The sequence below is a fragment of the Podarcis muralis genome, chromosome 13, assembly GCF_964188315.1.
Source record: "Podarcis muralis chromosome 13, rPodMur119.hap1.1, whole genome shotgun sequence".
Classification (NCBI taxonomy): domain Eukaryota; kingdom Metazoa; phylum Chordata; class Lepidosauria; order Squamata; family Lacertidae; genus Podarcis; species Podarcis muralis.
This window is the reverse complement of record NC_135667.1, coordinates 24240735-24311732: the sequence shown is the minus strand read 5'-3', so window position 1 is coordinate 24311732 and position 70998 is coordinate 24240735. Positions and strand designations below refer to the sequence as shown.

Here is a 70998-nt window from a genome sequence, read left to right as displayed (position 1 = left end):
TTTCGCCTTTGTCCCTAGGCTGCCAGAGATTATCTACCAGTGCGACCAAGGCAGTTTCAGTCCACTGATGCCCCTTTCAAAGCATTTTTTATCATACATGGTTCTTTTTTAAAAAAAAGAATAATTTATGATTTTCAGGTTTATACATTTCAATAATTTTACAATCATTTTAACATTTCATTTTTTTAATTTTATATGAATATTTATTGAATGTTATAACAAATAATGATACAAATCTCATTCATCATGTTATATACAATTATTCTCCCTCCCCTCCTCTGGGCTTCCCTCAACTCCCCCTCTGCTGAGTTATTTAATTTTATTTATTGTATTCTGCTTTTCCTGCACAAAAATAAAATCCCTTATCATTTCTCTAAAATATCTGTTACTCAAATGAAATTGTGAACCTTTATTCAAATCCTGCCAGTGAATCTAGTCCATTCTGTTGTTTCTGCAAATAAACTGTGAGTGGTTCCCAGAGTTTTTGGAAGTCCTTTTTGTCTTTCTCTCGTAATTTGTCTGTTAGTTTAGCCAATTCTGCATAGTTCATCAGTTTTTCTTGCCATTGTTACTTTGATGGTTTTTCTTCCATCTTCCTATATTGTGCAATCAAGATTATTGCCACTGTTGTAGCATACATAAATAATGTCCATTTTTCTTTTGGTAGCTCTTGATTTGAGATACCTAACAAAAAGGCGTCTGGATGTTTAACAAAATTCATTAACATTTCAAAACTTGACTTCCTTCCCCCTCTTTCTGCAGTTCCTTAATTTAAAAAAAAAAAAATCTTCTGCATATCCATATTAACTTAATTTGTTCATTTATTCATCTGCTACAAATATTTACTCTTATGAAACTCTAGGTTATTACAATAATCCTGCCAATGTTCTTATCTGTTTACAATTTTTCTGTAAATATTCAATAAACCATTTCCATTCTTTTATAAAAGAATTTATTTCTTATTTTTCTGGTAAGTTTCACTATTTCTGCATATTCCATAAGTTTTTGTATCCATTCTTCCTTTGCTGGGACTTCTACCTCTTTCCATTTTTCGGCAAGTAAAATTATTGCCGCTGTAGTAGCATACATGAATCAGTTTCCGTAGAGTTTGGTTTGTTCTGTCCCTATACTTTTCATAAGGAAACTTCTGGTTTTTGTACAAACATCCTTTTCAATTCATTATATATCATTTCCTAGTAAGCTTTAACCTTACTATAAGACCACCACATATGATAAAAAGAACCTTCTTTCTTTTTACATTTCCAACACTTATTTGATTTAGATTTATTCATTTTTGCCAATTTACTCAGTGTTAGATACAATCGATATATCATTTTCTTATAATTTTCTCTTAGACAGTAACATGCTGTAAATTTTATATCCATTTTCCACAATTGTTCCCATGCTTCCATGTCTGCATTATGACCAACATCTATTGCCCAACATATCATTGAGGATTTTACTTGCTCATCCTTTGTCTCCCATTCCAATAATATTTTATACATTTTAGACAGCACTTTTACATTACAGTACATTCCAACAGGTCTCTCTCAGTTGTGATATTTGTTCCCCAAACCCTCATATCCTTCTTAAATATTTCATTCAAATAATGATACTGTATCCATGTTGTTAATTTTTCTGATAATTCCGTAAATTCTTTTAAATTATTCTCTCCTCCCTCTTGCTTTAATAAATTTCTATAAGTTGGCCCCCTTATATAATATTATTTTGCTTTACCACTATACAGTGAGGGGGAAAAGTATTTGATCCCCTGCTAAATTTGCCCTTTTGCACTCTATTGGAAAAATGACCAGTCCATAATTTAAATCATAGGTTTATTGTAGCTGTGAGAGATAGAATAACAACAGGAAAACCCCCAGAAACCCAGAATTGTCCGACACTCATTGCACTCATTTAAGTTGCAACCAAAGAGACCCACATATCCAAAATACCAACATGCTTAAAGTGATTGATAATTTAAATGTGCAGGTAAATTTCCCAGCAAACAAAGCCACAACAAAGCTGACAACAGAAATTTTATTTCTGCAGATAATTTATTCAAATAAATAAATAGCAATGAATCCTATATTACAAATGCATTTTAGAGCTGAACCATCTAGCTCAACTCTTTTGCTGGCCAAAGATAACAATGGTCTATTGAACAGTTTCCCTGCAAAAAAAGGTATGAAATTTTATTATCAACATTTTTGCATTATGATGTTTTTTAAAACCAGAAATAAGCATACATATACAGCTTTTAAAAATGAGCATGCCACTGAAAGAATTTTCTAAAAACCTTTCCTCAGTGACATTGTCATGATAGAAATACATCAAATTATAGGGTTGTCAAACCCATTTACCTAGATATAAGCATCATTGTGCTCCCTAGAATTTATATTTGAGTAGACAATCATAGAACTGCACACTAAATAATACGTTTTCAACTCGGGCATTGTTTTCAGTTTTCTGCAGTTGCTACCTCTGTCACAATTAAAATATCGCTTATAAATGCAGCATCATTCTGCTCCACAGTTGGGGCTTAAAACAGCAGGACCATTATAGACATGCTTACTTATTTCTTACTAACATTTGATCCTTGCTATTCAGCTTGGGCCTCAGAATAATTATATAGCATTTTGGAAAGAAAATACAACCCAGTAATCCTGCACTGGAAGCCAGGATAGAAAAGATCTCCACAGACACCATATATTTTCCCTTGGTGCTCAGGTAGGTTGGCACAAAGGTCACCCAAACACTGCAAAATAACAGCATGCTAAAAGTGATGAATTTGGCTTCGTTGAATGTGTTAGGCAAGTTCCTTGCAAAGAAAGCCACAGCAAAGGTTACTAGTGCCATTAATCCCAAGTAGCCCAGAACACAGTAAAACATAGTCACAGACCCTTCATTGCATTCCACTACAATTTCTTCAACTAGAGAGTGCATGTCCAAATATGTAGACGGAGGAGCTGTGACTAACCACAGCATACAAATCCCCGCTTGAAAAATAGAACAAGAAAGAACAACTGAGTTCGCCAGTTTTTTCCCTAGCCATTTCCTCATTCTGCCTCCTGGCTTACTAGCCATGAATGCGAAAACCACAGTGATGGTTTTGGCCAACACAGAAGAAATTGCCACAGAGAAAATGAGTCCAAAAGCTGTTTGCCGTAGGAGGCAGGTCAGTGTCTGAGGTTGGCCTATGAACAGTAAGGAGCAGAGAAAACAGAGCAGGAGAGAAATGAGCAGAGAGTAGGTGAGATTCCTATTGTTGGCTTTGACAATAGGGGTGTTCTGGAACCTAATGAAGATTCCAAGCACCACAGACGTAATCAGAGACAAAAACAGTGCCAAGAAAGCTAAAATGATCCCCAAAGGCTCATCATAAGACAGAAAGTTTAGAATCTTAGGAAGGCATTGAGTCCTGTCCCTCTTTGGATACAGATGTTCTGGACATGTGACACAGTCATTCATATCTGCAAGAAGGGGGGAAATCATTTTTCACTCTTTTAAACATACTGGATGGTAGTCAGAGTTGCATGGGCAGAGTTCCTCTCACACAGTGGATACAACCCACTGTAATTATTCCTGCTGCATATTTTCCTATGTATAATGCAATGTATAGACCTACACTTGGTGCTTACGTAAAAGGGACATGTTTCAGTAGTGCTAGACCTCTCTGGCTGAAAAATTACTTTCACTGTCAAGTGCCCTCTTAGTCCAATTAAGTTCTGAAGTGATGACAATGAAGCAGAATTTTTAAGTATTTCATAGTACAAATATACCAAAATTTGTAATGTCAAATCAAGGCAAAATAATCACAAAAAGGGGTTCATAGAAGAAATATCTCCCTTGCATGAGAGAATAGTGGCAGCAGAGATTAAGAGGAACCTTTTCAATTATGTTTTCTATTGGTCTTTCCCAAGCCCCACTCCACTTTCTCATATGTCCCATTTTGTCTCCTACCACTCTGGTCTGAAATCTTCCCTTCTGGACATGGAGCACAATCATAGCAGCAAAACGGCTTATCCTCCTTCCTTTTTCGGCTGTAGCCTGGATAGCAGTTGTCATTACACACAGCAAGTGGCAGGGCCTAGCCATATAAAATGAAAGTAATATGACTCAGTTTTCTTCTAACTGGCTCTATTCATCTTTGAGTAACAGGATGTTGACTTCAAATGGCTGCATAACCAAGGAAGAGAATTTTGTAGGCAGAAAGCAGTTACGTGGCTCATAAATATGAATGGGGGAAAATTAGATTCAATATGCATTTAAAGCCAAATTTATCAACTTTGCACTTTCTGAAAGAATATGTGAACAGATACACAGCTATTCTTCGAAATTTGCACTTAGCACTGCCCTCCAGGAAGAACGTAATTACTTTTGCTGTGTGCATACTCGCTTTTACTTTGCATCCAGGGTACTCCCAAAGCTGGTTTGGAAAGCAGTGTACACATGTTAGCTACAATCCATATTTATCATGTCATTTCTTACAAAATACTGCATTTTGATATGTTTTCCTCCAAACCAGCTTCTTGCTAAATTAAGAAGATTGACCTAGCTGTGCCTTAAGGTGGCAACATGTGCACAGCCTATCATAATTGGGTGTAAGATAAAGAAAACAAAAGGAAAATTCACTGCAGGGTTGGTAACACATCCTAGAATCAGAAGAGAGATTAGGGGCAGGGGACGGATGCTGTGGAGGCACGAATTCCCCAACCACAATACTCCCAACCATTTAGAAACATCTAAGAAATAGTCATATACCCCCACAGCTGACAATTTCAAGCTTGCTGAAAACCAGCAAATGGCTGGGTGAACTGGACTGTTGGTTGGTTGGTTGGTTGGTTGGTTGGTTGGTTGGTTGGTTGGTGAAGCCCAGCCAGATGGGTGGGGTATAAATAATAAATTGTTGTTGTTGTTGTTGTTTCAATTCTTCCTGGATGCCACTAATGAGGGAGACAGATACAACACAGCAGGAAGGATATTCCACAAATGGGAAACCACTAGCAAGAAAGCCCTTTCATGGGTCAACACCCAGCGGTTGAACCACCAATAGAGCTTCCCCTGCTAATCATAGGGTCCAAGATGGTCTGAATGGTTTGATGAGGAGCTCATTGAAGGGTTCACTGACTAGATCACCTCTGCTTCTGTCACACCCAGCGTTACTTGTGTGTGTTTGTGTGAGGTGGTTTGGAAGGTGGGAAGGGAAATGATGAGAGAAGCACACCACAGTGCTTTCAGGACCAGGTAGCTTGGCAGGCCCCAACAAAGAAGAAGAAGGGAGAAACTGAAGGGGAGAAACTGGGGTTGGAGGGGCTCTCCTCAGTATGTTTTTTTGATTCTGTTACATGCAACCAGATCCCACCTGATTAAAATTCTTGTGCCATGTGATGATGCTTTCATTAATGGTGAACTCGGTGCCTGGTGAAGCGTGTGGATCCATCCTTCCCAATTTCACTCTTATGAAGGATTTGTTTGGGAAAGTAATCCAGTTGGTAATATCAAATCCAGAAGCTAGTTCGTTTTTCTCATTAAAATAAATGGTGTCCCCAGCACTGTTGTTGAATGAGATGCTCCTCAGAAAAGGGTGAAGCTGGATTGAAAGAGGCAAATCTCAGAAAACGAGACTAATAAATATAATAAATAAATAATAGTCTCCTGTGTGCAAGATGAGGTTAATTCTAGTAAAGGTAAAGGGATCCCTGACCGCTAAGTCCAGTCGCAAACGACTCCGGGGTTGTGGCGCTCATCTCGTTCTATAGGCCAAGGGAGCCAGCGTTTGTCCACAGATAGCTTCTGGGTCATGTGGCCAGCATGACTAAGCCACTTCTGGTGAACCAGAATAGCGCATGGAAACACAGTTTACCTTCCCGCCAGAACAGTACCTATTTATCTACTTGTACTTCGAACTGCTAGTTGGGCAGGAGCTGGGACCGAGCAACGGGAGCTCACCCCATCGCGGGGATTCAAACTGCCAACCTTCTGATCGGCAAGCCCTAGGCTCTGTGGTTTAGACCACAGTGCCACCTGCGTCCCCTAGGTTAATTCTAGTCTACCTTAAAAGGTGAGATGATCAAATGAAGGTCATAAACATTACAAAGGTTTAAGAAAGAAGCAATGTCCTCCCTAGGCAAACCCTCAGACCTTTGAGCTTTATAACATTCACCGGCTCATGATAATGCAAGCTGTTACCTGCCAAGGTTGCTGGTAGAGAGGCTCCAGACTGTCTCTATCCCCTGTCACTGTCCTATGATTCTCTATGGCCGAGTACCTGGCATGTAGAGCTTGTGCTATGGCATGGACAGCATTGTAGATACTGTAGCTTTGGGCAGTCATACTCATTTCAAAAAATATCCCAGGAAGGCTCTCCAGTTTCTCCTCCCCAGTACATATGTCAATGAGCTCCTTACCCAGTTTGGTACCTGGCCACAAACAGCCAAATGCCTGTTCCCAGAAGACTCTAATGAAGCCATCTCCTTTCGGCCAATGAAAATTTAGAACTTGAAGGAAATTTTGGAAGCCAAACACTTCATTGGAGTTCAATGTAAATGACAAAGCTCCATGGAAAAAGTCGATATCCAAATTCCTGTAATATATATGTGATGAGAATTCCCACTGGGCTGTCATAACCCATACCTTACCCATTACTGCTTCTGTCAAGTCTTCTGTTTGTGCCAGGTATAGAAACCATTTCAGCATTAATATGGTAAAAGTATCAGCATTTAAGACAAATACATTGACTTTGGTGTTGGTTAGGAAAAGGGCCATGCTCTCTCTAGGTCTCGACAAATAAAAAATTTCTATCATGTTATCCGTGGAGGTGATGAATGGAAGTCTATCAATGAAGGCAGAACACATGCCATTCTGTGAAAGCAGTGGCAGTAGGTTCTGCACAAATCTGTCTCCTTTGTCATCATCCAGTGCAATGATCCCAATCCATTTCCACTGGAAATGCAGAAATAGATGGACAATTCCATTGTATTGCTGCGCTTCATTGGGAACCATCTGATAGACAAAAGGGAACTCGGTTTTATCATTCATCAATGGAGCAAAAAAGCAGTAGGTGACCTAAGAAAATGAAGAACATTATAAATCAAATGGGATAATAATTAATAATAATGATTTTTATTTATACCCCTCCCTCCCTGGCCAAAACCCGGCTCAGTTACATTCCCCAGAATGTATCCCTCCTAAAACAGCCCAGTTAGGACACAATGTGTTCATTGACTGTGGAATGCTGATTGTTGGGGAAGGGGCATAGAAATTGAATGGAATGCCTGGAGTTTAAGCAGCTGTTCTCTCTCTCTCTCTCTCTCTCTCTGTGTGTGTGTGTGTGTGAGAGAGAGAGAGAGAGAGAGAGAGAGAGAGAGAGAGCGTGCTCGTTTTACATTTTAAAGCACTAAATCATAGGAACCCTACTTAGCTGAAGGAACCTAAAGCCTTTAATTGTTTAAACCCTTCTCCGGAGCACAATGGGGAACTTTTTTCCACACAGAATATCATAGGACCAACTCCTCCTCTACTTTTAAAAGGTTAGCAAATATTATTCATTTTCAGGGGGCATTTTCTATAAAGTGTTAGAACTGATCCATATACTGAAATTGAGGAGTTTCTGCGTGCTGTATAGATGTCCTTTTTAAATATGTATTTTTCTTGGAAAACAAACAAGGCTTGTATATTTTTTGCCATTCAAATTTCTATCTGTGTCTCTCTACCCAAAAACAATAATTTGCACATGGAAATGATAACATGTGTGCTAATTTTGTGACACAGTTACTCTTCCCGCCATGACACTAACAAGTGTATCCTACCTGTGGAATCTTGTAGATGCTTAAGAAGTTGGCTATATGGAGAGAGGTTTCAGAATCAAGTCCCCCAATAACAGCTATCAAATTCTTCTCTGTGTCACAGCTGTAGTTAGGTATGGTCTTTTTCAAATTAAAGAGAACATTCAAGGTGTTCTGATAAGTCATTTTTGCATTGAAGTAGCTGTCATAAATATGGAATCCCAGGCTGACATTTGGTAAAACTTTGGGGTCATCATTTACCTCCTTCACGGCAAATAGGAAAGCCAAGACGTGTTGATAGTTTTTTGGCACTGCTCTAACATAAGCAAGAGGAGGAGAAGAAGAATTTATATGAAGCATTAAATACCTATTATGAACTTCCCAACATTTAGAAAATTAGAAGGTTAATAAATATTCCACATCAGCAACAAACTAATGACTAGGAACATGTGATGCCATTCAAATGAAGCAAGAGCTCCTGTGGTCAACAGTACAGAGGTTTCAAAAGACAGCAGTTGTGGATGCTTTCATCTTTTGTTTTAATTTGGCTCGACTTTGACCAGAAGTTATATACTGTAAAACAAACCACAATTCTCTGCCATCCTGTATTTTCTTTGCTGAAATTTTAATACCTCATACATTCTCCACAACTGCAGCATGGTCAAGAGCTGGCTTTGACCTGAAACCAGTATATAGAGATCACAAGGACAAACTTGTTACTACATTACCTAATTTTATGCCATAGAAATAAAAGTATTTCCTTACAGGATTTGATCGATAAGCTTTGTCCTTGGGTGCTCCATGAAGAAAATGGGTTCAAACAATAAGAAGAACTGAGAAGTAATCTCTCCAATGATGAAATCACCTCCCTGATTATACTCATGTGGAACATAGAGAGGTTCTCTCATGCTGCACATAATATGTGCCTTACATTCAATTTGAAGCAGCAGCAACAATAAGAGCAAAGAAAAACCATCCATTTCCATTTTGAAGGCAAATCCTATTGCCATGAAACAGAAGCCCCTGTTTCCATCTTTTTTGTGATCCAGCACCCTCCCTTCAAAGAACATTCATTGTTTAGATACATCGACCCTGCCCTGCATTCTCCTCAAGGGAGAATTTCCTAGACTGGACCATTGTAGCTCTGCCTACCCCTACTTCTCCACTGCACTGAATAGTACTATGGTCTTTTATGTAAGCTTTGAATCACTTGTTTACTAATTGTGCAAAAGGCCCCTGGAAATCCACATTGCTCACAGTGATTTGAAATAATTACAGGGTACACAATCACTCTACAATTCTATTATTTCTTCCTCCCCACAGGACTACTCATTGTGGCACCATGTGCAAGAGAGTCAGAAACAACCTGTTTGCCTGATCTGACCATGACTCTTTGCTGCTCCTTAGTGCAGTGTTTCCCAACCTTGGGCCTCCAGCTGTTTTTGAACTACAATTCCCATCATCCCTGACCACTGGTCTTGCTAGCTAGGGATGATGGGAGTTGTAGTCCAAAAACAGCTGGAGGCCCAAGGTTGGGAAACACTGCCTTAGTGGAAGAGGGTATAGTTATCATATGCAGGCTCAATGATATAGATTAATGCAACACCAAGGGGAGGAAATAGAATCTAGGCAACAGTAGAGTAGAAGCAAGGAAGTAGTAGTAGTGGAAATGTTTTGTATTGAAATGCTAATACCCTGGACTATCACATATTCTATGTAGAGTGATGTGGCTGCAGTCACACAAAGTATTCTGTATAGGCATGCTTTACAATAAGTATTCGGTTTTTGTAGGGGTATAACTCAATAGTTATATAACTCTGCAGCAGACAAATTCTGCTGAATCATGTGATGATGCATGTTAGTCAACGCACTAAGGCTGCAAACCTGGAAGTAAGCATTATTGAACTTAATAGGATTTACTTCTGAGTAGATACATAAAAGCATGTACTGCCATACCATCAAATCTTCATCTGCTCCAGCCATCACTTTAGGCCAGATGTGGAGACCTTTGCCCCTCCAGATGTTGCTGAATTGTAACTCCCATCATACCTGGCCATTGGTCAAGTTTGTTGGGCCTTATGGAAGTTTACCAGCAACATCTGGAGGGCCAAAGGTACGTCACACCTGCTTTAGGCACTTAAACTGGAATAAATTTTAAAACATTTCCCCTGCGTACTTTGGGGTCAAAAGCATATTGGCATAATTAACACGCTTTAAAAAAAAAAAGACACCATGGACTGGTCTTTAGTGCAAGCCAGTGGGAAAGAGTGCTTAGTATGGAGTTTCAAGGCTCCATACAGGAAGTATGAAAGGAGACAACAGAGTTGAGAAAGTGGATCCTCCGTGTTGAAACTACTATGATAAAGTATTGGTACATTTGCTCAAATCCTGATTTGTGGGTTTCCCACAAGCATCTGGTTGGCCTCTGTGAGAACACGTTGCTAGACTAGGTGGCCCATTGGCCTGATCCAGCAGCCTCTTATGTTCTTACTAAAATTCTTCTATCACATCTTCTATTAGGGGCCATCCAGAGGCACTTTTCCTAAACAGAAGCTATATAATAGTTACTGTGCCTACTTACTAGCTCCCCTTCTTTCCTTGCCTGAAGCTTCTGTGCCCATGCTCTGCTGCCCAGACCTGCAGGGCCCATTGATGAGGCAGGGTGAGGAGCCTGCCTCGGGTGGCAAAAGTACAAGAGGCAGCACTCACCTTGCCTCTTCTGGCTTCCCCGTGCCAGAAGTGTCAGCAAGATCTCACCTCAATCTTATGAGATCTCACCTGCTTTGCAGGTGCCACCACCACTACCAAGCAAACAACACAGGTAAGAGAGAGACAGTGCCATCAGCAGAGGGGTGGCAGCACATTCCTGTGCCAAAACAGGATGTGACACCCCCTGCAGCTTCCCATTTCAATAAGACACTGGTGGCCGCACACTGTTTACTGCCCAGCATAATAACAGAAAGTAGGTCTGTCCTCAAGCTCCAGCATTTGCTCAGCCCTATGAGAAAAAAGTTGGGTTCACACACTTCTTACCTTTGCCTTCCGCACTGTTTGGGATAGGACGGGAGACATCACTGCTGCCTTCTTCAATGATAAAGTGGTCAAGGTACTGCAGATTCCTGCCTTAAGAGAGGCTGGGCATTGTGACCTCACAATGAGTCTCCCTCCCCAGCCAAGTTGACCACTGAGAGTTGTTGACTCAAAACATTGCTTAGCAACTTGGTGAGTAGGGGCTGGAATCACTTTACTTCTACGTGGAAGAAGTTGGCCCACCAGTGCCCCAGCTTTTCGGCTTTGCAAAGCTTGCCTAGCCTCCACTTTCCCAACATTATCCCCCCACTGAAGGGGCAATATTTTTTATTCCACTTCCCTAGAATCTGTTTTTTTTAAAAGCTAGTTTTTAATCAAAAGCTTTATTTCCATGTTACCTGAGACCACAAGAGCTTGTTTTCTTCAGCTCTCCTTTGGATTGGGAGCTATGAATTCTTCTTTTACTAAATGCTACTCTATTCACATTAAATTCAAGAGAAGCTAAGGCAAAAGAGAGTTGCAGGAAACATGCTCAAGGTGCAAAATTGGATGTATTAAGCTCTGCTGAGAAACTTAAAGCTGCAATCCTGTGTGCATTTGGATACAAATGGGTCTCAATTCAATTACTCTGAATGATTTTAAACCAGTATGAGCTGGAAAAGGTTTCTAGGAGGGTTAAAATCAGGGGTTAGTAATATACATTAATTATTGCCTCAGTCACTAAGGTAACCTGTGACATCTTCCATGTTTCTTGGGGGTGTATGGGTTTAGGGGAGGGGCAGGATCTTGTCTCCCTTGGAGAGGGAGCTGAGGTGCCAATACTTTGGCTACCTCATGAGAAGACCCTGATGCTGGGAAGAATTGAGGGCACAAGAAGGATACGCCAGAGGACGAGATGGTTAGTGTGTGTTCTCAAAGCTACTAACATGAGTTTGACCAAACTGTGGGAGGCAGTGGAAGACAGGAGTGCCTGGTGTGCTCTGGTCCATGGGGTCATGAAGAGTCAGACACAACTAAACAACAAAAGTATCTCTAGTGGGGGACACACCATGCTCCTTCTGAGGTAGTTTGTCCACCTTTATTCCTCATCCTGCACTTGGCTCTCAGCTGCAGCTCCGAGAAGCTGTCAGCATGTGACAGCATCTACACCTTGGGAAAAAAGCTTCGACTGGCCAGCTAAACCAGGTGAGGATAGCCAATGGGTCTCCAACCCTCAGCAGCTTTCTCCTGATTGGAGTGTTTGAGGACCGGGACATTCACAGGGAAACCAAAATGCTTTTTTACAAAGCTATTGTACAATACTACCAACCTTACTGTATGTTTGTGAAACGTTGACCACTTTCTCCAACTCCTTGAAAGATTCCACCAATAGTGTCTCCAAAAAATTTCACACATCACCTGGGAAGGCAGGCAAACTAATGCCAGTGTCTGGAAGAAGCAAAGATCACCCATGTCCAAGCAATGATTCTTCAACATCAAATTTGTTAGACTGGTCATGCTGTGCGGATGCCCAATTATCAACTTCCAAAGCAACTACTCTACTCCGAACTTAAAAATGGAAAGCATAATGCTGGTAGTCAACAAAACAGGTTTAAAAACTCTCAAGGCAAATCTTTTTAAAATGTAGCATAAACACTGACAACTGGGAAACACTGGCCTGCGAGCACTCCAATTGGAGTACAGCCTTTACCAAAGGTGTCATGGGCTTTGAAGATGCTCAAACTCAGGACGCAAGGGAGAAACGTTCTAAGAGGAAGGCGCACTTCACAAACCCTCACCATGATCAACTCCTACCCAGAAACCTGTCCCCACTGTGGAAGGACGTGTGGATCCAGAATTGGCCTCCAGAGTCACTTATGGACTCACTGTTAAAACCATATTCATGGAAGACAATCTTACTCGGCTACAAGTGATCGCCAAAGAAGAAACCCTCAGTGAGTTAGGAGCTTCTCTTGCACACTAAGACAGGCTCCAACGGATTGAGTAGAGGAGACCAATAGTGGGTCCAATGATCAAGGAGGTGGTTACTCCACATGCAGAAGGAAATGATGGGCAAATGGGGCTCACCAACCTAGGAAGATGGCTCATTCAGAAGGAAAACTGATCCTAAACCTCTGCTGCCTTGCAGCTATACTCATTCATGAGAAAGACTTCCCAAGTAAATCCTGAGGAAGAATCTGTACCTGCTGCATTGCAGGACATCTTTGGGTGAAGAAAAGGCTAAGGAGTAAACCCTACACAAATCTGGAGTGGAGTCCCTAAAAAGATTGGGTGGGGCCTTGCATGCCTCCTTCATGCAACTCCTGCAGCCAAGCTGATGCCAAATGCATTGCTCTGCTTTCCTTTGGACCAAATCAGTGAAGTCGAGGGGTATGTCTTGTGGTCTGGGCATCCCAGGACCTCCATACACAGCAGCAAAAACATAATGTAAGCAGCAGTTACAAGCTACTGGTCTCTGTAGCCACAGCAGGGGCTGCAATTCTCCAGCAGTTTGACTTCATCCCCAGCAGCACACTCCATAGTCCCTTGAAACAAGACGGTGGCCAACAATTGGTAACTACCTACTTGGTTTCTTTGTGTCAATTATGGTGCTTTTCTTTTTATAGACTACTGTTTCATTTATATATTTTAATTTTGTTCTTAGCTATCGCTGAGTCTACATACTTCCATCATTTCTTTAGTGATTGTAATTAAGCTTTCCAATTTATTTTACTCCTGGTCTGTTCCTAGTTCTTTCTGGTTAGCATTAGCTCAATGGAGTAAGCTTCATAGACCTAAAAGCTACAGCCTATTTTCAGAGTGTAGATGGAATTGTTGGCCCTAATGATAGGAGTGTGCTAGTATTAAAATTGCATTAAATTTGTGCTCAAAAGAAGGGGGAGGGGGTAATAAGCTAAACTGATCCTCATAATTTCATGCATAAAAGTGGTTTATCTGGAGTCAGTTCAAGTCTTTCTAAATATTTCCTGTATACGCACATCTTAACCCACCAATCTTTTATGAGGCAGTTTCTCAAGGTTTACTAAGTGATAAACTTTGACTCAGAAGAGGATCACTTGATAACCAGAACAGCCCTTGTTGCAGTTAACAAATAAATAGCAGTATCTCTTATACCTAATGAAGACATTGTTTTCAAAGTTGTTTATTTAAAGTACCACTTAATTCTCAGCAATATTTCACTCTTTTATTCTTTCCCATCTACATTCCAAGATATTATTTATTTATGGTTGATACATGTATTTCAAATTATTTCAGTTATTAAAATATGCATCAATGATACACCACTGCCACCACTTCTTCCAGTGATTAGAACAGTTAATTGATGCTGCAATCTCTTTGTTTCCAGTAATAGGGTTTGAAGACGGCCTAGTTTGAAGACGACCTGGCCTTTCAGCCAGGTTGTATATTGAAGACAGCATTTCATACCCTAAAAATCTAAAGTGGCAGCGTTGTTTTTTAAAAAAGAGAAGTTTGTAGTCCATATTGCTGTAAAAATAATATTGGAGATGTGCAGGCAATGCCAGATAAAATCTCAGAAGCCTAAAGGGAGCTGACAAGGGTTTCAAGGGATCAGTACTCTGTTTCTTGTCCTTCCCCATCAACTGAGAAATTATGCAATATAAGCAACTCTGTGTTGTTTGCTTCATCTGCATAATGTATATTCATGGGATTGAAATTCAGAGAACATTATTAAAAAACTTTTCTTATTTAATTTTTACCTTACCTTTCCTGCAAGCTCAGGGCAGCACAGATATTCCCATTTTAAAAAAAATCCTCACAACCATACTGTGAGGAGGAATGACTGGCCCAGGAGATTGTAACAACCTACATAGCTGAATGGCAACTTGATCCTCGGTCTTTGTAGTTTAGTGGCAATTTGAACCTAGTCTGAAACTTTGAACATTGCATTATGTTGGTCAAGAAAGGAATACACACTGGCCTATCTATAAGACATTGTTTGTAAAAGAAGCCTGTGTCAGCCTTTCATCATTTTGGGGTTCAAGGTCACTCTGTCCCCATAGGCTCTTCCTGCACTCCCATTTTATGCTTGAGCACAGGATGCAGATAGGAAAAGCTGTGCCACAGGATGGCATTTCAGGAACTGAAATTGCAATTCCCTGGGAACAGATTGCCAACATCCAGGCACAAGCCAAGATTCCCTACACCTGGCATTTACTAGGTAGGCAAACAGGGCACAAGAGGTTTTTGCTTGCGGGTTCTGAATGCACTCAGCTCACCTGGTATGTCATTCCTACCCTCCACCCTGGGGAAGGAGGGGGAGAAAAACACCTCTGGGTGTGAATGATTTCACAGAACACTTCCTTAACGCTTGCTATTACAGGAGAATGCATTTATCAAAGTTTTTGGGAGGAGGACTGCTTGGGGGAGTAAATGAATAAGACGTTGGTTTTCCTAGCACAGAGGCACGAGGACTGCCCTGCTTCTGCTCAGCTTCTTTGGAAACCGTGGGCAGTTTTTGGCTAGGAGAACCGTAATCCATGCTGGCACGAAGAGCATAGGAGGGCTGCAGGGATGGGGTGCTGGTTTCTCGAGGGGAAGGTGGTGGTTTTGCCGATTGTGGGCTTGCAGTGGTCACGGAGGAGCTCACACTAGCATGCTGGTGCTGTCGCATGAGGGCCTGAGGCTTAGAAGCATCCAAATTTCTGTTCGTTCCAGGTGAAGTATATGATGAGGGCTGCCAGGATAGGGTGGTCATAGTTTCCAGAGGGGAAGGGGATGGGTGTGCTGATCTTGTGCTTGAGGTCACACTAACATACCGTTGCTGGCTGATGAGGGCCCAAGACTCGGAGCACAGAGCATCAGAATTACCGTTGATCCAAGAAGAGGTGCCCAGCGGCTGCAGAGGTGGCGTGGTGGTGGTTTCTAGAGGGGAAGGTGGTGAGCTTGCAGGTCCTGTGCTTGAGGAGCTTACGGCATAGTTCTTGCTAACAATTTTTTGCTGATGCACCAAGGGCCAAGAGTCAGAAGGCAGAGAGTCAGAATTACTGCTGGGACTAACAGCAGCATAAGATCCAGAGGACCGCTGGGTTGCGTTGGTAGAAGCAGACTGCGAACTGAGCGGCTGCATTCTTGAGGTTACAGGAGAGTCCACACCATCATACTTCCCCCAATGTGTGGATGTTGGAGACTTAGAAGGTGCTTTGTCTGAGGGCGCAGCCACAAGATTTTGATCTGCCACAGGGACAGAACTGTGCTGCAGACCATCTAGCCATGTATGGTGGTGGCATTCTGATTGGTAGACAGTCCGAGATTTGGGCGAGTGGAGGCTAGCTGTGTTTTGAGAAGGTAAGGAAGTAGGAAACGTCCCTGCGGGAGTCAAACTATGGGGGAGTCCTGCGGTTCTGGGTGGTACCTGCTCCTGAAAAATGGAATCTTGTCCCGAAACTGCAGAAGAATAGGACCTCTGCTGCTGAATTTGCGTGGGAGGCTGAGTCTGGCTGGCTGGAGGCACAGGTTGGACAGGCAGCGTCTGTGGTGGAGTCTTCTGAAACTGTATCCCAGAGGGTTTTACAGAAACTGGTATGAATGGTGCTGGGTAGAGAGGAGGCATCTCTGGAATAAATGTGACAGGCGGGTATACAACTGGCTGAGCCCATGCTCCAGGACCCGTAGAGACAGGCTGAAAGATGGAGGGGGGTGGTGTAGTATTGTTAAAAAACCAATGGTTAACCAGATGTGCAGGCCTGGAGCCAATGCTGTCAGATTTCAAATTCTCATCCCTTCTGGTGGCTTGGGAATCCACTGGGTAAACTACAGGAGAGTTGGGAGTGTCTATCAGCTTGAGTGTCATCTCTCCCACAGGAGCTACTGGTTTGGGAGTCCCAGGTAAAGTACTAATTTCCTTGTTGGCTGGTGGTCCAAGACATTCAGAAGGCTGGAGGAGAGAGAGATGGGGCTGAGGCTTGCGAAGTGCAGTATTTAGAGAGAACTTAGGAACAACCAAAGGCTTGTTTTTAGGTGGGGAGTGGTCAGGAGTCACTGCAGAGTCTTGCACTTTGGACAAATCAGGATGGCCTGAAAGGTCTCTCGAATTGGCTGTGGCCCTCTCATGCTCTTGCAAAGGAGATACTGTTTTTGGTATCTCCTTGAGATGGCCCTTGGGTAGAATGCAGGACTCCTTATCACCTTGCTTTTCGAGGGGGTTTGAAGCCCGGAGGAAAGTGGAGTGGGGCTGTGGTACCCCTGGAGCCTTGGGAAGAGGGGCAGGCTTGGGACTTACTACAGGTTCAGCTGCTGCCATCGTTTGGGGCAGCGACTGACAAGGAGCCACTGCAGCATTTTCCACTTCAGATGGGACAGGCTGATCTGAAACAACAACAATATTTACTGTTAAGAGAGAAGGGTCACAACTGCAGTTAGAAACAGGAGGGGGGGAACAGAAAGGTCAAGTGGTTCTTTCTTGAAGCCTCATATGGAAAACCTGGAATAAGCTAGATCTAGATGCTGTTAGCAGGGGAACTGTTTGTTCATTTTTAAACTTGATATTTCTTTCTCTTTGGTGATCACTCCTAGCCAAGCAAGAGTGTCTTCCATGAATGTGGTCTTAATGGTGTGTCAGTAAGTGACTGTGGAGGCCAATTCACTCACAGAATCATCACCTTGTCATGGTGAGTGGGCTTGCATGCTCCCATGATCCTTGTGAGCAATGCCATTGGGAGTCACACTCCCAGTTGGGTCACCCAACGTGGTCAAAGGGGAGAAGCTAGACAAAGAATGATCCAAGAAGTCTTCGGCAGCAGAACAGGCAGAAAATAACAAGCAGTATGTTACAATGGCTGTGAAGGCGGATGAAGGCTGCAGCAGATAATAAGAATCTGCCAGTTGTCATGATACTCATGCCATCGGAATAGAGCCTTACTGCAAAGACAGTGCGTTGATCAGCGGGAACTGATCTCCACACACCAAACAAATTCACACACAGATGTTCTTCCGAAAACCCATCTCAAACCCACCCCCCAAAAGTCTCATGGCGATTGGCAAAAATTAGATCTATATTGCAAACAATATGGAAATCATAATAAAGAGAGCAAAAGACGCTGCAAATGAAAAGCACTTACTGGATTTGACAGGTGACGCTTTAGCAGACACAGGTAGTAGCAATGTTTGGACTCCACAGCCCTCCAGGCGAACAATATCAGGCATCTCCAGCAGGCACTGTTTGGCAGAGGAAGCATTGCCAAGCGGCAGGTGCTGCTGATAGGCAGTGCTGTAGGCAGCACGGAACTGGAAGAGCGACATGCCCTCGGGGTGCATGGCCAGGATGTGGGCCACCCGCTGTTTCAGTTCTTCCAGGTCCTTAGAAGGCTGTGAGTTCCTCAGGTTGGATTCTCTGGGCAGCTCTGGGTTATCCCGTGAGTGTACCTCTTTGGCTAGTGGTGATGGCCCACCAGACTGCCATGCACTTGGCTGATGGAGAAGAATGCGGGAGGGAGGTGGCTGATGTGGAAGAATGCCAGAGGGAGGTGGGTGATGTGGAAGTATGCCAGAGGGAGGTGGCTGATGTGGAAGTATGCCGGAGGGAGGTGGCTGATGTGGAAGAAAGCTGGAGGGAGCCTGGAAGGAACTGTTGGCCTTGCTTGACAAAGCACTACGAGGCTCCTGGGAGGGTGGAAAAAATGGAAAAGTGGCAGGTGGGACATGCATGCTGCTGTTGTTGAGCCAGTTCTGCACTCCTGGGGACACAAAAGCAGCTGGAACAGGTGGGCTCCAATTCTGTGATTTATTTCCAGAGGGATTGCAGACGTTGAACGAAGGCTTAAAGATGCTACCAAAGTCTAAGAAAAAAGAGAAGGAGGGCATTACTGCTGGGTCAGTCGACAGAGGATGTTTATTTGTTGAAAAATATTTGTAACTCATGTCTCTGCCGAAATCCCCCAAGGTAGTACTACATATATCTATCTATATGGTTTTAAAGACACCCTGCTGGTAACAGCAACACCACCAATCAGAAAATAAGGCACAAGAGCAGACAACTGCTGTGACTTGGGATCAAAAAGTAAAAAAAGAGAAAGGTGAACTTCTGAAGGGGAGAAAATTCCACAGCTTTGATGCCGCTCCAAAGAAGCTTGTCGGTATCAACGATGCTTCATAGGATGGGAGCACACAAAGAAGAGCCTTCACAGGTAGGTTTACAAGGGAGTTGGCAGCCCTGAAGGGATTCAGTGCTTTCCAGATGTTGTGGATTACAATTCCCGTTGGATCCAGCCAGTTTTGCCGCTGGCCAGGGATGATGGGAGCTGTAGCTCAAAACATATGCATGGCACCACATTGGGTACTCCTGAATTTGTGTTTTTATATTGTAACCCACCCTGTGATCCTTGGATGAAGGGCAGTATAATAATAATAATCCCCAGCATCTTCAGGAAGCCTGGAAAAATACTCCTGCCTGAAATCCTGGAGAACTGATGGATCAGTAGACAATACTGAACGAGATGGTCCAAATGATCGGTCTTGGTAGAGGACAGCTTCCAATGTTTCTATGTAACCTTGCCAAAAAATTCATTGACGTGAAGAAATTTGAACAAACCACTGAACTGTGCGCATCTTAGTCCTCCTGTGTTAACTATCTATTTCCTAGTTTCCCCCTTGGTCTTCTGTCATCTCTCTGTTATTTGCCTATGGAATCTCCATGTTCCAAGGTCAGCTAAGACTCTGAGAAGGACAGTTTGACCACAAAGGAATCCATGAGCAAAAACATTGTATTTGTTCTAGCCAGACAAATGGAGAGAACAAACAAGAATGGTTTGTTCTGGCAACCTTTTAATGAGTTACCAGCTACAACAGAATCCTGCCCTGTGCCTCGATTAATGCCAATATATTACAAAACCCTTTCAATACCCGAATGGCAGCTGCAACCATCCTTAAAAGAAAGTCCACTGTAAGTTTAAATGGCACAGAGACAGCTGCATAGAGGCGGTGGTTTTACTCAAAGCTGACTCGCTGAAATTAATGGATGTAACTTAGTCGTGATCATTAATTTCCATGGCTCTACCCTGAATAAAACTTGCCTGAATACCACTCTGAGATAGTATCCCATTGCTCTCCTTGCATTGACCGGATCCAGTTATAAGTTATGTTGTATCCTGCCTAGATTTTCTTACTATGTGTGGTCACATTAATGACCACATTAATGACCACCATAATAATGTGAATTATGGTGTCCTTTGGTCGTTAAGGAACCATTCTTTAAGCATTATAGAATGATGCTAGTGCTATGTCTAAGGATGACTTAAGACTTATTAGGAAGCGGCAACTGTTTCATCTTTTGAAGACCTCGTAACAGTCAACAAATGCCCTAGCAAGCAAGATGGATTTCCAGATTACTTACCATCTACAGAAAATAAATCATCTCTGTAAACCACCTTAGGAAGTTAGCTCAATTTGTCTGTCAGTACAAACTGTGCTCTCTGTGACTTAAACTATTGTTCTCCTGCATCACCATCCCTGCATGGGTGAGAACAGAAAGGAGTCACCTTGGAGATTTACCTGGTGCACAGTTTGCTTGCTGGACCACTTTTGCTGGATGCAAGAGAGGCACAGGGGCAACAAGCAGAGGAGGGGCAGTCTTAACACCAGGACCTAAACAAGAAGAGAGGAAAAGAAATAGTCATATTAACCAGGAGGGATGTTTACATAGTCCAAGCAGTAATATTTCTCTTTCTCTAATGAAGCAGAGGCTGGATGGCCACATTATCAGGACTACTGTAGTTGATTTCCTGCACTGACAAGCGGTTGGTTTCCTTCCAACCCAAAAGATTCTGTGACCAGTGAAGGGCTCAGCAAAGTTGTGTGTCTAAAGTCAGGTACAGGCCACAACCGGTTTACGCCTATCCAATAAGTGTGCGATCGCACACACATGCAATGGACCAAACCCAGAAGTTACCCAAAAACAACCCAAAAAGAAAAAATGTCCAGGTTTGAGGCGAAACACAGAACAGAACAGATACTTTAAGTGGTTGTTCCATGAACTAGCCATTACTGGGAGGCAAGCAAAAATTATGCTGAATTGGACAGTAGCATTGCAGACTTTTCTGACTTCGACTTACATTTTGCCGTTTTCTTTTTCTGCTTCTTTTTCGTTTTGCTTTTTCCTAAGTTGGAGAAAGGGAAGGGGGAGGAAGCCAGTGTTGATTCTGGAGCCTTTTTAACAACCTGAGGTTAGGCTTCCTCATGCCTGATTTCAGACAAACAGGACTTTCCCAATGCAACTGAGAGCTAACGATTATTGGTTCAATTTGAAGGGAGTTACTTCACCAGATGACCAAAGCTGACAAATTAAATCAACTCTATGAATAGATGAGCAAAAGTAAGTTGCTGGTGGTAATAATGACTGAATCGGATATTGGAATAATATATCTGCTTATGGAATAATATATCATTTGGCAATTTGTTGGTTTTTAAAAAATAAACCCCATGGCTGCAATGGTATATAATTCTTGTGACTTACATCTGAGTCATTTGAATTGCATTGTGAAGTCCCACTATATTCAGTAAGTCCCAGGAAAGAATGCAACTTCAGAGCAAAGGAGCATTGAGTCTCATCTCCTGTTTGGTTCTGGCTCAGGAAAGAATTCAGATTTGGTGGTTACGAGACCAGGAACCAAAATGCAATCTAGCTTTGCTGGCTATCCCAGGCAACACGGGAGTGGAATGTTGCAGTAAATCTTTCCCCCTCCAAAATTCACCTGATCCAATCGAAACAACACATTTAAGTCTGTCCTCTCGGTATCTGATGTTTAAGTTAGGCATTTGATGCTCCAAAAACTCCAGTGTGTCCTTGTGGCCTTGGTCGATGCTGAACTTCTCCAGGTCAATTTTTTTCTTGGCCAACAGGAGCTCCTGCACTTTCTCAACCCTCAGACCTTCGCTGTATGTGCTTATGAGGTTGGTGAGTAATGCCAAGACATCTGTCTGCGAAGCTAGAGGAGGGAAAAAGCATATTAGCATGAAGACTAGGGTGAGGTAGCAGCAGCAAGCAAAGATGGGGCAAAGAAAGGAAAAGCAACTGGGAAGAAATATATGGTGCTGCTCCTGCTCCAGCCAAGCTTGCTGTTTTGTTTCACTTTAGTTCTTAGGATTCCTGGCATATTGGTTGTATTTTATAAAATGCCACAAACTACTTTGAGAAATCTAATCCTGTTAAATAAACCTCAGAAAAAATCTGCGCACAAAGTCAAATATTAACACGTTTTCTTTAAAATGTCAATACACTTTGGGAGTGTTACCGATCAGGAAGAGGCCAATATTCTTCTACAACTGAAGGACTAAGCCATCACCAGACCTGTGCCATTGATTTCAGGGAGAAGAAAAGGCTAAGGAGTAAACCCTACACAAATCTGGAGTCGCTAAGATGGTTGGATGGCATCTTTTATGCTTCATTCTGGCAACTCCTGCAACCAAGCTGGTGTCAAACGTTTTGCTCTGCTTTCCTATGGACCATATCAGCAAGGCCAAGGGGGTGGGGGTCTTGTCATCTGGGTATCCCAGGTGCACTCCATTGTCTCTCGACAGACGGATGCCAACAACTCCAAGAATAACTAAATCTCCAAGGATCTCTCACCATTTTCAACCTTACAGGAACCTTATGAGGTCACAGTTACTGTAAGGCTGAGAAACTGACCAAAGTCACACAGTGAGTTTCATGACTGGGTGGGGAAATGAACCTGGGACTCCCCAATCCTACTGACATTCTGACTACAATGGTACCTTGGTTCTCGAACTTAATCCATTTTGGGAGTCTGTTCAACTCCTGAAACTGTTCAAAAACCAAAGTTCAGCTTCCAATTGGCTGCAGAAGCTTCCTGCACTCAAATGGAAGGCACGTCGGACGTTTGGTTTCCAAAAAATGTTCGCAAACTGGAAAACTTACTACCAGGTTTGCGGCATTGAGGAGCCAATTTGTTTGGCAACAAAGCCGTTTGGGAACCAAGGTTTGACCGTACTCTACTTCACCAGTAAATCAAGCCAGAACAGTGTGTACCACGGATTCTATGATTCTATAAAGCATGAGGAATCTTACAACTAAAAACGCAAAAGGTTTCTAGTCTTTACGGTTGCAAGAGTAAGTAGAAAGTGTCTATTTCTGAATAAACATTCCTGGGACTGTACTCACAATTGTGTTCCTGCACAAACACCAATATGCACAGAACACAGAAGCAAGTCCCACGACTGCAGAGAGATACTTCACCCAATGCCAAGGCATACAAATCAATGGTGGATGTGATACAAATACTCTAGCTGGCCTTTACACTCTCACTCCCTCTGTCAGGCCTCTGTGCTCCTTCTGCACCCGGACCCAGAGTTAAATGCAGTCTTACCAGGCTTTTTTTTTAGCACATTTTGGTTCACGGGTTTTGATTTCCCAGCAGGCCGTTGCACGTTTAAGGGGACAGAAGCACAGGACTGGGGCACAGTGGAAAGGCAGGAAGCTGGAAGAGAAAGGAAGATGGAAATCCAATTTTTCTCCTTTTTTCAAATTTCAAAAAAACCCTACACCATTTGATAGAAATATGCCAGTTTGGTCCTGTCTCCTTCTGCACCTGGACCCAGGGTGTTGGACCTGTGAGACCTGGGTTCAAATCCCCCTCAGCCACAATCTCTCAGCCTAACCTACCTCACAGGGTTGTTGTGATGATACAAGTGGGAAGGAAGAGAACCATGACACCTTAAGCTCCCTGGAGGAAAGGTGTGATATCAAGTTAGTAAGATATATAGTGGAATATAAAGTAAGTTAGTCACAGTTTGGCCAAAAAGGAAAAAAAGCAAAGAAACCCTTGGGATCAGTATAACGGCAATTTACAGAAAGTTATGAGCATGACTAACAATATACTTCAGTACTTAAGCTCCAAAGAACTAGGGTTGCCATATCTTGAAGAACAAAAAAGAGGACAGCCCAAGCCAGGGAAATAGGTGCGTACTCTTTCCCTCCTCAGGCTGGCAGCAGCTGTTGCATGCGGAGCAGCCCCTGCCCAAGCCACACAAGCCCAAAAATAAAATAAAAATACCCCCATCAAAAAAACTATACATTTCTTTTGAAATGTAAAAATCCCCCCAGATAGGCATGTTGGTCCCCCAAAAGAGGACATGTCCAGGATTTCCCGGACGTATGGCAACCATGCCACAAACTTTAAAATGTCTATGGTTTGAGGGGTTTTTAAAGGAACGTGTTATTAGGCCTCACCATCACAGAGACATCTCACCTGGCTTTGTTTCCTTTAAGTCTTGAGACAGGGTGTCTGATCCTTTGGAAGATGGAGATTTATCCAAAGAGGGACCGGCACCGAATGTGACAGGGGGGAGGCCAAGACTACCAGAGAGAAGTTGAACCACACAGTTGTCGGGCCACTTGCCATTTGTGAAAGAGTAGCGAAGGCCCGGCACATCCAGGAGGCAAGACATTACGTCTTTATACCCCAAATCTTGGCTGAAAGTCTCTAGGTCAAACCCATGCTTCTTCTCTAGGTTTTCCTTCAGTGTCTTTATATTCAGACCAGCGGGATGGTTTCCAAGAACATCGAGGATTGGCACCAAGGCAGCAGCCAGGTCTGAAAAGGAAGGATGTACTATTTCAACCTGGTGAAAGTCATGTCGATACTACTTATCTCCACATTGGAGAATTGGGGATCAGGCTGCAAGAAACGTAGGCTGCAGGACACTTAGTTAACACATGGCCAGGGTGAGATTTGCTTAGGCTGCCAATTGTCATCCTATACTAGTTCTCTATAGCTACTACATAGCTGTACTCAGTATAGAGAATGGAGAATGCAGTCCCCCTTCTCACCAAGTGGGCAGAAGTGGAAGACTCCTCCCAGTTGCCCCAACAGATATCGTATACAGACTAGCCTCTTAATCCTCACCTCTAGCAACTGGAAAAATAACAGCCCTCCTATTCTATGCTACCTGCTCTGCAGCATCAGTGCTTTTGAGGAGCTCTGGCTGATACTTGGGCTTTTCAGGGGCGGAGGTGGAATGGATGGGGCAACTTTTTCTCCCTAACTGAAGCTTAGTTAGGTAGCCTGGGTGGGAAAGGCACCGTAGACCTATCAGAGTGTGGAGTTCCCCACTGCTGAAAGTGCTTCATCTGTTGCCTCGGGTTTTCAAAAATGGCCCAGGGTCATGTGCTAAGAGTCGCATCTCTGAGAGGTAATTTGACTGAAAGCTGCAATGGGCTAGAAAAGGCAGAGCCCTAGAGACATACCTGAAATGGGAGACATGTTACATCTCTAACATGGAGGTGTTTACCCCCAGGTGGGTATATCTGTATGTCTCCTCTGATAGAAAAAACTCCCAAGTGCTTGACTATTGGTGCCAAGTCTTCCCCCAACAGGGTGGCCATTTTGAGATGCCATGTTTCAGGTTGCTGCAATTTCTGGAATTCCCTCTGTAAACTAGGAGTTCCATGAAGAGAAGCAAAGTACCTATCCACACTTAGAGTGCTTAAGATCTACATTAAATAGACATGGGATTGAAGTAGTGGAGATAAGATTAAGCATAGGTGGGGTGGTGGTTGGGGTTGAGTGGAGTCACAATTCAAAATGAAGAGGACAAGCCACCCGTGTACCACATTCCAGATGCTACCTGCAGTACCAAAGAAACCTCAGGGTTCAAAACAAAAACTTACCAGATTTCTTTCCCATCAGCGTCTGGGGCACAGAATTTGAGTTGAAGGCAGAGAAACCAGCATCAAGCGAGGGAACAGGGCTAGGGGAACCTACCAGAGGAGAAAACAAAGGTATTGCTGAGGTGGGTCTTGAAGAAAAGAATAGGGACCCAACAGATTTAAACATGGCAGAAGGCCATGGGACAGAGTGAGGATGAAAGTGGTCACACGTAGGCCTACATTTTAGCTCCCCTTGATAAACCATGAGCAATAAGCCACTGTACAAACCTTAACTGAACTGAGAGACTGAAAAGGAAATAGGTGGTACATGACCCCAGTCAAGCTTGCAAAAATTTATCATTTGCCCAATAATAAATGCTGGAAGTGTAATGAGACTGAAGGTACCTTTTATCACCTTTGGTGGACTTTGGTACCTTTTATCACCTTTGGTGGACTTGCCCGAGGATTAAAGCCTTTTGGGAAATGATTTATAATGAAATTAAGAAGGTCCTTAAATGTACCTTTCCTAAGAAACCAGAGGCTTTTCTCCTGGGCATGGTTGGCCAATTGGTGTCAAGGAAGGACAGAACGTTTTTTATGTATGCTACCACAGCAGCAAGGATTCTTTTAGCAAAGTATTGGAAGACGCAAGAACTACCCACGCTGGAAGAATGGCAGACGAAGGTGATTGACTATATGGGACTGGCGGAGATGACTGGCAGAATCCGAGACCAAGGGAAAGAGACGGTGGAAGAAGATTGGAAGAAATTTAAAATATATCTTAAGAATTGTTGTAAAATTAATGAGTGCTAAAATGTCAAGGGAATGGGAAATATAGAATTACAGCTGTAATTGAATAAGTTAGAGAAGAACTTAAAAAAACAAAAAATGAATTGAATAATTAGCTAATTGGGGGGTTGCTGAAGAAATTTTAAAACAGGGAAGCAGAAAGGGGAGGCATGGGGAAGTCCAAGAAGTAAGGTTTATGAAAAAAAAGGTTATGAAATTATACATGTTTATATGTTTGTTTGTTTGTTTATGTATGGTGTATTGTTTGTGTTTATTTTGTGTTGAAAAATCAATAAAAATTTATTTTTTTTAAAAAAAAAAAAGGAAGTCTCTGATCACATTTGGCAGAAAGGGCCACATCAACAACAACTCTTGTCACTGAAAAGGTGGGATACTCCTGTCAGGCCAGGATGCTGCAGCCTTGAATATTGTTCCCCAACCACCTCCCAGGGGTGAACTAGGCTACTTTGCAGGTCAGGCATTTTTCTGTTACATTTTATTGAGACCGCCATATACTAATGCAATCTATGGCAGACTATCTAGCATCCTGCTTTTGGAAAATCTTCAAGCAAAGATTTGAAGTGTCTGTGTATGGGGGAGGGGGGGAGAGAGTCCTCCCTGCACAGGTCAGCTGCATGCCTCCCCCCAACCATTCAAACCCAGCCCTTTCAAACTAACTGCTTTTGAAGGGCACCAGAGTCTATCTTTGGCCCCATATGGGGCTTTAGTACCCATAGAGCAGTGTTTCCCAACCTTTTTTGGGCAAAGGCACACTTGATTGATGAAAAAAATCTCGAGGCACACCACCATTACAGCCCCGTGACGTCAGCGCGCAGCGTCACGCCGGGAGGGACGCACGAAAGTGTAAGTTTCAATTTTTTCCCCTCCCCCTTGCCGGGGAACCTCCAAGCTTTGGGGGTGGGGGGGAGAGGAGGCAGCAAAGCGAGGGACTGAGGGACTCCTCCAACTCCTCCTCCTGCTCGTCCACGGCCGGGTAGAGCCGCTTGAGGCGCCGCTTGAGCTCCTTCTCCTGCTCGTTCAGGGCCGGGTCGCCGCCGTGAGCGGAGGCGGCGTGGGGGACCCCGCAGGTCAGGGCGAGTCGGCTTGTCAGCTGCCACGACAGGAGCAGGGCGGGCGGCGAGGGGGTGGCTGGGTGGGGGAGATCCCCCTCGGATCTGCTCCCTCTCAGGCTCGGTCGGCGCTGTCACGAAGCGAGATGAGGCTGGAAGGCGCCGCTCTCCTCCTCCCTCCGCAGCAAGCGTGGCCTGGCGCGAATCAAATCGCCGCTCCTGTCCCGTGCGCTCAGGTGGGCAGCTCCAAAGGGGCGCCCGCGTGCGCCGGCTTGGGGTGGCTGCCCAAGCGCCTTCTCTCTCTCGCCTCCTCCCACGAGTTCGGGGTCAGCCTCCCGCTCCTCCTCCGCTTCCTCCTGCCAGCCGCCGGGGTCTTTGGTCGCCGCAGCCTCCCGTCCAAGAAGCACCTTCGCCCAGGCAAGAACGCGCGCGGAGCTGGCGAGCGCCGAGGGGTGGGGCTTTCGCACCCGCCTCCCGAACCAGGAGGGCCGGGTCGCCGCCGTGAGGGAAGGGCGCCGGGGCGCTGCTGCTGCTGCTGCCGCCGCTCCCAGCAGGCATGGGCCCAGCTGAGGCGGCGGCTGTTGTGGTGGTGGTGGCGATAGCGGGCGGAGGAGGGGGCGGCGGCGGGGCCGAGGTGGCCGGCGGCGGCGGGGGAGGCGGCGGCGGGTGGAGCAGGAGGGCGGCCGAGGCCGGTGAGGGAGTAGGGTTGCCCGGGGCTTGAGGAGCCGTCGCCGGGAGTTGCTGCTGCTGTTGTTGCTGCTGCTGCCCGGACATGCCGGCCTCCTCCTCGTCCGCTGTCTCGCGCCCCTCCCTTTTGTGTGCGCTGCCCCGCCGCCGCCCCATTGGCCGGGTCCTGTCAGCTGATCCTGTGTTATTTCCTGTGTGTGTGTGTGAGGGGAGAATGGAGAGAGAAACCTCGGCACCGCCACCGCGGAGCTGCCCCCGGCTCGACGCGGATCCTCGCCGCCGTCGCCCCGCCTCTCGCCGCCCGACTCGCCCGCCTCCCTCCCACGGCACACCAGGCAAGGTCTCGCGGCACACTAGTGTGCCGCGGAACACCGGTTGGGAAACACTGCCATAGAGCAATTAATGAATCAAGTGTAGGTACAGCTCTGCATCCAGAATTCCTAGGCAGCCTTACCGGAGTTATTTCTCATTAGCCCATCAGTTGTGGTATGTGAGCTGCATACAGAGAAATCCGAGTCCAAGGAAGGAGCTGAGCTAGAGGGACCTGGGACGTGATATAAAAAGACAGGTTATGAAACATACCTTCTTTGTTCAAAGTAACATGACATAAGCCAATCACGTGTCACGGCCTGCACACTTTCTGCAGCCTTTACAAGTAGTTCTTTGCTTATCAAGAGAGAAATCCAGCTTGCACATCACCAGCGAGCCCAGGTTAAAAGATGGGAATTGCAGAAAGAAAAAGAAGGCACATGAGACAGCCAAAATACCAGGCAGACTGGAGAGCCTCATGTGAAAAACCTACCTCATTGCTGTTACTTCTGAAGACTATCTTACCGAGCCCAGCCTTGCCCTCGTACTCTCCCTGAAGCCAATTCATACACCCTTACCCAGGCCAACAATGAGGCTGGCACTCTAAAACAGTCACAGAATTGGAGGGGGGGGTGTTGAACTCACAAGTGATAACATTTCAATCTTTGCCTTACGCGATTCGAGCTGGATGACGCAATTCCGGGTCCTATTGCTGTTTCTGAGAATCAGACCAGGAATATCCTGCAGGCAGGACACTGTGTCATTGTAGCCCAGATCACGGCGGAACATCTCCAGGTCAAATCCACAATTCTCTAGCAGGGCCTTTTTCAGGTTCTTCACCTTCAGACCCTTAGGGTGGCATTCAAGGACAGCCCGGATTGGCACCAAGGCAGCTGACAGATCTGAAATGAAAGCAGTGGATTCACTTCTCATGTCTATTGTACCCTGCACTATGACAACACTCTCAGGATTATGCAGGTGTGGTAAGCAGAAAGGCTTGGCTAGAAAGAAACCTATAATGGATACCCCATGAACAACAATGAGTTCAGGAACTTGCTTTTAGCAAGGAGATTGACAGAACTACTGCAGAATCAGAGATTGAAGCCATGGCCTAGGAACCACAGGACATACGATCCAGTCTCCTGCCAAGTGTAAGTCATTTGTCGCTTACACACACAGCAACATTACTCAAAGCAGCTCACTGTTTTACCTGGTGTCTGGCTTGCTGGTTCTTCCACAAGGTTCTCGGTACTGACAGAAGAAAAAGTAGCACAGGGATCTATAGGAGAAAAATCAAATCAATCAGGAATCAGTTTCAGAATCAGTTTCTCAGCATGTGCGTAAAAACTGGAAATGGGGAAACAAATTTTGAGCCACAGGAATTTGTTCTCAGTGGAGAAAAGGTTACTCAATATAACGCTCAGAGAACTCTTTTAATCATGCTAACGGTCAAGGCCTAGTATTCAGCGTCTCAGTTCTAAGACTCCTTAGTTCTACTTTTGAGTTTCCTTCACATTTCACTCTGTTAGTCTGGCCTCTTCCCTCTCCACCCCTCTTTGTCTCTTGTCCTTAACAAAAATTTAACCTGTGAACTCTCTGGGACAGGGAGCTGTAATTATTGCTTAAGAAACTCTGTAGAGTGTACTTTGACTCGTCTACAAATAACAGCAACAAGTCTTCATAATATGGCTTCACTCCACTTAATAAATCTTAGGAGTGGGGATGAATTCTGTATCAATAAGTGCTGTAATCTTGGACAATAGCAACATGGATGGGGAAATCCAACACAGCAACAGCTGGAACCACCCCCTCAGATTTTAAATTGTTTGTCTGTGTTGTGGTTAACACACAGCTCTCAAGGAAGCAGGATGATGATAGTTAAAGGAAAGGGTAATACAAATTCAAGTCGACAACTATTAACTATGAAAACTAAACCGAACCTAAAGGTTTAGAAGTGCTATACCTCTAAATACCAGTTGTGGGTGAGGGAGGGGAACTGTCAACATCTGAAAAGGGCTACTGCCTTCATAACCTGTTCATGGGCTTCCTAAAAACACCTGGTAGGCCAAGATGTGAAACAGGACATTATACTAAATTGAGGGTAGAAAAATCCAGGTGTCGCTGGACTACAATTCTCATTATTTTATGGCCATTAGTCCTGCTGGCTGGGTTGCTGAGAGCTGGAAGTCCAACCATATCTAGAGGGCCACAGCTTCCTTAACCCGGCTTACTGAGCTTATGCTGGGTCCAGTGTTAGAAAGTGGGATAGGAAAGCTAGGAGCCAAATGGCTTCTGGGGCCTGGATTGTGGGCGACCAAAACAGAATGTCTAGTCACAACGGGGAGGGGGGGCGGGTCGGCAACACTTTTTATTTATTAATTTGATATGCATGAATTAATACGCAATTCACGTAAGTGATACATTGTTAATATCATATTTTTAGCATAAATGGTTAATACTGTACATGTTTAATTTGCTGTTTACAATATTGGTACCATACTTTAGTTTTCAAAACGCTCTACTCTTTATTGTTAACATATTGTCTCTTTAAACATATACTTCCAAGGCTTTAAAACACATACATTTTAATAATCCTTGAGTGTCAGCCAGGCACAAAAAATGTTACCCAGACTTTTGGATCTGTTTGCAAACGGAGAATCTTTAGGCGCAAAATGTGCCTGGTGCTCTGCTAATGTCGAACCTGGCTGGATCTTACATGAAGTGGGCAGTCAAAACTTTCAACTGCGACCCCCCCCCCTCAAGTTGCTTTTTTAACGTAATTATGATCGAGAAGATCAGAAGCAACCCCATCTCTCCCCACCAAAAAAAATTCAAATTCAGCTTCTTGCCTTGTACCTTCAAAAAGCTGAACCACGCAGTTGAGTCTGTTCTGTTGGTATGTGATGTTTAAATTCGGCATTCGCTGTTCCAAAAATTCCAGTGTGTCTGTGTAGCCGCGACGAATGCTGAGCTTCTCTAGGTCAATTCCAGCACTAGCAAGAAACAATTTCTGTAGTTTCTTAATCCTCAAACCCGAGTGATACCTCTTTAGAAGACTGAAGAGCAACCCCAAGACTCCTGCCAGAGCTGCCAAACAATGCAGATTGCAAATCAAAATTCCTTCAGACAGTGATATGATGCAGAGCAATCCAGATCTCAACTCAGTTATTTTTAGAAAGACATATTTAAGAACCCAGAATGCTCAACCTTAAAATGAGCTAAGCACTATAACCATTACCCCCTCTGGCTCCAGTCTATTCCCTTCACTTACCTATCTACACCCTTCCACACCCATTCACATATAATCCCCCAAACTCCATTACCTCACGAAAGTGGTAACTGTTGCCACTGGCAAAAAGGCTAGACAGAAAGCTTCTCCCCAGCCCCCTCTTCCCCCTCTATGCCACATCCCTGATGCTTGGAACACTGCTATGACAGTACCTGGGCTCAGGACCCCTATCCTGAAAGCTAAGAACAGATTGCCCACATCCGTATATGAGTCTCAGCATTAAGGCTCCTCAGAACCACCTTGAAAGCCTCCTGGACATTGCCAATTCTCATCCAGCAACGTTGTACTGTATTTGGTTGTCTGAATCTATCTTTCATGGAAGATTTTGCAGGACAGCCCAAGTTTGGATGATACTGAGCTTCCCATGTTCCTCTATGGATGAGTTTTAGTGCAGATGTGAGTCCTAGGGCCAACCAGAATTGTATTTACTTATTAACTCAGAAAGACAGCTAATATTTGTACTGGAGAATTAAATTTGGCTGCCAGTCTCCAACAACATAGACTTGGATTTTTCTGTTTTGTTTGGAGCTGGTTTTAATGTGCATGCTATTTATTGCCGTAAGCCGCTTTGAGTTACTTTTGTGTTGTTAAAGAAGTGACTAATAAGCTTAATAAATAATGGTTTTAATACGTAAGGTATACATTCACCCGTTTCTCCTCCAGGGTCTTCTTCATCTGTTGACCTCAAAGCGGGCCCTTCAGAGATGTCCACCCCATTCTCTCTTCCTTCAGCCCAGTGGCCAAGATGGAATCCATTCGCTAGCTTTACGACTGGGACCTGTGAGTCACCATCTTCCACAACCACAAAGTCCTTCATTTCAGCCAGAAGCTGCTTGAGCGAGCTGTACCCATGACGAGTAATTTGAAGCTGGTAGCCATGCAGCCGGTGAAAGGCCCCGGCGAAGTCCTCAAAACTGAGCCCCAGGGGGTTCCTGAGCAGTAGGTGCAGCACATTGCGCTTCAGGGCATTGGGGTCCCCCTCTTCCAAGGCCATGAGCCCTGAAGTCTGGTGGAAACATCAAAGAAAAAATAGTACCAGGTGATTCACTTCCTCGGAGATCCTCCCTGCCTTACATCATTTGTTTTCTGTGGCTCTGAAAGAGTTACGACACCATCAGTGCGCTTCCTCTGCATGATGGAAAAACTCACGAGACATTGCAGCTTGGGCATTTCCGGAAGAGCTTTAGGCCAGACTGGCTTTTGGTGGCATTATTTTGATATAAGAGAGGTTCGCACACTCTTTGTAGTAAAATGGGGGAGGGGGAGAGACCTGGGCTATCCCTGCCCCCCACAATAAACACCACAGCCATTCTTCCTGCCTGCAGTGCATGTTCAGACAGCATGGAAAAGGATTACAGTTCCTCCATTACCTGAGGGATAGCTCAGTTGGTAGAGCATGAGACTCTTAATCTCTGGGTTGTGGGTTCCAGCCCCACATTGGGTGAAAGAGTCCTCCATTTCCGGGGGTTGGACTCTAGATGATCATCATGGTCCTTTCCAACTCTGTGTGGGGAGGGACTCCAGTTGCACATTGGAGCTCTTTTCACATGCTGGCTGTTATTTACTCTGAGCTTCAATGGGGCTTACCCTCAGGCAAGTATACAGTAAAAGGTAAAGGTACCCCTGCCCGTACAGGCCAGTCTTGACAGACTCTAGGGTTGTGCGCCCATCTCACTCTATAGGCCGGGGGCCAGCGCTGTCCGGAGACACTTCCGGGTCACGTGGCCAGCATGACATCGCTGCTCTGGTGAGCCAGGAAACGCCGTTTACCTTCCCGCTAGTAAGTGGTCCCTATTTATCTACTTGCACTCGAAGGTGCTTTCGAACTGCTAGGTTGGCAGGCGCTGGGACCGAGCAACGGGAGCGCACCCCGCCGCGGGGATTCGAACCGCCGACCTTTCGATCAGCAAGCCCTAGGTGCTGAGGCTTTTACCCACAGCGCCACCCGCGTCCAAGTATACAGTACTGCAGCCTTAAATCGCAGCCCTAACCCTGCCTAAATCCCATTTAATTAAATAAGGCCTTCCTCCAAGTGAGGTTAGCATTGCAGCTTTAGCCTAGATCCAGCCAACTTTGGTTACTGAATGGAGTAGGAATAACACCGTTTACTTTGTTGCTCAGGGCAGGAGGGATCTCTCAGCAGTGTAAGCAGCTTCTGTCAGAATCTGGGGCTAAACTCCGGCACAGATTAACCACCCAGCCTACCCTTCGTTTACTCAAGATAAGCCTCTCCCAAGTCGGTCGTGGTAACTTCTTAGTAAACACTGTGAACAGTCCTATGCGATGTTTCTTGGGGATGAGACTGAATTCGTGTACCCATCGAACCGACGGGGATTCGATTCAGAGTAGGCACTACCACAGATCGCTTCGGATTTCATTTTTAAATTTTAGTTTTAATTGCACGGTAAGGGGAAGAGCCGAGAACTGCTAATGCGCTGTTCGCAACCCTGCAGCAAACTGCTGATTCAGAGGGGGCGTGGAGCGGGGCTGCGGGGGAGGAGGACAAAAGCCCACGTGAGTTAAAATGCAACAACAGCCCTCTCCCACCCGCCAGGAACAGGACATTTATTCAGAGTGTAAGTCCTCACCTAGATCGCGCTCTTCCTCCTGCAGCTGAATTGGGGAAATGAGGCAGAAACAGGAAGCGTTCAGCAACTCTGCAGGAAACAATAAGAGCAGGCTGCTTTAGTTTCTATTTCTCTTCGTCACATGATCGCGCCTCTTGCCGCATGGGATTTGAGTCACAGCATCCTCCCTAGTTTGGGAGGGTAGGAAAGATGCCTTGGGAGACCGGCGTCTCCCTTTTCTATCAGCCAGGGTCTCGTTTCGTTTCTATAGTACAGTAGAAGCCTAGACATTGTCTACTCAGAAGTCAAAACCACTGGGTTTTACTCCCAGGTAAAGTAAGTTTCAGCCCCAGTTGCTTTGGGGGAGGGGAGAAAGGAAATGTGGGGGGTGCAAGTGATTTGAGCACATGCTGTGATGTGGGAACTGAATGCCTGCGGATGTGGGTTGAATTTTCAGCTCGCATGACAACCTTATTGTAGCTCGAGGTGAGGACTTAAAAGGAGAGGGTTAAGCATGCAAACGCCATCAAACATCCCCTCGCACATGGACTGCTCTTCAGATCTTGAGCCTCCCTTTGGCTGCACATTCATTTAAAATCCTCCAACGGATTCTGGGAACTGTAGTTTACCCCTCACAGAGCTACAATTCCCGGGATTCTCTGGGGAAAGTCGTCTGCTTTAAATGTGTGGTGGGTAGGCTTTGCATGTTCAGCAGAACGTGCGTAGAAACCCCCTCCCTCCCTTTGTCTAAATATGCAACAGTTTAAAGATACGCAAGGATGTTGGAAGCAGTGGCGTAGCGTGGGTTGTCAGCAGCCGGGGCAAGGCAAGTAATTTGCGCCCCCTAACCCGTGGATTTGCGCCCCCTAACCCGTGGATTTGCGCCCCCTAACCTGTGGATTTGCCCTAACCCCAGATGTTGCGCCCGGTGCGGCCGGCCCCCCCTGCACCCCCCACGCTACGCCACTGGTTGGAAGTTGCATTTGCATGCACAACCCCCCTCCCATCTTCCTTTAAGTCGGGGTTTCCCAAACTCGGGTCTCCTGCTGATTTTTTGGACTACAGTTCCCATCATTCCTGACCACTGGTCCTGCTAGTTAGGGATGGTGGGAGTTGTAGTCTCCCCCCCCCAAAAAAAAAGAAAACCAACAACGCACCAGCTGGAGACCTAAGTTTGGGAAACACTGCTGTAGACCAGGCTTCCTCATCCTCGGCCCGCCAGGTGTTTTTTTGGCCTACAACTCCCATGATCCCTAGCTAGCAGGGCCAGTAGTCAGGGATGATGGGAACTGTAGTCTCAAAACATCTGGAGGGTCGAGTTTGAGGAAGCCTGCTGTAGACAAAAGTATCTGGCAGTTGTTTCATAATTCCCAAGTTTCCCCACCACCGCTTCTTTTTGTATCCAAGCCCCACAAATTCTAAGCCTAGCTCTGGCTTCAGATTCAGGATGAGCACCTCTTTAAAATGACTGATCTTTAGGGCTCCTCCGTGACAAGTATTTCATAGTGCAAGAAATGGCAGTTCTATTTCCACCACGCCAGGGCACACAGAGGACAGCAGTTCCTTATCTGCTCAGACCAGAGGTGCCACAAAGGCAACTGACTTGTTGGAATTTGCCCTGCATTTCAGAATTTCATCTGGTTGGTGAATGGCATAGGCTGAACTTTGGGTTGTGGTTTCCATTCTTCAGATCCCAATAATGAAACTTATCCAGATCAGTGATGATCAAGGAAAGGGAATTTGACTGACTGAGTGCTTCTTGGCTAATCTAACCTACTCACTCTACCCTTCCCTTTAAGCTGGAGCAGGTAGACCAGGAGAATCAAAACTCCCAAGTCCCTTTGGGGTGCCACCATTTTATTTAGACCTGACCTGAGCTAAAAATTCTATAAAACACAATTTCCTGACAAATTTTTGAATTTCTTTTCTGAGATCTTCAGAAACTCACAAATAATTTCAAAGAATGTTTAGCAAAACAGCATCACCAATATCACCAGTTATGTGAATTTGGATGCAATTTTGGATCCAGTTTTAATACCGGTCCTGAAAGACCTAGATTGTCTCCCAGTAAGTTTCTGAGCACAATTCAAAGCATTGGTGCTGACCTTTAAAGCCCTAAATGGCCTCGGCCCAGTATACCTGAAGGAGCATCTCCACCCCTGTTGTTCAGCCCAGACACTGAGGTCGAGTTCTGAGGGCTTTCTGGTGGTTCCCTCACTGTGAGATATGAGGTTACAAGGAACCAGGCAAAGGGCCTTCTTGGTGGTGGCGCCTGCCCTGTGGAATGCCCTCCCATCAGATGTCAAGGAAATAAACAATTATCTGACTTTTAGAAGACATCTGAAGGCAGCCCTGTTCAGGAAAGTTTTTAATGTGTGATGTTTTATTCTGTTTTATAATCTGTTGGTAGCCACCCAGAGTAGCTGGGGATACCCAGCCAGATGGACGGGGTATAAATAAATGATGATGATGATGATTACTGTTTAATTATAAAATTAATATTTTTGAAGGAAGTAATGGACTTTACTCCTACTTCTTCCAGTCTTTCTCTCTTAGCCAGTTGGTTCCAAAAGTCTGTTTAAAAACACCACCTATAATATTTGGCAAAATACGCTCCCAATTTGCTGTGCACAGAAAGTGTAGAGAATTTTAGGAGACCCTTTAAAATCAGGGTGGAATTAATTGTTTCTGCTTCTTTGGCTTGTAAGAGCAGCCAACTGAAACACATTCTCTTAGCAAGTAACTTTTTATTTGGCATGGAGGTAAGTGCATGGATGCGGGTGGCGCTGCGGGTTAAAGCCTCAGCGCCTAGGACTTGCCGATCGAAAGGTCGGCGGTTCGAATCCCCGCGGCGGGGTGCGCTCCCGTCGTTTGGTCCCAGCGCCTGCCAACCTAGCAGTTCGAAAGCACCTTCGGGTGCAAGTAGATAAATAGGGACCGCTTACTAGCGGGAAGGTAAACGGCGTTCCATGTGCTGCGCTGGCTCGCCAGATGCAGCTTGTCACGCTGGCCACGTGACCCGGAAGTGTCTTCGGACAGCGCTGGCCCCCAGCCTCTTAAGTGAGATGGGCGCACAACCCCAGAGTCTGTCAAGACTGGCCCGTACGGGCAGGGGTACCTTTACCTTTAAGTGCTGAGAAACACTTCACCATCCAATTTCCTTGATATGAGATGGCTGCTAAGAGTGCAAAAGCAACCCCACCCCTGGTAGCCCACATTTATTTCTTAAGAAAATTGTGGATTGGGAAGAAATTGCTACTGTGAATAAATGTGACTGAAATAACTGCTTTTTCATCAGTTGGCCACTGGCTGGCAGCAGAGAGAGTTATATGGAAATAAAACCTAGTGTATGACCACATCTGTTGAAACTGATTCTAAAATGTTTAGCAATATTTACTCCTAAGGTATGTGGACCTTTTGAAATAGAAAATCAGAAACCAGGTTATATAAATAAAGAGTCTTGGGGTACCATAAAGACTAACAATTTTATTTAGCCTCCCTCGGCTAGTGTTTATTTATTTTATTTATTTATTTATAGAAATATTTATATACCACTGTGTCCTAAAAATAATGACAATGAAACACCGAAAGTGCACACTGACAATCTCAGTTTAAGTTTAAGTGTATGTGAAATAAGCACAGTGACTATTTATAACACAATCATCCTGGCATTGCTAAGTTAATGAACAACAGTTGGGCATATAAATTTAATTGTTCTTGAATTTATAAAGATCAAAAGCAGCACACACCAAACTCTGCATGTCCAAGAGGACTTCAATAGGATTGCCAACTTTTCATCCAGCTTCTTCTATAGCCTTCCCTTAACAGCAACTTGATATGGAGGATTAATGACCGTAATCACCTGCCAATTGATGCAACTCAAACCACTGTTAGAAGACAGCTGAAAATTTTATAACCCTCTGTTTTGACATGGTGGTCAACCTGTGGTCCTCCAGATTGCAGAGTTGGAAGGGACCCCAAGGGTTATCTAGCCCAACCTCCTGCAGTGCAGGAATCCTGCTCACAGCCATCCCTGGGTGGGCTTGAACCACCAACCTTCTGGTTAACAGCCAGATGCACTGACCCATGGCACCACAGATGTTGCTGGACTCCAGCTCCCATCAGACCCATCCACCATGGTCAATGGTCAGAGATAAGAGGGGTTGTAAGCAGCACCTGGAGGCTCCTTGCCTCAGTCCAATTGTTTCTGAAACAGCTAGTTTCCATTTGGGTGTAAGCAAGCACCTTTTATGCATTCCCTTATAAGACACAGCATTATGTCTGATTATTCAGCGCATAACATCCAGTGCCCACCATCTGTCACCGTGCAATGCAACTAACCAGTTCTGAAGGAGAGAGTTATGTCTAAAAGCAGGTGTGAAGTAAGGGTCATAAATTCCAGCGGGCGTACAAAAAGCCAATAGGCATGCCTGATGTAGCTCTCTGGCTCCTGGACATATGCATTTGTGTGTAGAAGTATATATAAGCATGCAAGGGCTGTTATATTTCATCTGTAAGCCACAGTATCCAGACATTGGCTGAATTGCTGTGATGTCATAGAATGTTTATCTTTTACTGCTGGGGGGAAAAGAGCCGGTCACAGAATATTTGACCAAAAGTGCAGCTGCCGTGCAAGGAAGCAAGTGACAGGGGAGGTGGGGGTGAGGCTTATAGGAGCACAGGGACTGCAGGAGCTGCTGTTGTGGGGAAGCTTGACAAGAGGATAAAGTGGGCATCATACTGAGAAAGGGAAAGAATAAGGAAGCCTTCCTAAGGGCAGGAGGAGCTGCGTCTTCTGGCCAAAAAAGGAGGTGGAATGGCTGAAGAAGGGCCATGGATAGGTAGGCTTCAACTGGCCTCTATATAGCTATATTGTTATGGTTAATAAGCAGGTGTTAGCAGGTAAAACTTCACAGCCCAGAACTGAATATTATGCACTCAGCGAGTGTATGGAGGAGTAGCTTGTCTGCTAGCTAGGAGTCAAGGCTCTCCCTCCCATTAGAATTACCTTCTTTTTAATGAATTGAGTGACAAGAGAGTGCATAGCGCAGACTGGGTATGCCTGAGCAGGGCAAAAGCAGAATCATCACGTTAATCAGCAGTGCTGTGCATACTAATAGGATATTGAGTACCTAGATTTAGTAACTGTATTCTGATTTCTGAAAGGGAAACTCGCAGTAACATGATGACAACTGGCATTTAACATGTCAGAGTAAATGAAGCCTTCAGAGATTCACTCTGGCGTGGTCAGTCACAGCTCCTTGCAGTATGAAGACATACAGACAAACTGCACAATCGCCATTTACAGTGATTTAAGCACGGCTGAGGCAGGAGTCGGACAGATGGTTTTTAAGAGCATGGGTTAAGAGAGGTACTGCTTCCTATGTTCATTTCTTTTTGTCTTACAATCCTTTCTGATTAAAAAAAGGTTTTTGAAATAAAACCAAAGCCAAAAAAACCCCTCATTTATTTATTTTTAGCAGTGAATGTGGGATAGGTGCACAATACCATTAGATTGATCCTAATGAGTTAAGAACCTATGAAAAACCCTACTGGATCAGATTAGGAGCATCTAGTCCAGCGTTTTTGCAGCCAAACGTCTCCAAAAAGACCAAGCATAGTTCACGAAGGCATCAGTCCTTCCGTTCTTTGTCCCCGGCATCTGAGACTCAGAGATACACTTTCCCTGAACGCAGAGGTTCCATTTAGCTATTGTGCCTTATCGTTGTGAGTTGCCATTCAGTAGCTTGCGCTGAATGGGTTCATCCAAGACCTGCAACAAGTTCCTTGCCATTTATTTATAAGAAAGGATAAAGGGCATAAATAATAAAATCAACCAGAGTTCATACTCTGTGGTGTTAATTGCACCAGGGTTATATGGTCTTGTATATGGGGCTTTGGTATGACAGGCAGGTGTTTACAGGGCTGCAAATCATTTCTGACACCTGCTGTTAAAACAAATATACGCCTTTGAAGAATACCAAACACAAGCGTTTCTTGAGAAAAGTTGGGGGAGCACTGATTATTTATTTTCTATAATTTTTATATTCTTGACCAATAATGTTCTCTGGGCAGCCTGGAATTTCAATACAATATAAAAATACAGCTAAGCATAAGAGAGAGAGAAGGTTTCAACTTAAGCATGAAACCGTTGGAGGTGGAAACAGAATAAAATTATGTTTATGGAAATAGTCTCAATTATATATATAATTGGGATTTGCTTTTTAAAAAGGCCATTATGCAGGATCATCCAGGAAAAACACCTTAACCCCTATTTACTTCAGTTATAGACCACAAATTCCACACTTTTTTGCCTAATTTCTTGCTTTATAGCAGGTGATTGTGCTTCTCTCCATGGCATCTAAAGCTTCCAATTTCTGCAGATCAAGCTGCTATTAAAAGGCACAAGAGAAGGCCAGGCTGTTTTCCCGATCAGTTGGCAACCCTATGAGAAACAGGCCACAAGGGAAAAGAGAACTGTGCATGTTAATACACGGTCGAGGAAGAGTCTGAAAAGCCAATTGGAGAGAGAGCGGCAGAGCCAAGCTCAGAGAGAAAAGCAGCATGTATATACTGTGGTAGAGATGAGGTAAGAAAGAAGAGACTGCTGTGGCCTCTCATCTCGGGTGTCAGAGCTCTCCTCAGGATATGGACTTGCAATGTCCCCGGGAAGGCTTAGCACTACCCAGGCGGGTAACACGGCTGCAGGGCTATTTTGGATCCTGGGATATGTCATGGTAATTATTAAAGCACCTTCTGTCACCACTTTTGGGGCTGTCGGTCTCTTTCTCCAAGCTTGTGCCCCCCAACCCTTGACACAGATGGCCAAGCTGTCTTGGAAATATGACGAGTGTTGAACACAGTCTCTGCCTGCAAGATAACAACCGACACATGAGGTGGAGTAACTCCAGGAAAATCTTAAGAGCTAGAAAGTCCAATTCTCTCTTTCTTGAGTGTTCAGAGCTTGAGTGTTCTAGGGACCAGTGAGAACAAGAAAATAGTTCCCACAATCTCTGTGGACACCTGGAAGTTCCTTTGCCACTACTGTCAGAACCATAAAGCACACCATGGTGGCAGAGAGAGATACAGTTGTGCCTTGGTTCCCGAACGAAATCCATTCTGGAAGTCAGTTCGACTTCTGAAAACGTTTGAAAACCAAGGTGCGGCTTCTGATTAGCTGCAGGAGCTTCCTGCACTCAATTGGAAGCCACGTTGGACGTCTGGGTTCCAAAGAACGTTGGCAAACCAGAACACTCACATCCGAGTTTTCAGCATTCGGGATCCAAAACATTCGAGTCGCAAGGCATTCGAGAACCAAGGTACAACTGTATATATATTGTGGTGTTTTGAAACCTTTCAAACATACCCATGGACTGCCTGATCCACAGTGGCTCTGGGTTTTCTGGTGCTCCTTAGTGGAAGTCGCCAATGTGTTCCATTCCTCTCTCTATTACCCTCAGGCCTCACTTGCTTCTTTACAAAGTTGGTCTTTGTTCCAGTTGCTGGTTGTCCAGACGTTGGTTGCTGTTTATGTGGCCTTTCCGTCATGAGCCTTCTCTGTGCATTTGTCATTGGCCTTGTATGGTCAAGTCTCAGGATCTGTGCCTGTACCCTTATCCTTCGGCCAACCACTCAAGTATCAGTGTCCAGAAATAGCCACGGGAAATTTTGGGGTGGAAATAAAGAGAGCATGAAATGTATAGGACTTGCTGAATCCTTGTTTCAGTTTAATCTGGTCAGGAAAGCATGGTGCTGGCATCCTGGGTAGGACAGATCGACTAGCTGATGGCAGCTTCCTGTGGGATAAAAAAAAACCCCAAAAGTAACTACGCACAAGTTGCAAGTCCATCGCAATGAGGATTTGAAACATGGTCTCCCAAGTCCTAGCCCTGTAGCCTAACTCAGGGTTTACCAACCAATGAGGGCCAGTGGGCAAATTTGGATTTTTAAGGAACTTGTGGGAGCCATTCGTAATATGGCTGCAACATCTGAAAGAGCAGTGATAGAAGAGTGTGCCAAATTGAATAAAATGGGGGGGGAGTAAACAATGCCCTGCATAATCAATCACAAGATGTGGCACATGCACAACATTTGAATGGCAATGCCCATCAATTTGCAGGGGACAAGTCCCCTCAAATATACTTTTTGGGGGGGTAGGTGACGGGACCTCAGCCCTTTAGGAGTTGGCTCCTAATCACAGTTCTTTCTGTGAGGAAAAAGGCATCTACATTAGCCACCACAACGCCCACTCACAGAGAGAACTTATTTGCATTTCTCCTCTTTTCAGAACAGATGGCAAGAGTGTCCAGTTCTGGCATCCTATGAAATGTGGGCATGCTTAAGGAACAGGGGAGGGGGCTCTCCATTAACTTGGATGTCAGTAAAGCTAAGAATATGAGGTGGAGCCAAGATTCATACATTGATTCGAAATGCAGTAAGCCTACAACTTACACGGGGGTTATGTTCCAGGGATCGTGCCGAAAGCCAAAATCACAGATAGTCAAAGCATACTGGGTTCACTGGGGCTGGGAGTCCCCTCCCCCCCCCCAACACCCACCCCCTATCTTATTTCTAAATTTTTGGCCAAGCACGTAAAGCTGGATGTGCATGAGTTTAATGTGTGTACAGACGATGACTGTAGGTTTCAAGACTGTTGAGGCCTCTGTTGTCAGTCCTGGGCCATTATCACACTGCCCTAGCAATCCACATTACAGCTGTGTACAATTATCACCCTGGCCACTTGCTCTCAACCTAGCAGCTTTTTCTGCTGCCACCAAACATTCTTAGCACTTCTGCACACAGTGCTGCACATGCCATCATTTGTGGAGTGCCCGTTGCAAAGGGAGTTACCGGTATCTTCCAGGAAAAGCTAACCCCCAGTTCAAGACGTCAACTTTTTCTGGCCCCCAAGACTCAGTGCTGTGAGTTTGGGGGTGGCAGGTGGCTAAACCATAGAAATTAATAAATGGGATTTTTATTATTTGGAATAATGAAGGGAAGATTGCAGGCTAGTGGAAAATTACAGGCAAAGCTTCATTTCCAAGCCAGGGCCTCACCTGGGATACAGGTGTTAACATGACAAAAGGTGTTGGTGGCCCACCTGAGAGGAATCTTGAGCCTGGGCAGGCAGAAGGTTGCCATTCTGATGGGGGAGTGTTTGAGGGGATAGGAAAAGAGAGTCTGGAAAGCAAAGTGTGCTAGGAAGAAGAAGGGACCGGGGGGGGACACACACACACACACACACATATCCATCTTGGGCTGGCTGGCTGCAGGGTGGCTGAGAGATGCCTTTGACCAGGGTCGCCAACTTGCCCCCCACATTAAGAGGGCCCAGTGACACATTATGCATCCTGCCCCCACACGGGATGGGGAACACAGAGGGTGATCGCTTCCTATAGTTGGTGCCCCTTCCTTTGACTCCAGTTCTGCACTGCTGTGGGGAACTAGCCCCTCTTGAAGTGACCATGTTGTAAGATCTATACTCCTTCCATACAGACGGAAGGTGTAAATATGTGAATAAAACATATTTCTTAAAGCTATGACAGTCTCTGCCACATCTTCCATTCTCCAAAGGAGCACAGACCCTGGGTGAGTGCCTGGAACCCCCTGAAATCTTGCTACCATCCAACAGAGAGCGAGGGTGGCACCCAACTTTTGTAACCATTCTTTAAAGTAGATACAGTGTTGGGGTGGGCAAAGCAAATTGCTCCCTCTCCAGTAATCGAGTCAATCATTTTAAAAGAGAGAGAGAGAGCACCATACAGAGGAAGGTAGAAAAATCCAATTAAAATTATCTGTTCCATCTTCCTTATGAATTTCCAAAGGTGTAGCCATGCTAGCCTCTTGTAGTGAAAACGATACAGAGACTTGTGGCACCTTAAAAACAAACAAATTTATGTCCTGAGCTTTTGCTGGGGTGGGGAGAGGTGAGACTCAAGCATGCCAGACTGAAAATGTTCCCCACCCTTAGATTATTTTCTGTTCTGTGGGTGTGCAGGAAATCAACAATTCTACCAGTTGCTGTGGAACACAAGTGGGGGAAAGATATTGCAGTCAAATCCTGCTTACAGGCTTCTCATAGCCATTGTGGGAAGTGAATGTTGGACTGGCCTTTGACATGATCCAGCAGGTCTCTTCTTATGTTAATATGTACAAAGGCTAGTTTGCGAAACTCAGAGGCCAAAGAGTAAACACCCAGCAATCGGATTAGATTTTGCATTTTAGTTTACTGACAAATCAAATGGTTTGTTTGCAATCCCCTAAGGCTTAGAAATCCTGACAAAATCCCATGACTTCAAGCGCGTTTGTGACTAAAAGAGACTGAGGGGCTTGATCATCTCAGCAGACTAGTAGTCTCGGTTAAGTGAAACAGGAGTTGTCAGCGGCCCCTGGAATCTGTTGCATTTATGGAAATAATGCTAACTATGTGCAATGAGAACATGCAAATAAACTCTGGCTCCCAGCGCATCTCCCGGCGAGTCCATCAATGCCAGAGAAGCAGTCTTTCCCCTGGGGTTGAGTTCTTTCTATACAGCAACATCCTTTTGGGCTGATTAAGAGTGCAAGGGACTCTGGGCACATTGGCAGTGCTTTGTTCTTAATCGGATGGGAGCCAGTGTGGTGTAGTGGTGAGCGTGTTGGACTAGGACCTGAGAAACTAGGGTTCAAATCCCTGCTCAGCCATGAAGCCCACAGGGTAATTATGCATCAGTCACTATTTCTTAGCCTAACAGGGTTGTCGAGAAGGCAAAATGGATAAAGAGGTGTTTGCCACCTTTTGAACTCCTCAGGGGAAAGCCAAAGTATATAAGTAATCTTAAAATGATTAAATGAATCTGGGTGGAATCTTTGCTCTCTCAAGCAGAGAGGACCTGGTATAGAACTGGCAGTGTCGCCTAGGGGTGGGAAAACATCCCGACAGCCGACAATCCTTGGCATTAAAATATAAATTATTGGTTTGTTTTGCCTTTTGTGCTCTTCGTCTGATTGACGTATATGATGGTGGCCAGTATTAAATTCACTTTTTGTTCTGTTTGTTGATTTTAGTGTTACAATGTTATCTGCTTCATAGCATGCCATTTTTGTTTTAAATTACTTAGTGTTCATTTTGTAGAGAACCTGGGTTATGAGACAATTAAAATATACAATAAATACTGAGTGTTCAATGCACTTCTCATTTATTATCTCAGTGATCCTTTCAGTTGCCTATAAGGTAGGCCAGTATCATTGTTCCCATACTGCACATTAGAAATGGAAATACATTAACTTGCCTAAGGCCTCTAGAACATTCACATGGTGGAGATAATATATGAACTGAGGAATTCCCAGCTCACTGAACAAAACTTATATTTACTTATTGCATTTATACCCCACCTTTTTCTAGGATTGCCATACATCCAGAATTTCCCTTACATACCCAGAATATTGCAGTCTAAAGCAGTGTAGCAACCAATGTTGGCAGTGTCATTTTTCCTCAAAAATAGCTCAACAACTTGGGGGGGGGGGGGAAGCTCAACAACTTCTTTTTTCACTTTTTGAAATATGGTAACCCTACTTTTTTCCTCTATAGCTCAAGGTGGTTTACATGTTCCCCCTCTCCTCATTTACTCCTCACAACAACCTTGTGAGGTAGGTTAGACTGAGAGTGAGTGACAGGCCCACCATCACCCGGTGAGCTTCGTGGCCAAGTGAGGATCGAAACCTGGTCTCCCAGGTCCTAGTCTGATACTCTAAGCACCACACCTCACTGGCTCTCATGTCCCACTCAGACATGATATAGTTCCCTCTTCTGTCAGTCTAGAGAGGGTTAAATAGCAGAGGTTTTTGAGGGCAGGGTGAAGGGATGGGACAAGGAACTAAGAGTTTCCCTAAACATCTGTAGGAGCTTTGTTTGTACATGGGCTGGATTAGGCTCAGTTACCAGAGCTCTTGCTCCTTTTGCTCTTTTTCACTTTCCTTTCCTCACAGCCCCCTTTTCAGATAAATAGATGACACATAGTCTACACAGCTATGCAACAGTTCCCTAATACTAAAATAGCATAAACACAATGGCTCCTTTACATCCATGGGGAGAAGGGCCCACATTACAACATTAGGAATAGCCCCCATTGAAAATACTGGGACTCTCACCTCTGAGTAATTGTGCATAGGATTGGGCTATAAAGATTAACATCAGTAGCTTTCCCCAGGGAACTCCAGAATTGTAGTTCTGTAAAGGGCTCGGGTTTTACCACAGATGTTGCTGCTTCCTTTCAAAATGACGTTTCCCAGGATTACTTGGTGGAAGGGAACCAGGGTATAAATTATGTCTGGTTTACATATAAGCGTAGGCACGCCCATCGCCTGTTCTGCCTTTCAGTTACACGCACTTTGAAAGGGAAGAAATAGGATCCATTACAAAACAAAGACCATCTCTGAAGACACCAGCAGCATCAAAGGCAGCTCCGCCTAGAGTGCATTGCAGTAATCTTGTTTTATCAGAGCATGGTGTACTGTGACCAAGTAATGTCCATCCAAAAATGGCATAGTTGGCAAACCAACTCTAGCTGGAAATAGGCCCCAAGGCCACCTGGGCCTCAAGCGACAATGTTGGCCCCAGGACTACTCCCAAACTATGAACCTGCTCCTTCCAGGAGTGCACAACCCCACTCAGAACAGGCTGTCTTCACACCTCCTGGTCTCATGAACCTGGAACATGTAACACTTCTGTCTTTCAGGATTTGATTTTCACTTCCACGTCCAGCCCATCCCTGACTCCAAAAGCCTGTTTAGCACCTCGCCCATCTCTCCTGATTTGGCCTCACAGTTTTTACAAACTAGCCAACCTAAAAAGAGTGGTTTGAATTTTAAGGTAGTGACAGCTCCTTCACCTTGGTTAAGGAGATCTGGGCTCACATGTAACACTAAGGCTGTGTCACATTACTGTTTACTCAGACTTCGCTGGTGTTTGAAGCTGCGTATGCATGATGTTAGCCACAATTCATGTGTATCCTGTAGTTTCTTGAGAAATGGTCTGTTTGTTGTATTGTTGTATTGTTTTCCCTCAAAGCAGCTTCTGCCCAATTTGAAAACGTAAGCTGTGGTGTTTACATTGGAGGTAACCATTGCACATGTGCAGATGACAACTTCATTGGAGTTCACAGGGGTTGTAAACACAGCAAAACCAAACAGTTAAAGCACTTTCAGTGAATACATCCCCACCCAATTTCTGGTGTGTTCAACAGTGTGCATATAATGAATCATAAGTGGCTTGAAACAGCAGACAACCTTGCATTTCAAGCCACTAATGAATACACAGCCTTAGCTACAATACTAGGTAAGGTTTATAAACCAACTAAAAAGCTTGGTTAATGAGCAACCTTTCAGAAACCTTTGTTAACCTGCTGAGATGGGTTCATACATGGCACTTATCCGTGGTTTAATAAACACATGTTTTTATGTGTGAACCAGGCCAATGAAGAAAGCAGGCACCTCGTTTTGCATGCTCAAAGCAGGACTTGCCTTCAGATGGTATGTAGTATCACCCTTGATGCTACAACTACTAGTTACAAGATGTGGGGACTCTGGGATACCCACTTATTTGTCCTTTCAAAACCACCATGCAGTTGAAAAGGCAGCATTAAAAAAGGCAGATGGGAGCTAGAATGAAATAAGGAACTAGGAAGTAGAAAAAAGGAACTATGAAGAAACTTCACCCTCCCTTGGGTACTTGCTTCCTGTTTCTAACTTCTTCCCCTTAAAGGAATATGCTGAGATTGTGCAGTCAGAATCATTTGCTTCTTTTTTTATGTCGGGGTGCACTGCTTTGAGAACGACAGAGCTGGAAAAATGGCATACAGATGGAAATAATAAATTAAAAAGAGAAAGCTCTTCTCACCCAGGCTTGAGTTCCCACCTGCTTTCTGCTTCGCCCTCCTTGTTATCTCTTTATTCTGTCCTCAAGAGGCACAGATTCCTGACCCTTCCCTCCCCCTTAACAGCCACTCGATGCCTCTTTCAGGACATAACTGAATCCGCCCCACTGCATTAGCCGAAGTGTTGCCCTTTCACGGATCCAGGCACAAGGCCAGTGGCCTCCCACCCTGCAGGCGGCAAGGCTGCGAACAGATCGGTATATTTACAAACACCTCTCTGCTCTGCTTTGCAGCCACAGCAGCTGCTACTATGACAGGCTGACAAGGGTGGAAAGATCCATTTCTAGACCCCTAACATTCACTGCCAAACCACCAACATTTTCCCCTCCCGCTCCCCTTCTTTGGTGAATGGATTTCAGCAGGTCTTACCGCGTTGGTTTCAGCAGTCCAATTGTCAGGGCTGAGCGGTCCCCAAGGAACACAGAGACAAGGCAGAGCTGATGGATGTGTTACTGATCAGGGCAACACCTGTGCAGGAAGGCACGCGCCTTAACCTCGACTTTCCCTTTAAGAAAGGAATAATTCTAAGCAAGGAGTTTCTACATGCTACTGAAGTTGAAGGGGAAGGAAATGAACATGCTGATTTCCCTAATTCAAATTTTCAATTGCAAAATTGCACATTTATAATCCAGCAATTTTTTTTTAAGATTATTGTTTAAAAAGTATCTAGTTACATTTTGGGATATTGATGAATTTAGTGTGTTTAGGTAGTGAGAGGGGAGAGTTATAAGTTGTCGAGTTTGCAGTTATTACCTTTGAGTTTATCACCTTTTTATTCAGTTGTGTTTTTAAGCACCCTCCCCCAAAATCATTTTTTAAACAAAATTTCAGTTCTCAACTCCCAAAACTTGTGAATATATGTATCATGTTGTTTCAGTTCGTGAAGCCATCAATCATCCAGAGATTCCCAGAATGTTTTAACAAGCACTTCCTCTTCCCAGGGAACACTGGGAATTGTAGCTCTGTGAGGGCAACGGAGGTCTCCTAACAACTCTCAGTACCCTTAACAAACTATACTTCCCAGGATTCTTCGGAGGAAGCCATTGTTGTTTAAAGTGGTGCCATAGTGCTTTAAATGTATGGTGTGAATTTGACCTTTGGCTAATAATGCCCAGGAATGACCCCCCCCCCTTCAAATAGGCTGGCCCTATTTGGAATTGGATGAGGGCCAAACTTGCTATCGCCCTAAACTCATTAATTTCAAACCATGTCAATGTTGTTTTTAATAGAAGCAGGAGGTTTAAAAAAAAAGCTAATGTGGCTTAAATTTTGCTTTTGGATTGATGCTGTTTTGAGGGAAAGTACATCAAAGAAACTACAGCATATACGTAGATTGTGGCTAACAGCTTCAAACACCAGCAGCGGGAGTGCACTACAACCAGGGTAAATGATAATGTGTACACAACCTATGCCTGAATTCTGCCTTTGAGTCCTCAAGTCAAGTACCTGATAAACCTTGATGGGGTTTTCAAGCTTTCAGTTTGCTCAAACAGTCCAATTGATGCTCAGACAGTCCAATTGAATACTCAGTATCCATCATCTTCCCCAAAGGGAAAAAGAAGTCTTCTTTTGAATTTCCACAGACCCTCCAAGTGCCCCTATTTTCCAGGGACTGTTCTGGATTTACAGAAGCTGCCCCGGTTTCTGGTTTGATGCCAGAATGTCCCACTTTTCTTTAGGACATTCCTATTTTCACTGGAGAGATGTTGAAGGTTACAAAGTTAGGTGAACCACACACCCCCTCAAGCCAAGGAGATAAGTAACTCTACAACTTTTAGAAGACATCTGAAGGCAGCCCTGTATAGGGAAGTTTTTAATGTTTGATGTTTTATTATGTTTGTATATATGTCGGAAGTGGCTGGGGCAGATGGGTGGGGTATAAATAATAACATTATTGTTATTAATCATGGAATTGTAGAGTTGGAAGTGACCTCCTCCTATTTTCACTGGAGAAATGTTGGAGGTTATGCTTCCAGTGTTAAAGTGACCTCCTCCAACTCTTACCCTACTGCTCCCCTCATGGTACTATTTGTGGAGGCGGGTGACAGGTAGGGAAGGGAGATGCTGAGTGTGAACCACATTCTGAGTCACATGCAGCTCAAAGTGGTTTTGGCCCGACTCCCAATAGGGCCAACCTATTTAAAGGTAGCTCATACTTTGAGCTTCCGCCATTCAAAGTCTCATCCCAAAGTTCCTGCTTCCATGTTGGAAATGTCACAAATGAGTAAGACAGCCCTTTTGGATTAAAACTGGTCAACCATTGGCCAAGGAGTGTGTACTCACTGAGTGCTGAGTTGACAAGTGGGTGGGGCTCAGATTCTGTGTTCCATCACTTGCCTTTCTGCATGTTCATACTGAAGACTCGATGTGAGCTGGACTTCCACCTGCCTGTACACTCCCTGTGGTTACCTGACCAATCAGGGCTCCCTGACAGGAGTACCAATAAAACAAATTAACTTGTGGGCAGCCATGTCAGTCCACTAGAAAAAATTCAAACAGCAGCAGTATCATCATACTTTTTATTAGGACTAGCTAAGAAGTCACAAAGAAGTGTACAAACATAATTCTTCTTGTGCATACATGTTAAGCAAAATACTTTAAAACAAGAGGAGGGATGATGTATTTAGGCAACATGAAAAGCCCAATGATGTAGTTGTAGTTGGGGGCATACAGGGGACATACATCATACAGATTTGATTATGTTAGACAGTGCCTGATATGGATTCTAGTTTCTAAACTAGCTAGCCTTCTGTACTCAGACTATGAGCCTTGCGGGCCTGAAGTAGTAAGATCTCAGATGCAGGAGGGCATGCTGGGGTGAAAGAGGTCTTAAAACACTTTAATAAAAGCCAACAATTATTCTAATCTGTTTCTAGCAGTGTTTCTAGCAGAGTCCCTTATAAGGTATAAATAAATACAATGGATATGCATTTTAGATGGGCACTTAAATTCCCAGCACCCATCTAAAATTAATCCCCAGCTTTGCTAATGTGAAGGACCATCACCATTGGCATCCAGTTGCCCACTGTGAGAAATGGGATGCTGGGCTAGAAAGGTGTTTGGTCTGATCCTGCAAAACTCTTTTTATTTCGGGTTTTTAGTTGGTCTTAAGAAATACATTTGGTTATCATTGCTGTTTGCACCATAAGTGTGTTTACAAATGTATTTGCCCTCTTGAAATTAGATAATTTGAGGAGCGCACAAAATATTTTAAATGTACCGGGGGGGGGGGGACAGTAGTGAGTGAAGATTTGCAATATGGCGATTATACCGTTAGAACAACAGAACTTCATCACAGCACAGAAATTGATGGGACAAAGAAATTTGCTGATATTTCTAGGAATGCATTCTATGTGCATTATTGATTAGAAAATAGCTGAATGCTGGGATATAATCGGCATCATCACCAGTGTTTTTTTCCCCCAGGGGGCACTCAAGGGTACACAGTACCAACACCTCTTTTTTTGTTGTTAAAAAGTGTGGTACTTACTGTAACAACTTCATGGTGAGTACTGAAATGTTTTTTTTTAATAGAAAAAAAGCACTGCTCATCGCCTTTTGATTCCATCCCAATAGTCTATTTTAAAATTTTACACCATCTCTTTCTTTCTCTCTATATGTTGTGCAACTGTGTCTTTCTTCCTCGCAAATGAGCTGCTGGGTATGTTATATATCTTTTTTTTAAAAAAAAAGAAAGAAAGAAAGAAATAGAAAAGTGCACACAAATGGAATCCACATCACTAACTACAGTAGGTGATCCAGATCTCTTTATAGAAAGTGGGGAACACATATATCTGGGATTATAAAATAGTCAGGGAAGATGTCTACTTAATGTTGGATAAGGTTGGCAGGCAGTGGACGGCGGTGGAGGCAATGGAAATGAGGTACCTGAGCAACTGGTCGATTTGTGGGTGCCTTCTTCTTTCAAACTTTAAAAATGCTATCTGTGATAAACGGAAAGAGGAAGAGAGTTGCAAAACATTTCCCCAAAGGTCATTCACAGCAGTAAGGGACATTGTGGTAAAATTAGTACCTCTTTTATGAGGTACTAACTGCAGTGTGAAATATAGAGCAGGAATCAAGACAGGGCACCACTGCCTTAAATGCAGGCCGCATAGCTTACTATGACTATTTACTGGAAAAAACATTTTGTAACACTAAGTTGTAAGGAATCTTTAAAAGAAGTAGGGAGAGGAACAGTAGAACCAGTATCTTGAGAAAAGTGCATTCAACTGAGTTTTGCTCTTAGGCCTTTTCCTTCTTTCTTTAAAAGAAGTTATGTATATCACTGAAATCAGCAAGAGTTAAGTGAAACCATGACTTAATTTTTCACATTGATTTCAATGGGGCCTGAGTGCAACTAAGTTAGTCTGGATCCAACCCAGTATTTCAACAATCCCTACAGCAGCCCGTCAAAGATAGACTAGTACTGTATTAGATTCCTATATTGTAGACACTAAAAGCTTTCTTAAGGACACCTAGTGGACTCAGGTGAAATGTGAACCTGGCTGGCAGCCTATAACTTTTGCCTCTGTACACTCGGGGCTCATCCACATTTCCGCTTCCCTGCTATGTTCCCTGGGGAAAACCCACTGTTTTCTGCTGAATCGGAACAAACATCAATCGGGTTTTCTCTGGATTGACGTTTGCTCCAATTCAGTGCTAAAGAGCAGCTTTTCCTCAGGAAAGCAGTGGTACAAAACCACTCAGAGCTGTGCCTAGAAAACATGGGACAAGCGGGAAGCCGCTAGGACCCATGCTTTCCAATGTGCAGGATAAGTAGAAGTGTGAATGAGCCCTCAGAGAAAAGTGACTCTCAATTCAGAGCATGAAAAGTATACAGATAATGAAATTAAAGATACTATGTATACATGATAAAGGTACATGTATGATTGCACTATGAAAGTTTGAAACTGTAAATGTCCTTAAAAGCCTTTAACGCTCCTCGCATCCAAGGAATGCCAAGCCTTTCCCAAATGATGTGACGAAGATGGGCAGAAGGTGGGCAATATCAGCTTCTGCAGCCTGTGGAAAAATGAGTTTACCTTTGGGGATATAAGATGAGGCTGTTCTTAGCACAAGGATGCTTAGCCACTAAGAGTGCCAGAAGATCAGACACATGGCATACAGAATGCACATTTTGTTTCCTCCTGAAATCTGAATGTCCAGTGTTACGTTCCTTGGGGAATGTTGTGAAATAACCCAGCCGAGAGCACGTAACGTTTGAATTCCTGCAAGTATCTTTGTATTCAGATGAGTTGCTTAGTGCTTTTCTCTCCCCAGCCTCATAAAATGGATTCCTGCTCTGCTTTATTATGCTAGGGGTCTTTGGCCACCACTTCTGCTCGCCATGGCCGGTCAAGGTAGCTGAGTACCCGGCGGATGGGACCGCGCTTTGTGGGCTCCAGAGCCAGGAGGCTCCGCAACATGGCGACGGCATCTGGCGACAGAGGGCGCCAGTGATATGGCAAGTCTTCGTCTAGGCCGGACTGTTGCCATATCACAAAGTCATCAAAGAAGGAATCCTCAGGCAACGTCTTCTCCCAAGGGAAGTAGCCAGTGAGCAGGCAGAAGATCAGCACTCCAAGGGCCCAGGCATCCAGGCTGGCATCGATGGGCAGGCCTGGGGAGTCACCAGTGCCACGGCTCAGCTCGGGTGCAGTGTAAGGGATGATCCCAACCACCAGGCGCAGGAGGGTGCCCTGGGGCCGCGTCAGGCCGAAATCTGTCAGTTTGATGCAGTGGCAATGGCGATCGAAAAGCAGGATGTTCTCAGGCTTGACATCTCGATAGACAAGGCCCCGGCTGTGGATGAAGTCCAGTGCACTCACCAGCTGTTTGGCACAGAGCTTGGCTGCTGGCTCAGGGATGCCAGCCTGGTCAGAGAAGAGAAAGGCACATGTTTTTATCATGTCGGGTCTCCTCACTTCCTCATAAGCGTTTAGGCTCTGCCACTGAAACACAAGCCCTTTTCTGCTCTTGAATAAAGCAACAAAATCTCAACAGGCATTTAAAAATAAACATCACATTTCCTTTCTCTCTGTGATGCCACCATGACCAATATCTCAAGACACATTCAGCTGCAAGCTTCAAAAGGCTTTGCTCCACTGCTTTTGTTTAATCTATGGATTTCTTTGTTTTAGAATCCTGCTGTAATTTGTTTAATTAACAGCCATTTCACGATTTCAGAAATAAAACCACGTATGTGTTGGTAGAATTCCTAGCTGAAGCCAATTATTCATTCTTTCATTACACAGTCATACACTGGAAGTCGAACAGAATCTGTTCCAGAAGTCTGCTCAACTTCCAAAATATTCAGAAGCTCCTGCAGCCAATTGGAAGCCGCGGAAGCCCCGTCAGACGTTCAGGTTCCAAAGAACATTTGCAAACCAGAACACTCACTTCTGGGTTTGCGATGTTCGGGAGCCAAAACGTCTGAGTACCAAGGCATTCGGATCCAAGGTTTTTGTATCCTGCCCTTCCTCCCCAAGGAGACCCAGGCATGGGGTGCTGGGAGCTAAGCTTTGCATTGCATGTGCTCGTATACACCTTACCTTGGGCTTGATAATGGAGATGAGGTCCTTGTGCAGGGCTGCCTCATAGAGAAAACCATAGTGCTGGCTGGACTCTATGGCGATGCCAAACATTCCAACGATGGCAGGGTGTGTGGAGAGTGAGAGGGCCACACAGTATTCATACAAGAAATTCTCCAGTTTAGTGCTCGCCTTTGGCAGCAACTTGAGAGCCATAGGGGTCCCTGAGGGAGGTTGAGAGATGCAAAAGTGAATGAGACATTGAGATAATACTACTCTAATAACAGTAAATGTATTTCCACAACAGACAACTGAAACGTAGTGTTACTCCAGTTGCATTTTTTAAAAAAATATAAAGTTGGATAGTGGGGGGAGAGGGATTACATCTAACAATCAAATCAAGTAAGGTGAAGTCTCTTTAACATACAACACTCATACATGTGAGATAATTAAGATACGAGTTCAACCATTATAGCTAAACATGGATTAGAAGAGGGGGGATTGCAGTAGCAACAAAAATGAGGGGGCAGTGAGGAGATGAGGGCGTTCCCTTTCAAACACTTGAACAAGACTTGGATTTAGAAAGCAGCTCATCCTATCTATCTAGAGCCTGATGAGCTGCACCCAATCATACTAAAAGAGCTTGCGGGTGTAATCTCAGAGCCTCTGTCTGTAATCTCTGAGAATTCTTGGAGAACATCAGGGAAAACTTTCTGACAGTAAGCGCTGCTGGACAGTGGAATAGACTGCCTCGGAAGGTAATGGACTCTCCTTCATTGGCGGTTACTAAGCAGAGGTTGGATGGCCATCTGTCATGGATGCTTTAGATAAAATTCCTGCATTGAAGGGGGTTCTTACCCCCCATTGACCTGGGAGTAAGTCCCATTTGATTTAATATAACTTTCTTATGAATAGACGCGGGTAGGATTATGCTGTTAATTCTGAATTTCAGAATTGGGGAGAATCAGTCCTATTCATGCTTTTGGGGGCCCATAAATCTTTTAGGCACAAGACAAGTTGTAAGGACTACATTCACAATGATATTTTCATTAAAATGGGCTTCAGTGAAACCACTAAGAGCTGGGTCAAGAATGTTGCTTGATATGTGGAGTTTGTTTGAAATTGTTTGGGCACTCTTTCTATGGTCATGAGATGAAAGGTGAATGCCTCCACAGGTAATGATAAGTTGTTTCGCACCAAATGCCCACAGTAGAGGTCTTGTCACCCACCTGGGGACCTTCAGGTGACAAGTGATTCATAAGTTTAATGAATGAATGAAACAAGTGACTGAATAGAGTGGGGTTGTTGTTGTTTTTTAAAAATGCCCAGTTCTGTCCATGACCACTGCTGTGTATGATTGGCTGACCACAGATCACACATAGTAATTTTAAATTGTTACCACAGCCATTGGTTATGGCAAGTGGTCCAACCTTCTCCAACAGCAACAGTGGCACACCTGTTCTCATCCCTAGTTGCCCTTTCAACGTAAACAGCCTGTTGGTGAGTGGATTTGCCAGAGCACACAAGGCAATCCACCCTTACCTCTCTTCCTGTGAGTCACCAGCACCACCTGCCCATATTTCCCCTTGCCCAACTCCTTGATGATGTGGTAGTGCTCAGACACCTCCATGTGCACCAAACTCTGGGCCGTGATTTCCAACATGTCTTCTAGGAGAGCCTGGGCCTCCATGCCTGAGGACAGGTCCATGACCAAGCTGCAAGAAACACAGGAAGAAATTGCTAAGCACAGCTTGAAATGAATTACATTGGGCAGAGGAGGACAGCAGAAAGCCAGTTTTCTACATATATACAAATATATAACATTTCAATTCTCCTAAGTCAAAAGTAATTGAAAACAACCAAACAGCGCAAGAAATCCAAATGTAGCAAACAAAATTAGTCCTAACCAAGGTGATTTGTTTTTTTATGGCACCCCAGTCAGAAGAGCGAGGTACAAATAAAAAAAATGTTGTTGTTTTTGTTACTCAAAATATCTCTTCAGATGGTCCAAGCAGCAGGGCCAGCCCACCCATGAGGCAAAGTGAGGTGACCACCTCAGGCAGCAGGATCCACAGGAGCAGCAGATCCTGATGTAGATCTTTATTCCCCACTTGTTCCTGTTGCAGATCTTCACGCACTCCTTCTTTCCTGGTGGGGAGGGAGAGAGCATCTAATGGCACTCCTATGGAGGTATGGTCACTCATATTGCCCAAACATTTTTTTACTTTTTGCTGGGTTCTCAAAAATTCCTCGTTTTTCCAAGGACTAGTTTCTCCTGCACTTAATGTCCCAGGAGTTCGTTTCAGATTGCAAGAAGCTTGGCAATGGTTCCCTACCATGCAGATGTGCCCTCACCACCCACCAATCTCAAGTCCCATTTGCAGAACAGGGAAGGAAGTCATTTACCTCCCCTCTTTTCCCCCAACATATGGTGATGACGCATTCTCCTCACTATTTGGTGTCTCTTGGGCCAAGGCAATAAACAGTGCCATCCTATAGGTACAAAAGGTCTCTAGGATGAGCCGTTGCCTTTTTTTGCTTCCCCGCAGCTCCCCAGGGTGTTCAGATACCTTGGAAACCTCTCAGTGACCTTGAAACAGAAGAACACACATGCCTGGCACTCTTTATACACCATGAAAAGTATGAATTGGTGCAGATGGCCTTGGGGCAACCACGGAGCAGAAACCTACATACTGTGTAATTTCATCCTAAATTTGAGTTCCCTGCCCCTGTCCCCCAACATCCACATCTGAATGTTGCACATTGTGAATTCCCAGTTCCATCCCACGTCCCCAGGGTCCAGTTGGGGTTTTTTAAAGCATGCGTTAGCTCTCCACTTAGATGATATTTCTGGGCTGAATTCTTTCAAAAGGAATTACCTCTCAGAAGGAAAAGTAGAAAGAAGTCCTTTCAGTTGAAGGTGGTGTCAATCTTACAATTCATTCAGAAAACATCATCTTGAAAAGGCATTCTTCCTCTTCTCTTTCACACAGGAGGAGCCACCTCTTTCAAGACATCATCTGCACTTAAGTACTTACATTTTTTTAAAAAAAGAAAAGTTTGCAAAACCCACTGCCTGAGTAATTCAGGACACCTTTTCATCAATCAAAACGTTTTGATGGATTAATTCATTCACACATCCATATTGATGAGGCAGGCATGTGAGCTGAGTAGATTTGGACTGAGTTATTATTATGATGCTGAAGTAGTTATGCAGTTATGAGACCAGCAACATATCACACAATCTGTTTGAATGCACAGCGCAACCACTCAATCCAATTTCAGCAGTTTTGAGGGGAAATAGTAAATGTGGATTAAGTTGCAATGCGTTCCTCTTTATGCGTAGCTTAAAAGGTGCCTCTAGCTCCATGCCTTTGCTCATTTAGGACAGCAGGAAGCAATTTTAGGCTTGCCAAACAGCCAGACTTTTAAAGTCCTCCTGACTAGAACAGGAGCATATAAAACCAGGGGAAATAATGTCAATCCAAGCTACTTATAAACACCTCCTAATATAATTCATTCTATGTTGTTGTTGGTGGTGGTGGTGTGTGTGTGTGTGTGTGTGTGTGTGAGAGAGAGAGAGAGAGAGAGAGAGAGAGAGAGAGAGAGAGAGGATTTATAGTTTTCACACAGATAAATAAAACCATATGTGTGTGTTGTCATGCTCATCCACTAAATAGGAATGCATGTGATCATCCCATAAGAAGCAGCTGCCATTGTTTTCCACAGTGCAGTGTTTGGATATGGATTCTAGTTTCTGTGAATTGCCACACAGAGTACATCTAAACTAGCTAGCCTTCTGTACTCAGACTAAGAGCCTTGTGGGCTTCATCTGCTCTTAGCTCAGGACAGTCTAACCTCTCAGACAAAGTGGTCTGCAAGAGCACTTCAGCACAGATCCTGCAGGCCACACACTGAATTAAATTTCTATATTGTTAATTAAAGTGTTTGCAATATAGTTTATATTACAGTGGTACCTCTGGTTACATACTTAATTCTTTCCGGAGGTCCATTCTTAACCTGAAACTGTCGTTAACCTGAAGCACCACTTTAGCTAATGGGGCCTCCTGCTGCCGCCACACCACTGGAGCACGATTTCTGTTCTCATCCTGAAGCAAAGTTCTTAACCCGAGGTACTATTTCTGGGTTAGCGGAGTCTGTAACCTGAAGCGTATGTAACCTGAAGCGTATGTAACATGAGGTACCACTGTATTTAATATACACAGATAATATGTTTATATAAATAATATATATAAATTAAGCACACAATTAATAGATTTAATATAATTATCAAATAAATTTAATACAGAAACTCAGGGTGAGTCTCTGGCAGATAGATAGATGCACAACAGGAGCCCGAGTTTGCTCTTCCTCACCAGGCAGATTTTTCCACACAACCAAGGTCTACCTTGCCCCAAACATCCACCACTCTTCCCCACCTGGGGCTGCCAAAAAACAAGAGATTGGTATTAGACCTCCCTGCCTCAGCCGAGCCAATGCAGCATCTATGATGGAAGTCAACCAAAGGTACTCTGCATATGCGTAGATGCAACTCTAACCCTAGAAAGGGCATATATCCTTTGCCCTCTTAATCCTTACATGTCAACTGTGGGAAGTCTTGCATGTAGATGTATTGTAACAGCTTGGTGTTTCCATCTACATAGTGTATATGATGAGTGGGCCAGGCCACACACGCTGAAACAGTTGCGCCTACAGCAGATTGGATGCACTGCCTCTGTAGTATCCCGGGGATTCTTTGAGCCACAATTTTTGATTCTAGTCCCTTCCTCCTCTCCCACTCCATACAGACATATTCCAAATTTAGCAAGGCGTTAGCTGAAGTGTATCAATCTCCCTAACTAATTCCACTTATAAAACATTGTCCCGGTTGCAGAACTGTGCAGAACTCTGGAAGGCAGAATGGAAAATCTCTTTGATGGTGACTTCTTTCTACACACTCTTTTTGCGGTCCAGTTCTAGCTGGTGAGCAGACTGGCTCTATGTCATGTTCTAAATTACATTTCTGGTGCCCCACGGAAGATGGACACAGTCGCCTGCAACCCCCTTTGCTTAGCTGCTGCCAGAGTGCCTGCCTTCTGATTCCATGCCAAGCGTCCTCTCTTACAGGCTAGGAAAGTTCATGGGGATTTGGGCCTAAATGGGATTGACACGCTCTTAAAGCCACTGGAGATCCGTTTCCAAGCTTCTAGAGGCAGAGGGAAAGGGCATGGCAAGGTCCAACCACCCTCTCCCTTTCCCCTTTCCTGCCTAGCCTGCTCCTAGAGATAAGCCCAGTAAACAGAGGCAAATGTGAAAGGCAGAGAGAAAGATGCTTAAATAAATAAATAAATAAATAAGCTCGAGGCTCAAGGGTGCCTGGAAGTCTGGATGAGTTAGATCAATGGTATAGGGTCTGGTGTTGGTTATTCAGTGGTGGGAGCAGTAGGCATTTTGTACATGCCCGTGGGGCGTCTTGCTTTTATTAGCCCTAGCAAATTAAAAGGTATCGCATCCATTTTATGACCCCTCTGATGCGATAACCTTCTGGTTTCTCTCACGCATAGGGGCAATTTCACACAAATAGATCACTGTGTGGAAAATAAAGTAAAAACGTCGTACAAATACTCATCGTTTGTGGGCTTCCCCACCTCAAATGATTTTAAGCCCAAAGTAAAAACACAGGGCTGTGCAACAGCACTTCCCCCTCCTCTCCCCTGCAGCCCTCGCACACCCCACTTGCTCAGCATTGGATTATTATTATTATTATTTACAATAGTAAATAAAAGCACAGTGTGTTTTTATTGCTACTAATTATAAATCTCCTCTCCTTTAAGCTTCAGTGTGAAGTGAAGGAAGTCTCATCTCCCATCGCGGCTGTATCTCTTCCAAATGAGTGGCAGAGACACCAACCAAGACTTCACAGAATACTCTCCAGTTACAGGCAAAGCAACAAATATTTGGCTCGCCCATTCGCGGCTGCTGCTGCATGCCACTTGGCTGTGATCGATCATGTGGGCTTGGACACTCACAAGGAACCCAATCTGCCTCTCAGGACAATCCTTGCACGCAAAGCAGGGTTGAAGGGGAGGCGGTTGCCCTGGTAACCAAGCAAATCTGAGGCCTGTTTCACTCAGGTACCATTTGTTTTCACAGGGCAAAAGAGACCATTTTTCACTAGTCAAAAAAGAGGAAAACTTTTCATCAAGTGCCCTCTTCCTCTCCTTCATTCGCTCTACCCATGGATAAACTTTGCTGCTACCCCACTACTGATAAAGGTAGACCCAACTGGTCTGTTTGATGCTTTGCCACAATTTCTGTGAAATTCTGCTTCCTTGTTTAAAGGGCATGTGAGTTCTATGGTGAATTTTCTACTCACGCAAGTGAACAGAGCCTGCTTCTGACCCTATGAAAGGTCAGAGAGATTCAGAAGATAAGGGCATTCTTCCATTTTTGAAGGAGACAACTCCTCTCACGTTTATGCTTTTAGCTTCCCCTCCTGCTTTGAAATCTGACCTCCAAACCTTGCTTTGGATGGCCATATGATCTACTCTACAGAGGTCAATTCTTTCTTGTAAGGACAGCTCTCTATATGAAGGTGTGTTTCTGCAGTTTGAATGGCCATTTGGTTTAAAGATGAAGAAATATAAGAAGGAAAACCAAGTGCCTTGAAGCTGCCCATCAACGGTTAGGAATGCCTGGGAGCAGACTGAGCAAGTGCATAGGCCACAGCCTCACTCCATACAGGTAGATATATTTTGTGTAAATTATAGAAAACATTTTCTAAATTTGCATCAATACATATAAATTAATGTATGCAATTCTTTTTTGGTGATTTCCTTTCTTTTTTGCAATGCAGATTCGCTACCCTGCCTTGCCTTCATTCTCATTAGTTCCTCCTTGATTCTAACGAAATACTAGCAGTTAAATACGGTCGGCAGTTCGAATCCCCGCGGCGGGGTGAGCTCCCCTCTGCGGTCCCAGCTCCTGCCCACCTAGCAGTTTGAAAGCACTCTTAAAAAAGTGCAAGTACATAAATAGGTACCGCTTTATAGCGGGAAGGTAAACGGCGTTCCGCGTGCTGTGCTGGTGCAGGCTCACCAGAGCAGCGATGTCACACTGGCCATGTGACCCGGAAGTGTCTGCGGACAGCGCTGGCTCCTGGCCTCTAGAGTGAGATGAGCGCACAACCCTAGAGTCTGTCAAGACTGGCCCATACGGGCAGAGGTACCTTTACCTTTACCTTTAAGGAACAACTATTCAGGAGGAGCTAAGCTTGCTAGGTGAGAACAATCGGTTTTAGAAAACAACTCCTTTACAAGCTCAAAACTGCTTATGAGACACTCACAACATTCTTTATTTAAAGCACTGCTTATGCCCAAAGGAAGAAAATTACAAGTACCGGTAAATAGGTATCCCTCTTTCCTGTTGTAATTTCTAAAGGGCAAAGGTATTCTGTTTATCTGTGCAAGTTTAGGCCAGGGCTTGTGAAGTTGCCAATGAGCAATTTCACCATGTTGGTGAGGAAGTTAATGCGAAATAAGAATAGATGTGCAGACATTTGCTTTATTTTATATAGAATTCTAATTCGTTTTTTGTGCGGAATTTAGTTGTGTGTTGTTTATAAAAAAAACAATGTTGGAATGTGCAGAGACCTTGTTTAGTGATTCAGTTAAACACAGAGAACAATCACAGAAGCTGTCAATGTTTCCCTTTTTTAAAGGGAAATTCCCTCATTCCAAATAGGATTCCTCGCAAGAAAAGGGAAAAGTTGACAGCTATGTTTTAAGCACACATTCTCCCCATAGCAGTTAAAACTGTGTGCAGGCCAGTGCATACAACCATCATGTCTGATAACATTTTTTGTGCTTTTTACTGATGCACAGGATAGGAGCTATCAGTTTTCTACACTGCTGCAAGCTGTAGCAGCAGGAGTGTGTTGTAGACAGCAGCCTGGTACTTTCCCCTCACAATGAAGGACTCTGGCCATCTGCTTACTGTGGACAAGGAGCTGCTGTGGGTCCAAGCAGGGGAAAGGCATCACCATAAGCATAGCAGTAGTTCGGAATTGCCTCTGTTATTTTGGAGGGCCTGAGCTCAGTGAAAGTGGTCTTTTTGTCCTGCAGTGCACTGTGCAGGATCTCCAGTTAAAGCTTGGGAAGTAGGGCAATGAATTATATTTGCCTGAGATCTTGATAAAATGTTACCAGTTGTAGTAGATAATATTGGACTACAGAGGCCCAATGGTCTGACAGCATATAAGACACATGTGTTCATACATGCCTATGCACAGACCTACCTGATTAGAGCAGTCAGAACACTGTGCAAACACAGACCCTGTTTTGGCTGGATGCAAAATCTTCCCTACAGGACTGAGCTAAAGAGAAAATTTGCTACTGTATATTGGTTTACCAACGCAAACCAGATGTGTTCCATGCTAATTGACTGGCCCTTGTACATCACAAAGCCACACACACTCCCCTAGGGCCTTTTTTTTTTTTTTAGAAGCTGGTTTTTTAGGTGCTGGAAAATTTGAATAGGAAGCTTCCAAGACACTTTTAATAAAATGGAATGCAGTCAACCTGAAACAGGGATAAATAAGTGATCCCTGCAGAGGCTGTTTTAGGGTGGTTTAGAGGCTGTTTAGCATGACTGGTTTGGTCGCTCTGGGCACTGTGCAACAGGGGGCGCTGCAATAATGATGTAGAACGGGGCGTGCGAGGTGGGGGGACTGAACTTTAGCGTCGCATGGGGCGCCGCTGAAATGTGAGAACCCAAAATCTGCCACTGATCACTGCTGGATATGAAGGCAAGTATGTGTTTCCTTTGAAAAACAAAGATTGAGAGGGACCACAGGGCGCCGGGGCTGGGAAATGCATTCACTCCTGTTGGTACATACACCTGTATATTACCGTATTCTTATTGGGCATCATGGATCAGATAACTGCAAAGAAACCTTAATTGTGAGTATTGGATGAGAGAGAAAACCTCTCTAGGATTTATAGAGGTTTTTGCTCAAATATTGGAAACTTTAGCCAGTAAATGTAGTATGGAACTAGACACAAGGGACACTGAGCTGCCCCTTGTATTTGTTCTTCTCCCTTCCCGGGGACATGTACTATAACATAATGTGCAATGTGACATCAATGTTCTGCGCATTTCATCACCCCTGCTACTGACAGCCACTTATGAGGTGGCAACATGAACATACACAGGACAAGACATAACTGGAAAGAGGTGGGAAAGAAGTATAGAACAGTAGCAGGCAAACGATGGACACTTTGCTAGAATTCCACATTGCACTAGTCCTTAACACCTGCCTCTTCCTGCACATTTCTGCTGCACTGCACTGCAATTCCTTACACATCAATCACCCAGACAAAAACCAGGGACACTTTTTAGAATGAACACTCTGTACTGATTAGTCAGTGTAGATAATTATTTCTTGCCCTTTATTCTGGCTTTGGCTTACACAGTTGGGCTGTTCTCTTGCATTCCGTACCTGAGAACACCTTTGCAAATTGTCCGAATGCACTGGGGTAGCAGGCAGACCCATAGTTATTTGAATGGAAGCCACCTGTCAGATTCTTCCATCAGGACTCTGCTGTCTGCAGCCCAGGTAACAGAGCTGACACCAGGACCTAGTTCCCCACCCTGGCACCGCGGACTCCACCTGGTACTTACTTCCTGCTGTGCTGAAGGATCTCTGGAGTGCCCAGTCTCTCTCTCTCTCTTGCTCGCTTGCTTGCTTCTGCTGCTGTCTGGTGAAACTGTCCAGAGTGCAGCCGGGGTGTCTGCCAGGCATTACCGGGTATAAGCGTGACGCTCCGCCTCTTCTCCTGTGCCACACACACCCTATGGAGCTGGAGTTTGAAGAGGGGGAGCGCAAGCGAGGGTGTCATCTATCTCTCTAGGACAGATGAAAGAGTTGAGCATACCAGGCAGGCTGCTCCACTCGGCAGCATTCAGCCCAGACCATGGCATCTGCCCGGATACCTAACCCGCAGCAAGAGTTTGGGCTCCTGTTTCTGGGGGATTCAATGGCCTTTCACCTCTCTCCCATAGTCCTCTGCCATTCCCCACAATCCTTTATGCTGCAGTTGTGATACAGTGACATCCTGTGTCCATGTCTCTTCACTGCATGGGGAGGGAGAGAGAGAGGAAGCAAGCAGACAAGCAGGGGGGACGGGGAAATCGTGGTCTCCCTCTTTCTGCACCCCCCATGTGTCCATCTCCTCTCCACACTATTCATGCTAGCTGAAAGGTACAAGGGATCCCACAAGAGTAAGCTGTGACAAATGTCTGTACCATGTTCTGAGGTTGCCAACAGCTGGCTACCTCTTAAAGGTGGTTTCCATGGAAACCAGGGTGGTGCGGCTTCTGTAACATGTACAGCAAGCCCAGGCTTGTAAGAGACTCTGGACCTCCCCGAAAGCCAATATTTCACTTAGGGAAATGAATTGTCTTCCACACTAGAGAGAGAAAATTAAGCAGCGGGTACTTTTTTGCATTCAGTACAATAGTTGGTGGTATGCAAAAGAGATGTATATCATTTTGAATTGTACAGAAAGAGTGAATAGGGAGAAGTAAGTCACACTCTCATAAGTGAGAGGTACCTAGTTCAATCCAGTTCTCTGTGTTAGCAGCCCTGCCTCTTACTGCTTTACCAAAGATAGCTGTGAAGTATACTCTGTGCATATGCAAAAGCAGCCTCTTCTATTTTGTCACTTTACATAATCCTGTGCTGTCCTGCTGTACAAAACAGGAACAGTATAGCTCGGATTAAGCTCTGCAGCCAAGAGAAATGAGGATTTCAGTCACATGCTTCTGGCTGGCTGGCTGCAACAGAATAAGCCCTGAAAACAACATCTGCTGAATTCCGAAATTTCAGCAAGTGTTTTGCGCATTAATGGGACAGAACTTCAGTGGTTTGGGCAAAACGAGGGAACCCAGCATTGCTGAGGGTGCTTCACGTGCCTGTGCTTTCTCCATGCTGCGATGGCCAATGAATTTGCAATATGCAAAACAACTCAAAGGTTAAAAGTGATTAGTCTCTCCTTCACTTCATCATGATTCATGTGATTTGATTTAACAGTGAGAGTCCAACAGAGGGATATGACTGGACTGTTAGAAGGTATTGTGGCCTACCTGACCCATCCTATTGGGAGGATTCAGGGTGGATTTGTCAAAGTGATGCTGGCAGGAGTGGGTAGAGATTTGACTTGGATCTCTTGAGCTTGCTGTTCAAGCTCCAACTTAGCATTTGGCTCTTAGTTGGGGCCAAGCTATGTGGTGAACTGTAGATGTCATTACTGTTGGTCTAATGACCATTTCTGTGTTGAAAGGTGTCCTTAGAAATAAAGATAGTTGGATATTTTGAAAATTCATGGTGATCAATGATTGGGAAATTATTAATGTATCAGCATCTCTCATCTTCTTTAAATTTCAGGGCCTAGTTTCTTTATCTGACAGGAAACAAACAAAAACAGCTCAGTGAACCAAAATACAGTATAATGAAATCAGAAGACAGTTCACCTGTGATTCAGTTTAGCTACTGAGCAAATCAGTCTAATTGGTTGGGGGTTTTTTTTAGCTTTAATGACATTCATTTACTGCAGCTGCGTAGAATGTTCCTAATTAACAGCTCTTTAAAGGAAAAGGGACCCCTGACCGTTAGGTCCAGTCGTGGATGACTCTGGGGTTGTGCACTCATCTTGCTCTATAGGCCAAGGGAGCTGGCGTTTGTCCACAGACAGCTTCCGGGTCATGTGGCCAGCATGACTAAGCCGCTTCTGGAGAACCAGAGCAGCGCATGGAAACGCTGTTTGCCTTCCCGCCGGAGTGGTACCTAGTTATCTACTTGCACTTTGACGTGCTTTTTAACTGCTAGGTTGGCAGGAGCAGGGATCAAGCAACAGGAGCTCACCCCATTGCAGGGATTTGAACCGTCGACCTTCTGATCGGCAAGTGGTAGGCTTTGTGGTTTAACCCACAATGCCACGCATGTCCCCAACAGCTCTTTAGGGCAATGCATTGAACCTATTTGAATACATCACGTATTCTGTTGTCTGAGACAGTATGGAGCCAGCATGGTGCAGTGTCAGGGTAGGACTTGGAAAAGTCAGGTTCAGAACCATGAACCTCTTTTAGGCCTTATCTACACTTACTTTTTGCCATGCTTTTTCTAGCCAGAGATCCTCAGTTTAATGTTCCATACCCAAGCAGTGTTTTTTCCCCTCTCTCTCTTTTTGTTCTGAACTTTCCCTGTGAAAACCCACTCTTTAAAGCCAAATTGGAGCAAACATCAATTCGGGTTCTCCACAGATTTATGTCTGCTTTCATTGAGCTTTAAAGAGCAGGTTTTCACAGGGAAAACTCTGGAGCAAGATTTAAAAAAGGGCTCAGACATGGTCCTTTAAATCATGGGTCATGCCTGGAAAGAGAGGAGGATAGCCCCTTGGTGACCATGAGCTAGTCCATGGGTAGGCAAACTAAGGCCCGGGGGCCAGATCTGGCCCAATCGCCTTCTAAATCCGGCCTGCGGATTTTTACATGAGTATAATGTGTCCTTTTATTTAAAATGCATCTCTGCATTATTTGTGGGGCATAGGAATTTGTTCTTCTTCTTTCTTTCTTTTCACAATATAGTCCAGCCCCCCACAAGGTCTGAGGAACAGTGGACCGGCCCCCTGCTGAAAAAGTTTGCTGACCCCTGAGCTAGTTGCTATCTCTCAGCTTGGCCTGCCACCCAGGGTTGCTAGGATGATAAATTGAGAGATAACCATGTGTTCTGTTATGAGCTCCTTGGAAGGAAAGTGCAATACAATGGTACCACGGGTTAAGAACTTAATTCATTCTGGAGGTCCATTCTTAACCTGAAACTGCTCTTAACCTGAAGCACCACTTTAGCTAATGGGGCCTCCTGCTGCCGCCATGTCACCGGAGCACGATTTCTGTTCTTATCCTGAAGCAAAGTTCTTAACCTGAGTTGCTACTTCTGGGTTAGCAGAGTCTGTAACCTGAAGCGTCTGTAACCCGAGGTACCACTGTATATATATTATAAATAAACCCAGTGCATCTTATTTACTGTTGGAAGTGGCATGCAATGTAGGGAAAGAATATTAGCTGTGAAGGTTGCCTGTGTTGAGTGTTTCAGATGAGTGGTAACTGGAATCACTAATAAGGAGATGGAAAATACATCCACCAGTCTATCTATAGCTCTTAGTCTCTCTATAGCCTTGATAGTAAGGAGAAGGAAAAGATATCCACTAGTTTATCTATCTCTCTTATTCTCGCCTTGGCCTAGGCTCTTGATTATTTAGGATTTGGATGCACAGCTGATAATCTTAGCAGCTAGGCCTTTTAGATATTCACTGCTCACCTTCCTCCCTCTCATTTGGCACTTCTAGCTATCCTGTCACTATTTCCTCAGTCTGGAGGCAGCTGGAAAGCAGCATTCTGACATCTTACACAATGTGCTGCCAGTACTCTCTGCATCTGCCCAAATGGCTGGAGGCAGATGGAAAATGTAAGATGAAAGTGCAACAATATGAAGGTCAAAGACGAGATAATGACAAAATACCCCACTTTCTGTATACTATTATTTCTGTATACTATTTCTGTATGAAGCTGACTGGTATTTTTGAGTGAAATACGTATGCTAGCAAATTCAGGTTGTTGCTATTGTTATAGATTTAGGGGGGTCAAAAACCTAAAAATTGTTAAATGGTAGGATTTTGATTATTTGGGATGGGAAGGGAGAAATACAAGCTGCAGAGGAATTCCCATGCTAGCCTTTGCAAAAAAAAAAAAAAAAAGCACACGACCTGGCTAAGCTAGGGCCTTTAAGAAACAATATGGGGGCATTGAGAGGCATTGGAAATGCAAGAGAACTGTCTTTCCCCTTGCCCTGAGGTGTGAACGGAGACTGGGGGTTTAGAAGGTTGCCAGGGTAACTTGGTGTGTGGTAACAGAAAAAGAGAGTCTTTTAGCAAGGTGTTTAAGGGAAGAAGAAGAAAGGGAAAAAGACTGGAATCCATCTTGGGCAGGATGGCTGAAGGCTGGCTGTACTGCTGTGGGGGACAAACCCCTCTTGAAATGATCATGCTGTAAGATCTGGACTCTCTTCATGCAGACTGAAGACGTAAATAGGTAAATAGACCATATTTCTTAAAGCTACAACAGTCTATGCCATGTCTCAGTTCTCCAAAGGAACACAGACCCTGGGTGAGTACCTGGAACCCCATGGATTGCTGCTACCACTCAGCAGAAAGAGGGCGAGGCACCCAACTTTCATAACACTATTATTTTTACTATTTTTACTGTTATCCTCCCTTTGCCCTAAGGTCCCATGGAGGGTGGCAACATTAAAACATGATATTAGAAACAACTTAAAACAACTTACAGCCATAAAATGAAGTGAGTCCTAAAAACATAACAAGTGTTAAAAGAGGTGCATCTCGAGCATTCTCTGAAAGCTGTAGACATAAGTTACATAAAGTTGCTTAACTGAAGAGGATTTGTCATTCTTGTGCAACAAACTTGCTCCCTCCTATCAGACGTTTTGTGATAAGGAGAATGACGAGAAATGCGCTGGAATCAGTGCTATTTTTCTAGGAAAAGAGGTGCTGGAACTAGCTTTAAACGCCTCCCTTCTTTCTCTTATAATGGCAATGACGTCCACCTGAGAGGTGCTGGAACTGAGTTCCGGTGAGTTCCAGCTGAAAAATGCCCTGACTGGAATGCATGGGATAAAAAATGCTTGTGACCATGTCGTATAACCTCCCTGAAAACAAGTCAGAATGAATGCTCAATAAGCAACCACTAAACTAACCAGCCTGCAAACTGTGGGAACACATCAGAATGAATGCTCAATAAGCAGTTTATCCGGAGGCGAGCTACCTGGAAGTGGCCAGAGATAAAATGACTCTTCCAAGAATTTCACCGGAGCTTGAGTGTTACTAAGAAGGCATTAGCATTTGGTAAGGCAGATTGTTTCCTCATAAACTGGAAGCAGCTGTGTTTCACTTTCACCCACACTTCAAGAAGGGCAACCTTTTGTATCCTACCGCCGTAAGAGCCCAGGTTGCTGGCAGTCTTGCTGGTCCATCTTGGCTTCTTTCCCTTGCACCAGATCTCTTTTCGCCCTGCTATAAGGGAGGTCGAGCTCTTTCTCAGCAAGTGCTAATCTCATCATTCATCTGGTTAGCACAACAGCAGGTGGATGGAAATGTTCCCAAGGTGCAGAGTGCAAAGAGTCTATTCCATCAATGTTCAGGCACGAGACTTGGAAGAGCCAGCATTTTCCTTTATGAAATACGTGATCTGGCAGAAAAGATCAAACAGAAATCCAGGATGGAATGCGATTAGGCAAGCAGAACCTTTAGCTGCCTCTTCAGTTGTAAGTGCTCCTGCAATTCTTCATGGGGCAGCCCATTTTTCATCCCGATGCAGCAGTTCTAATTTGGGAAAGTATTTTTAAAATTGCATCCAAAGCTTGGAAACCTTCTGGGTGGATCATAATTTCTACCCAAAAGAGCAAAGCAGCTGAAAATGTTTAAAAAAACCAAAAAACCGAATAAGCCACCTTCATATTGAAACAGTATCTCTTGTGGTAAAAGACAACATCGAAAGGACAATTTACCCTCAACCTGCCCAAACTGAATATGAAGTAGTTTTGGAGCAGAGGCAGTGTGTGCAATCCCACTGCCCCTAGCACAAATTGAAAGAACTTCTACTAATGCTTATCATCTTTGTGTCATGAAGAGCTTTACCTGGTGATTCCTGACTGCCAAATATTTGGTTGTTAATGTTGTATCCTTCACACACACCCTGTCTGGCCTTTGACAATCTTACTGTAGCACTGAGTTCTCCCTATCACAGAGAAGTTCTGCTACAATCATACTTCGTTGTTGTTTAGTCATTTAGTCGTGTCCAACTCTTCGTGACCCCATGGACCAGAGCACACCAGGCCCTCCTGTCTTCCACTGCCTCCCGCAGTTTGGTCAAACTCATTCTGGTAGCTTCGAGAACACTATCCAACCATCTTGTCCTCTGTCATCCCCTTCTCCTTGTGCTCTTCATCTTTCCCAACATCAGGGTCAGGATCTTTTCCAGGGTCTTTTCCACAATCATACTATAACTGGTTAATTACGTTCCCATTAATTGACTTAGAAAAATATCAATGGGCTTTTGCTTCATGAACATGCTGTGTCCAAAACAGAGTAGAATGCCAGGGTTGAAGACAGCAGTATGGTCATGTTGGGTTTAGAAATGCACTGAATTTTACATTCAGTGGGGTACTCAGAGACAGGCAATGCAGTAGAGGCAAAGTTTTAGGGCAGTGTTTCCCAACCTTTTTTGGGCAAAGGCACACGGAGGTAGGCTGGTGTGCCGTGGGAGGGAGGCGGG

General features: G+C 44.4%; 3 protein-coding genes and 1 long non-coding RNA gene across 10 annotated transcripts; 1 reads left to right on the top strand and 3 right to left on the bottom strand.

The window, feature by feature from the left end:
- Positions 1–2142: 2142 nt before the first annotated feature.
- LOC144325385 (vomeronasal type-2 receptor 26-like) lies at positions 2143–3762 on the bottom strand. Its single transcript, XM_077918329.1, has 2 exons — positions 3639–3762; positions 2143–3470 (listed from the first exon to the last, which is right to left on the bottom strand). Exons 1-2 carry the CDS (start codon positions 3649–3651, stop codon positions 2569–2571), a joined length of 915 nt encoding a protein of 304 aa, XP_077774455.1. The 5' UTR covers positions 3652–3762; the 3' UTR covers positions 2143–2568.
- Positions 3763–13940: 10178 nt separating this feature from the next.
- Positions 13941–34450, bottom strand: LOC114583091 (uncharacterized). 7 transcript variants are annotated; one of them, XM_077917219.1, is made up of 14 exons: positions 34167–34450; positions 32221–32584; positions 31146–31376; positions 29500–29568; positions 28964–29191; positions 28435–28524; positions 25456–25545; positions 24035–24379; positions 23153–23263; positions 21521–21754; positions 20882–20926; positions 20322–20414; positions 17894–18610; positions 13941–17141 (listed from the first exon to the last, which is right to left on the bottom strand). In XM_077917219.1, exons 2-14 carry the CDS (start codon positions 32570–32572, stop codon positions 15151–15153), a joined length of 4596 nt encoding a protein of 1531 aa, XP_077773345.1. In that variant the 5' UTR covers positions 32573–32584; positions 34167–34450; the 3' UTR covers positions 13941–15150. The 7 variants fall into 7 exon arrangements, with proteins under 7 accessions (XP_077773345.1, XP_077773346.1, XP_077773347.1 ...); XM_077917220.1 differs by having other exon boundaries at positions 32227–32584; positions 34167–34449; XM_077917221.1 differs by lacking the exon at positions 31146–31376 and having other exon boundaries at positions 32227–32584.
- On the top strand, positions 33853–60896 carry LOC144325110 (uncharacterized). Its single transcript, XR_013390400.1, has 3 exons — positions 33853–33982; positions 56594–56683; positions 60426–60896. It is a non-coding gene; the product is annotated as an uncharacterized LOC144325110 (long non-coding RNA).
- On the bottom strand, positions 51749–64784 carry SBK2 (SH3 domain binding kinase family member 2). Its single transcript, XM_028702036.2, has 4 exons — positions 64273–64784; positions 56134–56306; positions 54613–54815; positions 51749–53934 (listed from the first exon to the last, which is right to left on the bottom strand). Exons 1-4 carry the CDS (start codon positions 64488–64490, stop codon positions 53377–53379), a joined length of 1152 nt encoding a protein of 383 aa, XP_028557869.2. The 5' UTR covers positions 64491–64784; the 3' UTR covers positions 51749–53376.
- Between the last annotated feature and the right edge of the window lie 6214 nt (positions 64785–70998).

Coding starts and splice junctions, on each gene's coding strand:
- SBK2 (XM_028702036.2), bottom strand. CDS start 64,490: ATGACACCCTCGCTTGCGCTCCCCCTCTTCAAACTCCAGCTCCATAGG. Junction 56,307..64,272: donor ATCCTTCAGCACAGCAGGAA/GTAAGTACCAGG, acceptor TGTTTCTTGCAG/CTTGGTCATGGACCTGTCCT. Junction 54,816..56,133: donor GGTGACTCACAGGAAGAGAG/GTAAGGGTGGAT, acceptor AACCTCCCTCAG/GGACCCCTATGGCTCTCAAG.
- LOC114583091 (XM_077917219.1), bottom strand. CDS start 32,572: ATGGCCTTGGAAGAGGGGGACCCCAATGCCCTGAAGCGCAATGTGCTG. Junction 31,377..32,220: donor TGGAGGAGAAACGGGTGAAT/GTATACCTTACG, acceptor ATTGTTTGGCAG/CTCTGGCAGGAGTCTTGGGG. Junction 29,569..31,145: donor CGTGGTTCAGCTTTTTGAAG/GTACAAGGCAAG, acceptor TTTCTCCTATAG/ATCCCTGTGCTACTTTTTCT.